At 40.9% G+C, this 71874-nt stretch overlaps 3 protein-coding genes and 1 pseudogene across 3 annotated transcripts in view; 2 read left to right on the top strand and 2 right to left on the bottom strand.

Annotated features, from left to right (window-relative positions):
• NAPB (NSF attachment protein beta) overlaps nt 1-12460 on the bottom strand; it is a 64816-nt gene extending 52356 nt beyond the window's left edge. The window contains exon 1 of the mRNA XM_090285962.1: nt 12297-12460. Coding sequence (XP_090142088.1) covers nt 12297-12394 — 98 coding nt within the window. The 5' untranslated portion in view covers nt 12395-12460. The remainder of the gene's footprint in view (nt 1-12296) is intronic.
• A 25267-nt stretch (nt 12461-37727) lies between these two features.
• On the top strand, nt 37728-39547 carry LOC150003067 (hyaluronidase-3 pseudogene; annotated as a pseudogene).
• Nucleotides 39548-40895: 1348 nt separating this feature from the next.
• Nucleotides 40896-53687, top strand: CSTL1 (cystatin like 1). Its single transcript, XM_090285178.1, has 3 exons — nt 40896-41114; nt 52786-52899; nt 53604-53687. Exons 1-3 carry the CDS (start codon nt 40896-40898, stop codon nt 53685-53687), a joined length of 417 nt encoding a protein of 138 aa, XP_090141304.1.
• Nucleotides 53688-55099: 1412 nt separating this feature from the next.
• Nucleotides 55100-57892, bottom strand: CST11 (cystatin 11). Its single transcript, XM_090285018.1, has 3 exons — nt 57668-57892; nt 56971-57075; nt 55100-55183 (listed from the first exon to the last, which is right to left on the bottom strand). Exons 1-3 carry the CDS (start codon nt 57890-57892, stop codon nt 55100-55102), a joined length of 414 nt encoding a protein of 137 aa, XP_090141144.1.
• Between the last annotated feature and the right edge of the window lie 13982 nt (nt 57893-71874).

Here is a 71874-nt window from a genome sequence, read left to right as displayed (position 1 = left end):
ATAGGTTAAAGTCCCAACTCACATCAGGTAGTCCCAGGGCTGGGGCTTGGCTGAGTTCTGCCCTGATTCGCTGGAAGGTGGCTTGTTGCAGTTCCACCCAGGTCGGTGGCTCTTTGTCAGGGCTTGTCAAAGCCTCATAGAAGGGCCTGGCTAGTGCCAAGTACTCCGGTATCCAGATGTGGCAGAATCCTGCTGCCTCCAGGAACTCTGTTTCTTTCTGTTGGTTGGTGGGGGTAGGCTGCATATCACTTTCTTTCTCTTCCGCCCTAACATGCAGTGTCCCTTGGTGACCATGAATCCCAGATATTTGACTTGCTGCTTGCAAATTTGAACCTTTTTCCAGGAGACTTTGTACCGACCATCAGTAAGTGGTGAAGCAAAGCTTGCATCCCCTCCGAACAGTCTTTCTCCATTTCCACTGACAAAAGGAGATCATTCACTTATTGGAGCAGCATATACTTGAGCGTCTCATAGGGAAACGTGGCCAGGTCAGTCCAGGATTTCTCCGAAGAGGGTGGGGGAGTTTTTGAATCCTTGTGGTAATGGAGTCCAAGTGAGTTGTGTCTACTGACCCATGTGTGGGTTTTCCCACTTGAAGGCAAACAAGGGCTAACTTTCGATGCCAACCTGAGGCAGAAGGAGGCATCCTTATAGTCGAGGCATGAGAACCACATTGCCTGCGGTGGTCCCTGCGCCAGAAGGGTGTATGGGTTTGGCATAATGGGGAACAAGCTGACTGCAGCCCCGTTTACTGCCCGTAAGTCCGGGACTGGCTGGTACACAGACCCAGTAGGCTTCTTGACTAGGAGCAGGGAAGTGTTCCAGGGTGACTGGCATTCTACCAGGATGCCCTCTTTCTGAAGCTGTTTGATGTGCTGGACTGCTGGACCGTGCCTAGCTGGGCCTCCTGTGGGATGGGATACTGTTGTTGCTGGACTGGGTTGGCTCCAGGGTTGAGCTCTATAACCAAGGGTGCATGGTTGACAGCCATCCCAGGTGGGTTGTCTTCAGCCCAGACTCCCGAGAATTCCTTTTTGCAGGGCCTCCAAACTCTGTCCTTCGACCCCTGGATCGTGGAGTCTCCACTCCTCTTCCTGGGGGACTGTGATGAGGAGTATAAGTCCTGTTCCCAGGCTCAGACTTGCCAGGGCCCCTGGTCTGAAAGTGATTTGGGCTCCCAGCTTGGTCAGGAGGTCTTGGCCCAAGAGAGGCACTCTGGCAAGCAGAGGCACTCAAGTGTGACCTGGTGGCTGCCGAACCAGCAGACTTGGGTTTGACAGAAGAGACATCCAGTGACCTGGTCTCCCGTGGCTCTGACAATAGTGGCCATCTTGTCTGTGAGGGGGGAGATTGGTGTAGTCACCACCAATAGTCAGCTCCAATGTCTGCCATAAACGGCATACTCCAGCCCCCAACTTGCATTCTAACCATTGGCTCAAGGGGGCACAGTTCGATTGAGCCAGATCTGTCCTAGTTCAAGTCTAACTCTGCTAGGCTCAGGATGGCAGTGGTAGGTTCTGGCTGGTATTTCTTAGGGCCATCCTCCTCTTTCCGTTTCTTGCTTGGACACTCATTTTTCTAGTGGCTGGTCTCTCAGCAATAAGCACACTAATCTGGGCTTAGTGCCACCTTGCGCCTCTTGGCAGGACCTTTTCGGGAAGGACCTTTACTCTAGTTGGGGTCTGGATTCCCCAAAGCTGCAGCGAGGAGGGAGGCCTTCTCCTTCATTTTCTTTCGTGCCTCCCTCTTGGCTGTTTCCTCCTGGTTGGTGTAGACCTTGTTGGCGATTTCAAAGAGTTGGGTGATGTTCATCCCAGCAAAGCCTTCTAACTTTGCTGCAGCTTCCCACGATGTCAGCGCAGCTTGTCCAACAAAAGCTGCGTTGACCATCCTTTGGTTTTCATGGGCCTCTGGATCAAATGGAGTGTAGACATGGAATGCCTTGCATAGCCTCTCATAGAAGTCTCCTGGGCATTCATCTGGCTTTTGAATTACTCCGGTAGTCTTGGACATGGTGGGTTTTCTTGCCCCTTCCTGGATTCCTCATAGCAGTGCCTCTCTATACCACTGGAGGGCAGCCTGGCTTGGTTCTATGTTAAATTCCCATTCTGGCTGCACACCTGGGGAAGCCTCTCTGGCCCATGCTTCAGGGTCCAAGACTCCTGGTGGGGCCTGGCCCTGTAGCCACTTTCAGGTCTGAGAATTCGCCGTCTTTCTTTAGTATTGAAGAGGGTGAGGAGTAGCTGACGGCAGTCATACCAGGTGGGACGGTGCATCTGGAATATGGATTCCATGAGGTCCACCAGACCGTGTGGTTTCTGAGTATGTGGGTGTATTGTGCTTCCAGGTCAAGAGATCCGTGGCGGTGAAGGGCAGATAGTATAGTATGGGCCTGCCTGGCTGAAATGTTCTGTCTGGGCTGACTTGGGTTGGCCCTTGGGTCTCCCAGAGAGGCATCTGGAAGGCCAGTCGAGCTGATCGGAGTCGACTGGCCACTAGGAGATCAGCCTCTGTTTCAGGGGAGCACTTGGCTCTGGGGAGGTGGAGGGCAGCGGGGTGTCAGGCAGGCCATCTGGTGGGTTGTTCTGGGGCAGTGGCACATAAAGTGGTGGTAGCAGTGGAACAGCCCAGTCTTCTGCAGCTTCCTGATGTATACAGGGACGCCATGACCCAACATGTTGTGCACTGAGGACTTTTCCCTTCTGCCCTCCTGGGTCTCTCCTTGTCGCCCAGGGTCTGCCAGTTGACTTAACTTTTCCCTTATTTTGAGCGCAGGCCCATAACCATGAGGGCATTTCCTGGGCTAGCTCCTGCCACTGATCTATGTAGGGGTATTGATTGGGGTGTCCGGGACTCCCAATAACTACTTGGTGGACGGCACTGACAATCCACAGGTCCAATGTCCCTTCTAAGGGCCACCCGACTATGAAGGTTGGCCTCTTGGCCTCACAGAGAAGTTTCCGGCCTCATGGGAACCCCATAATCTGCCTTAAACTTCCTGAAATTCTTGATCATACATCCTAACACTGTGGGTAGATTGTCTCCCTCCCATCTTGTGAACGGTGCCTCAAAAAGAACAAGGGAAGGATGCCTCCAGATAAGGAGATCTCTCAGACACCCGCCTGGCCTCTCCTCTCTGGAAGACTTAGGCTCGTCTTGACTCAGTCTGCCTATGTAGAATCCAGGTTGGCCGTTAGGTCGTATGATGTAGCTGAGGACTTGCAGGGTAGGGTCCACTCAAGACTCTGTAGTCGAAATTGTGGAGCCACAAATTAGACTGCTGGAGGCAAGCCTTCAGCATCCCACAATCACACACCCACACACTCAGAGGCTAAGCAGTCCAACCCCCTTTGGGGCGTAGCCCTAACTGGAGCTCAGCTGGGGCTTTGGAGGTGATCAGTCTCCCCTTCCATCTGGAGACGGACCTGTCTCGGGTGGGTCCCTGGGGACTTACCAGTTGGCGACTTCACTGGCAGGCAGTTCGGTCCACCTCTCCTCTGAGTTGGGCTCGGACTGCGGATACAGCCCCCGGGGAGGGCTCGTCTGAGAGAGGTCTTGTCAATCTGACGGGTGGTGCCACCTCGGTCAGTCGGAGGTCCCCATGGGTTGCAGCCACCACCCCAAACCAGTGGCGCAAGGGACCGGGGCAGTTGGGTTTCCTGGCCAACACACCAAATGTTGCGGGAAATTACTGGTTACGAGAAACTCAAGCAGCACTTACAGAGGCGGAGGAACAAACTTTTATTCATGCATGCGGGCCCAGAGGAGTAGTCCCCAAAGGTCTGAGCCCAGAGCGGCACATCTCATGGGCTTTTATGGCATTCCACCAGCACAAGCGGAAGTCAATGCTCATTGGCGGATCATTCACGGGCAAACTGTTCAAAAGTTTTCTGATGCAATATGCAAGCACAGTTACAGAAGCAGAACACGGCGGTTATTTTCCTATCACTACTGACATTGAGAAGAAAAACAAAAAGAACCAAGAGAATAAAAATGAAATAAAAAAGGATAAAAGATCAGGAAAAAAAGTGATATAACGGACAAGCAAAGCCATGTAACTGGAGTCCCAGAGGGCAGGGGAAAAGAATGAAACAATATTTAAAACTACAATCTCAGAAAAACTTCTGGATACAAATGAAGATCTGAATCTAAATACTGAAAGGGCCAACCATGTACTGGGAAAACTGATCGAGAATGGTCTAAAAGCCTAGTAAGACTATTCAGGTTTATATTAGGTTGGCCAAAAAGTTTGTTTAGTTTTTTTCATACAATGGCTCTAGTGGTGCTTAGTTATCACTACCTTCATTCGAAGCAATTTTATTAGATTGTATTGTTGACAGCTGTCATATCAGAGTGCATTAAAAAAAAAATCAAAACTGGTGAATTTTTGTGCAACCATTTTAATATTGAGGATGAAAGAAGCTACACAATATTTTTGGAGTACTATGCTTTATTATTTTTTAAAAAAGACAAAAATGCAACTGAAATGCAGAAAAAGATTTGTGCAGTGTATGGAGAAGATGCTGTGACTGATTGAACATGTCAAAAGTGATTTGCAAAGTTTCTTGGTACTATTGACATTTTGGCCAAATAATTATTTTCTGTGGGGCTGTCTTAGGCATTGGAAGATGTTAAGCAACACCTCAGCCTCTACACACTAGAAGCCAATAGTGGGAGATAGCCAACATACTCAAAATATGTAAATCAATAAAGTTATTGGTGAAAATAAAAAATGTCTTTTATATTACAGAAAAAACTAAATGGACTCTTTGGCCAACCCAATTAATAAAGGAAACCACTGGGTTTACAGGCAAAAAGGCAAAGTCACAAAAATAAAAACATCAGGTTAGTAGCAGACTACAACAGCATTATACAAAGCAAGATAACAGAGGAATATTTTTCAAGAAACTCAAGGGAAAAAAGTGTGAGGCAAGAATTATTGGACTAACTTCCAACTAAAACATGACTAGGAAATATCAGTAAAGTCTGGTACTGGTGGTGCTGAACATGTTTTATTAGCTGTAAGGCTAAAAATAGTAGGGATATGGGTAGAAAAATAACATGGAAACATCTGTTCTGATAAATTATAAAAAACTGTACTCCCCCTCATCCTACATACAACTCATGGAGAAAGTACGACCCTGGCTAGTGTGGCTCCATTGGTTGGAGCATCATCCCACAGACCAAAAGGTCACAGGTTTAATCCTGGTCAGGGCTAATGCCTGAGATGCAGCAATGAAAACCAAATGTACTTGGGTGAGGATAAAAAAAAAAGAGAAGAAAAGAAAGGGGGTAGAAAATGCTCACAGATGGGAACATAGGTAATGAGTGTTTTCCAGAGTAGACAAACAAAATATTAGATGCCTAAATAAGGAGAAGGTAAGTGTATTTAAAAATATTCATATTATAAAAGTAACCAGCCCTGACCAGTGTGGCTCGGTTGGGCATTATCTCGAAAAGCAAAAGGTTGCAGATTTGTTTCCCAGCCAGAGCACATGTCTAGATTGCAGGTTCAGTCCCCGTTGGGAGGCATACAAGAGGCAATTGATTGATGTTTCTCTCTCGCATTGGTGTTTCTCTCCCACTCCTTCTCTCTCCCTTCCCCTCTCTAAAAATTAATTAATTATAAATAAAATAAAAATAACCAATAGAACATAACTATAAAATTGTCTAAATAATAAGTGAAGAGATCACATGAAAAAAATTGTAAATACATAATACATAAGAAATAGAACAAAGTAGGAAGACATAATTTAAAACCAATCACATATCAGTCATATCAATAATGTAAACAGGCTGGATTTTTAGATTTGTTCACAAAATAAAAACCAACTCTGTGCTCAAACAGGAGAGCTACAACTAAAATAAAGCTATTCTGAAAGACCAAAGATAAAGAGATGGTCAAAAGTATATCAAATATATCAACCAGCTTTTGTTAGATTTGTTGCAACAATCCTGAAATCTCCCAAAGGGTTTCTTTCTTGCTCACTTATCTATTATTGCATGATGGTTATCACTCTGATAGTTCCTTTTTCATGGGTCATCTTTCTGTCCTGGAATGCAGCCCCTATCTGAAATGTACTCTTTTTATGACCCAGAGGGAGAAAACAAAAACAAAAAACATGGCAGAAGCATAGATGGCCCTTGCAGCTTCTGCTTAGATAGCGAATGCATAGGTTCCACTCTTACTCCCTCAGTCTTAGACAGTCACTGGTCAAGACATAATCAATGGGGAGAGGAAATACACTTCTCCCAGAGTCAGACAGCACATGAAGTACACTTCTCCCAGGGTCAGACAGGACATGTCAAATGCCAAAAGGTAGAATCTATAATCCTCTTACAAATTATAGTCCTAAAGCAGGCAAACACAAATAGGAAAGCAAGGACTACTACTCTGGTATCAGACAAGGTAGAATTTGGGCTCAGAAGTATCAAATGAGATAAAGAAATTCACTTCATAATGCTAAAGATACAATCAATAATGAAATTATATTAATTGTGACTATCTATATACCAAAACATAGTGGCCACCTTTATAAAGCAGGAACTATAAAAGATACAAGAAGACAGACTGAAATATACTTATAAAAGGAGACAGCAATATACCCTTTTAGTCCAAAGCAGGTCAAGTAAACAGAAAATAAACACAGACATGAAAGACCTAGACAACATAATCAATAACTAGATCTTAGGAATTTCTATTAAGTCATACATTCTGATAAGAGGAAACCACCTTCTTCTCAAGTGCACATGGACCATTAATGAACAAGTCTCACCTCTCCTAGGTCTCGTGAGAGCACATTTAAGTTGCTACCTGAATCTGTCTCCCAGGTTGCAGCTCCTTTAGCTCAATAAATGTATTTTATTCTTTATTAATGTCTAAAATTAATTTTGGTTTACATATTTAAACCTTCAAAGACAAGAGCATGGGAAAAAAAAGAAAAACTTTCAAATTCTTTTTATGAGGCGCTTGTAACATCAATAGTTCAATGTGATAAAGTCTATACACAAAAAATTGTAAATAAAAGAATTAGAAATAAAATATGTAAAAACAGAATCAAATAGCCCACTTAAAAATACATTATAATCCAGAGGGTTTATTCAAGGAACGCAGGGACAATTCAGTATGAGGAAATCTATGCATTAACATATTAATAACAGAGGAGAAAAAGTGTGTTTATCTTTACAGATATTGAAAGACCTTCAAAATATAGCTCTTAATTCAATCCCTAATAAAAACATCGATTAAAACAGGAATTGACAGATACTTCCTTACCATGACAAAATATATACTTGAATCCAATAAAGTGTTGACTATTAATTTGTTAGATTTTAATTAAATACCATTCTTAAAATAAGCTTCATTTAAATACAGGAATGGCTAACATATGAAATTCTCTTACAAAGTCTCCTTACTGTGAACTCTGTCAGTGAAAAAATTTTGAAGGTACAAAAGCTTTACTGATTTTATCATCTAATGAAATAAACACAAAGCAAAAGCATAAAAATACATTATAAAGTCTCCTATAACTAGGATGATCCTATATCTTGGTTGTATGAACACTCTTGGTTTATACCTATTTTCTCACTATCTCAAAAATATCCCAATTTGGACAATATATTCATGGCCATTCTATTGCCCACAGAAATAGGAAAATATTTAAAAAATTTTAAAGTATAGTTACAGGTTTAAATGTTACTTACACATGAAAGGTAGTATTTATAAATTGATAATGAACTAAGTAAAATGAGGAAGGAGAAAATGCAAGCCATGTAAGCTATGCTAAATCCATTATTTTTAGCAGAATCGATAAATATCAGCTAAAATTAATAAATCAGAATATATAAGTATTCTAAAATTAATTAGAATTATAATTCATTAGGAAGATTAAAAAGAAATTTAAAAACAGTGACTTCTAGGGAGTAAAATTTAGGAGAGAGAAGATTTGGGGAAAATTTTACTTTTCAATTGAAATCTTTCTGTATTCCTTTCATTTTTCTACCATATGTATCTACTACATTTATAATAAACATATTTATTTAAAACATAGAAGTGACATGAATTCCTTCATTTAGTTGCTTTTGCTTTTGAAAACTAGGCAAGAGTAAAAAAAAAAATCAGCATTTATAGTAGCATTCACACATTCATTCTCTCCACCAATATTCACTAAGTGCCTGCTGTATAACATGTGCTAGGTGAGCATATAGAGCAAAACCAGAGTGGACCTTTTGGACACCTCTGACAATTGCATATGGAGTCACTGTCAGCCATGACAGTTATGTCAAGTGCTATGTCAAGACTGAGGTAATGGTGTGTAACAGGAATTCCCTTAGGAGGGGCCAGGAATAACCAAAACCATAAGTCTGTACATTTGGATGACTCCATCTGGACACCGATATGCCTTGTGGGCTATAAGAACTCAGAGCTCCGACCACCCAACGTTAGAGCTTAACTATACTATGGATCATGCTCAGAGCCCTCCCAGACTTCACTCCACTGGACACATGCCACCACTGTAGCCACCTGGCTTGAGACTGACGTCCACTTCTCCTCTTTGTGTCAGACACTTGCTCTGCTTGCTTCTATCATGTAAGCTCCCACTCTGTGTATGACCTGCATGTGACTCTCTATTGGCTTACTGGGGATGCCACCTAATTATCCTGGCATTGTGGAAAGACACAAACATGTGTGAGTGATTCCTTTCCAGGATGCTCCCTTGCTCACCACAATGAGGTGTGCCACAGCAATAAAATAAGACAGACTTTCCAGGAGCTTACATTCTAGAGTCACACATCATCACTGAGTCATCCCTACCTTTTCTAAACAAGTCTGTACCTCACAGGGCTCACAAGAATGAGAAAAAAATGGTGAACACTGCAAAAATGCAAACAGAAAAAGGCCAATCTGGTAACAGTTTATTATTAAATATACAAACTGTAACTTGACACTGTAATTTGAAAACCAAATGATCATAATTAATAGTAATATAGCTCTGTGCAACTTAATAAGCATTCGATACCTCCTTCAATCTTCACAATTCTGAAAAGTACATTTTTACCTCTGTCAATTAGAAAGCTGAAAAAAACAAACAAACAAACAAAACACAGAAGTTCCAGGTATAAGTTACTTGGGTAAGGTCACCAAATTAGTAAATGAGAGAATCAGAGTTATATTTTTCATTAGAATTCATATAAAATATATATTAAATAATATGTAAAACAGCTATCAAATATATAGGTTCTCCTATTTCTTATAAGGAATAATATACTATCTATCTATAACTAAACCTGAGCTAAGGACTTTTTTAAAAATTCAATCTACATTTGAATATCTATTTAACTCAGGAAGACCGAAATACCTTACAAATGGTATCACAAATCCCCACCTTATTTTAGAAAAACTTAAAATATTTGCCAAAATAAAGCTGAGTAAAGAATACTGATAATTAATGGCTTACAATGGTTAAGAAATATTCTCTATTTTCACAAACAGATAAGTTATAGACATAATTATTTCAAGATAACAGGGTCATTTCATTAAATTTCCTTTGACTAAAATAAGCATGGGACTTGTGTCTTACTAAAGAATACATGACTTTTTCTTGGAAACATACGATGCATATTTTCATCTAATTTTACTGAAAGCCACAAAAAAAGAGCTATAGAACAGTTGTGAAGATACAGTATTGCCACAGAACCACTGTGGGTGGTAGATAAACACTGAATGAAGATGGACTCCTAATAGTTTTTAATCTGCAGTTAAGACTGAGTGCATGATGTAAAATATCTGCAAAATGCTGAGCACATTTTAATGGCTGCCACATCTGCAAAACATCATCACCTGTCCCCTTTAAAACACTAGCTGGTCAGCCCTTAAATACACGGAGTCAAATGATACTGACAATACTCATATCAGTTTGTGTGTTTTGTTAATTCAGGGGTCTGACATGGACAACTACATTATGATTTAAAGGACAAATACCTCAGATAATTCTATACCTAAGGGAAGAGAAGCAAGGTGGAGTAACATGTGTTCCAGGCCAGAAGGAGGATGAAGTGTGCAAGTGATGCCAAATATAATGTAAAATTCTAAATATTTAAAATTGATACAGAATCTATCTTCCCATTGCAACTGAGAAAGTAGGCCTGGTTTTTGGCTTCAAATAATTACACAACACTATTAAAACTCAGAACTCGGAGAACTCTTCTTCCCTAAGCTTTCCTGGAGCCGAGAATTACTGAAAAAAATACAGTCCTCCATAGCATAAATAACACTTACATGGTATAAAGCTCTTTCAAATATTTCATTTCATTAAAAGACCAATGATCCAGCTCAAAAGGTATTTGGCTCTAAAATATTGGTAGTCACTTAATTTGTCTGGCTCTCTGCTTCCTTGATAAATAACTAGGGCTGACAAGTTTCATGAACATACTAATTATTTCCAACTGGTCTAAATGTTTAACAAACATAAAGTCACTGAACTCTAACTACGAAAGGGAAGGTACTATTATTACCCACTTTTATAGTAAAAGAAACTGAGGCACAGAGAGGCTACGTCTCTGGTCAGGTCCCAAAGCTAGGATAATAAAGTGACTTGCTGTATCCAGGCAAACCTAGGATAAATGGTACAAGCTGAGTGTGAATGGTGAAAATTCAAGTCTTCTATATGGCCTATCAGTGAAATATGTGATCAACAGCCAAGGAAAAAAAAGACTTTTGTTTCTTTCAAAACAAAAAGGGTTTTCAAAATTCTTTTAGGATTAATGACAAGATTTGACCTAGTTTCATTAATAATAATAATAATAATGTAACACCTCTTCAAACAAAAGCAACGTGCTACCCTGAAACAAGTATCAAGTGCTGTAACGCTATTTTCTTCTGCCACTCACAAATTACCATCCAGGGAAGGGCATCCTGACTTGAAATATGCTATGACATTAAGTCATGTCCTGGTATTAGGTGCTATGACATTAAATTTTATCTAAATACATTTTAAACGTTTTCTTAATCAGTGAAAGGATCTACTGTTTGGTATTAACATCAAGTATCAGGCAGTGTTCCTTAAGTACTGTAGTAACTTTTAAAGGTGAACAAACTTAGAAATCCTTGTTGTATTTCAAAGTGCACATCACATGAGAAATTTAGAACCCAGCTGGGATAACGCCCTCTAAAAGGTTCTTGAGGACAGAAACCGTTACCTTTATGTATTTTTGTATTCCACATTGCTATGCATTGTGTGAAACCTGCATTTAAGCAAATCCTGGAGATATGTTAACAATGCTAAAGTATTACAACCAAAAGAATGAAGCTGGCAAAATAAGCAGATTACAAACTGATTTTGTACAGAAATAAAACTGCATCTAATAATGCAATGGTTAAGTATGGGCCACTTGTCCTTCTCAAGAATAAATATGCTCTTGGTGTCGGCAAAGGATATTTCATTTTCAAAAGGAAAAAACAACAACAACAAGGAAATTTCTGCCTCTCTAATCCTAAAGAGCTGAATCATTCACATATTCACCGCCCATAATTCTTCCAAGAACTGTCATTGCAGGCTTTGCTTTTTGTAAAGTCCGAGTTTAAGACCTTCACTGTAAGAGTATGGGAGAATTACAGGAAATTAAAATTATTTCCAAAAGACTGACTTAAACAGGAGTTGCGTTTTCCTTAATCAAACAGGAGGCCCTGGCTATTACATCAATCCCTGGTGAAGGAAATATACTATGCTGAGAAAACGTCTAACGAGTATTTATTAAATCTCTTACTTGGAGCAAAGCGAATGGACACACGAACGGTGGGATGCAGACGCTGCGAAACGTCCATTCGTCAGTGGGGCGCAATGTCCAGCCGGACACTCCCCAGACGCGCGAGTCAAGGGTCCCAGGACCCGCCCCTCCGGCGTCCCCCAGGCAGCCACAGCTCTCCCTAGCTTCGAGGTCCAGTCATGGTGAAATGAACAAATCGGTCTTGCCATTGTGGTTAGGGCCAACGCACACCCGGAGCTGCCGCGGGCCCGTGAGGACCCTCCCGCCAAGGCAGGGATAGCGCCATGCGGGAAGGGAGACAGAGACCGCAGGGGGCGCGGCAGGTGGGGGGACTCTAGGAGCCCTAAAGGGTCTCTGGAGGGTGCGTTAGGGCTGGGGGCCTCTGGGGCCTTCTAGGGGTTTTAGAGATCGTGTTGTGGGGAGCTCTGGCGGACCTCGCGGCTTTCTGCGGGGGCGCGTCGGGGACAGCTGGCCGGGGATGGGGCCCAGAATGGAAATTCCCCTCAGGAGATACGCCGTTTGACGCTCACCCGAACAGCCCTCGGAGGAAGGAGTGAGAGGTCTTAACTCGCTTCTCGGCCTCCGCCATCAGCTGCACTGCCTCACGCTCCTTCCCTGCGTTGTCCATGTTGCCTAACACCGCTACCACAGCCTCCTCAGCCAGCTGGGTCACGCCTTCTGCGCGCCTGCTCTCTCCTCCGACCGCTGGGGAGGGCAGGCGCGGTGCGCATGGCCTGTCGGGATTTGTAGTCCCGAACCGATTCCCGGAGCCGGGGAGCGCAGGCGCGGGGCGCATGTTCTGACGGGATGTGCACTCCCAGGCCCTGCCCGGGCGGAGGGAGAGGTAGGAAGACCAGCAGGGTGCAGAGCCTAGCGTGGGGTGGGGACCGGACCGCGCTGACTGCGCAGTTTGCGGCGGGGTCCTGGACCAAGATGGACTTTAATATGCGGGAAATGGGAAATGACTACTGGCGTTCAGTAAAGATGATCTGAAATACTCAGCCTTACTTTGGTTCAGGAATTCCTGCTCAGCAGTACTGACACTTGGCAATGACATGGATGAGGAAATGGGATCAATAAAAGGAATACTCAACCTACAGGAGAGTTCCGCAAAAGGAATCTAAAGCAGCCACAGAAAATAACTTCATTAGCTATGTGATGCCCCTTCAGCTACTCACGCACCCACCAGCAACAGCTAGTAGAGAGAGCCATTTTTACCTCCAGAGCAAGACATTTAAGAATGTATCATTTCCCCTAATATAAATTCAGAGTTATTTTTCAGTCTCCCCATATTGCAGCCTTCTGTTGGTCCTCTCTTGCTTGGCTGTAATTGAATTGCACATATGCAATATATGCATAATCCACTCTTTTTATTGACTGAATTTTTTTCAATGGATATGACCCACTGAGCTCTCTTACCCTTTACATAATCCTGTCCATAGGTGGGACACAGTTTCTGCCTACCAGGATAAGTATTCATAGCTATATACTATCGGCTGCCAAAGATTTCCAGGACTGTCCCAGAGGGGTTATTTTTTAACACAAAGTTTAGTCTAGACCATTTAAATTTGGCAATGCTAAAGCAGAGGTGGTGAAGCAAATTTAAAGATGACTGACAAATGAGAACTTGTGACTATTTCAAACCATTAAGTACATTGTGGGTACTTCCGTTCCGGCAGCCGTCCGTCTCAAGAGACGATGGTGTAGCTTCTCAAGAGTCTATCTGCACCGCCGAGAATGGCTGTGCAGTCCGACTCGGGAGTGACACGGCATCTGTCTCCTCCCGTGTTGAATCGACATCTTGCGATGACGCTGGAGTGTCCTCTCCAGTGAAGCTGAAGCTACAGAGCCTGGGCAGGGTGATATGGAGGGTCTGCTGTCGCCCATGCAGCAGATCCCCCCTCTCTTCGCAGCTGAAGGGTCCAAGGGAAAGACGGAGTCAATACAGCTTGGCTTCAGGTGCGCCGCAGGAGTTGCCGGTGTTGACTACAACATCAAACCGCCTTAGGGACTCCGGCTCCGGATTTTCTGTCGGGGTTTACTCCCTTAGCCTTTCCCCTGAAGAGGTATGCCGCAAGGCAGCGGAGGTTTTTTGGAGTCAGAGTTTTCCTTCTCTGATGTGCCCTGACTGGAAGATCGAACCAGCGACACTTAGCTCGCAGGCCGACGCTCAATCCACTGAGCCAAACCAGCCAGGGAGATTGTGGGTACTGCCACACAAATATATATATATATGAAAATGTAATATGTTTAGAAAGTAAGGCAAGAAGGCCCAAACTCCTAGAAAGATAGATAACTAAAGTAAATGTCACAGAGATTATGCATTGCAGGACTCTAGAGACAGAAGGAAATCTCAGATCTTCAGGCAGAGTTTATTTACTATTATTATATGTGTTACCAGAGATTGTTAATTATTGAACCTGTTTGCTTCAGCAAGAAGCTACACCTTCACACCCCAGGGAATCACAGCATTACCCCTCCAAGAATTAACACTCCTTCCTTCCCCCTCCAGTACAATTATTGAGGGGAGCAGGTAGAAGTAACACAAGGGCAACAGTAGTCAAAAGGGTTTAGGGGGAGGTGCTCGACCACAGAGGCCTATCAGTCTAACCTGGGAAAGCAATCGTTGGCTAGTGGGTAGACCCATCAGAAGCCCGCGAAAGCTTGGGAAATTGATTAGTTATTTTGAAAAAGACTCCTGGTCTTCTGCAAGCCAAGAGGATATAACTCTTGTTAGGTTTGTGCCTGGAAGGAGGGTGGAGTTGGGTGGACCAGTTCAAAGCCTTTATAGAGGGCTGTTCTAGCGGGCGGCTGAGTCCAAGTGGACTACAGAACCAAGGGAAGGGAGAAAGGGATTTTTAAGGGCTTGGAGCAAACCCTCAGGGAGATGGTTCACCCTCCTGGTCAGCTCCAGAGTCCAGGGTATAGGTGTTTGCAAAATAACAATGTCCCCTGATTAGGGATTGCTGTCAGAAGACTTATGGTCTTTGTTTCTGGAAAATGATTAAGAGAGAGAGGAAGGGGCAATGGGGTTTGTAATTAGTTCTCAGCAGGATGCTGACAGCTATACATTAGTCACCTCTGTTAATGGGGAATCTTGTAGTTGGGGCATGGCCAGTGTTGCAGACCCTCTTTGTTTTCTAAACAGGCGTTGGCTCAGGTCTTGTGTGACTGCAGGCCATAGTTTCCAAGGACATAGTGACCACTGGCCACAGGTGGCAGGTTACGGAACAGGCAACATGGGGTCTCTGGCCCTAACAAACTTCAGGGGAACAAAGAAAAGCATTCTCTTGTTCAGTGACCCAGTCTTGCCCCATTCATTTGTGGGCTCTCTCTCTCACTCAGGAACATATGCAACTGTGTGGATTTAGCAGCTGTGTGGCCTGCAGCAGACTGTGTGGGCTCCAAAGAACTAAGCTTAATATGAAACAAACTCTGAACACTGGCCTTTGTTTTGGCCTTGCTGAAGACACAGTTGGACTTTTTCCATGGTGGGATGTAAAGAGATGGGAAATTAGAAACCCTGCGGCAGCCTTTCCAAATACACCTTGCCACACCACAATCTCCTATGCATGGATCCTTGGAATGCTTTCCTCATGATCCCACGGAAGAACCTGACTTCCACTAGTAACACACGCACTATTATAACTTGCATGCTTTGGGGGCAGGAAATTGGAAGTGGCAGTAAATGCACCAGTAAAGAGGAAAACTGAAAAAAAAAAAAAGAACGTAAACATTTGAAAAGCAGAACAGTCTATGGGGATTTAATGGAGCAGGACCAACTCAAAACCTCTGAAGTGCAGCATCAAAGTGTCAATTAAAGTAGTGAGTTTGGGAGTTTTCCCTCTTCTTGTATCTTTAGGAATAATCTGAGGAGGATAGGAGTTAGTTCTTTCCTAAATGTTTTGTAGAATTCACATTTGAAGCCATCCGGTCCAGGGCTTTTGGGTGCTGGGAGTTTTTTGATTACTGCTTCAATTTCAGTAGCTGTTATTGGTCTATTCCAACTTTCTGCTTCTTCTTGATTCAGTTTGGGAAGACTATAGGTTTCCAGGAATTTGTCCATTTCCTCTAGGTTGTCAAATTTCTTGCCATACAGTTGTTCGTAATAATTTCTTACAATCCTTTGTATTTTTGTGATATCAGTTGTAATTTCTCCTCTTTCATTTCTGATTATATTTATTTGGGTCCTCTCTCTTTTTTTCTTGATGAGCCTGGTTAAAGGCTTGTCAATTTTGTTTATCTTTTCAAAGAATCAGATCCTACTTTTGTTGATCTTTTGAATTGTTACTTTAGACTCTATGTTATTTAATTCTGCTCCGTGGGTTTGGCAGCTTAATTCCTGTAGGCAGGGCTCTTGCTTCCCCTCAGGCTGACGCCACTTGGAGGGGGGGGGGGTCTGCCTGCAGCACTGGGGATGAGTCAGCACTGGGACCCCGTTGGCTGCTTCCCCAGCTCTCCCCTCAAAGCCACCACACCAAACTCTCCCCAAGTGTCTCCAGTCCTCTCTGCCTTCCCTCTCCTTGAGCCCAAGGTAAGTGGGTACCAAAATATTTTTGTTTGGGATCCGCTTAAGAGCTATTTTTCTCCAGCTATTTCTCTCCGGCTAGCAAGAAACCCTGTGGCTTTTCACTTTTCAAAGCTGGCTACTTTCCATAATTTACTTTCTACTCTGTAGCTGCATGCTGGGAAGTTCAGCTGGGGGTTTAGACCCTGTCCTTCTTAGGGGGAACCCCAGCTGCTGAACTGTTTCTCAGTCCCTTCAGCTGCCACCCGTGTGAGCCCAGCCAGCCATTCCAGGTCTCCACACTCCCTACCAGTCACATTGTGATGTGGTGGCCTTTTCTGTCTCTGTGGTTATAAGACTTCTCTCCAGCTACTGTTCAGTTGGTTATTCCAGATGATTTCTCCAAAATTAAGTTGTAAATCCAGACTAGTTCTGGGAGGAGGAAGTGTAGCTTCCACTTACTCTTCTGCCATCTTGTTTCTCCTTGTCTTTTTTTTTGTTGATGGTTTCCTTTGCTGTTCAAACATTTTTAAATTGGTAAAATTCCATTTGTTTATTTTTTTCTTTTGTTTCTCTTGCCTGAGTATATATGTCAGATAAAATATTGCTATGAGCAATGTCTGAGATTTTACTGTCTATTTTTTCTTCTAAGATTTTTATGGTTTCAGGTATAACATTTAAATCTGTAAAGCACTTTGAATTTATTTTCGTGTGTGGCATAAGATGGGGGTCTAGTGCCATTTCTCTGCTTGTATGTGTCCAATTTTCCCAACACCGTTTATTGAATAAATTACCTTTAGCCCATTATATATACTTGCTTCCTTTGTCAAATATTAATTAACTATAAAGGTGTGGGTTAGGAGCACAGGAAAAAAGGGAAATGAATAAATACCTGTCAATAATAACCTTAAATTTGAACGGATTAAATGCTCCAATCAAAGGACATAGGATGGTGAAATGGATATGAAAACATTACCCACATATATGCTATCTACAAGAGACACACCACAAAACAAAGTGAAAGTGAAGGGATGGAAAAAAGTATTCCAAGCAAATGGACATGAAAAAAAAGCTGGGGTAGCAGTACTCGTATCAGACAAAACAGATTTCACAGCAAAGGCCATAAAAAGAGACAAAGAAGGACATTTCATAATACTTAAGGGAACAATCCATCAAGAAGATATAACCCTGGTAAACAGATATGTACCCAACATAGGTGCACTGAAATATATAAAGAAAATATTGGAAGACTACAAAAAATATATCAACAGCAACACACTCATAGTAGGGGACTTTAATACCCCATTGTCACAATCTACAGATCTTTGAAGCAAAGAAACACCAAGGATCTTGAGGCATTGAACAACACTCTAGACAAAATGGACTTAATTGACATGTATAGAATTTTCACCCCAAAGAAGCATAATATACATTCTTTTTGAATGCACATGGGACATTTTCAAAGATAGACTACATGGTAGGACACAAACACAAGTCTCAACAAAGTCAAGAAAATTGAAATTATATCAAGCATCTCTTCTCAGATCACAATGCCTTGAAACTAGAAATAACCTCAAGGAAAAAACTCAAAAACATTCAAAGTCATGGAGAATAAATAACATTCTATTAAATAATGAATGTGTTGACAATGACATCAAGTAAGAAATCAAGAAGTTTCTGGAAACAAATGATAATGAGCACACAACATCCCAAAACCTATGGGACACAGCAAAAGCAGTCCTGAGAGGAAAGTTCATAGAAATACAGGCCTACCTAAAAAGGATAGAAGAATCTCTAGTAAAAAATCTAACCCTACAGCTATAAGAACTAGAACAACAACAACAAACAAAGCCCAGAGCAAGTAGAAGCAAGAAAATTACCAAGATCAGAGCACAATTAAATGACATAGAGACTAAACAAACAATTCAAATGATCAACAAAAGTAGCTGTTTTTTTGAAAAGATAAACAAAATCGACAAGCCATTAGCTAAGCCCATCAAGAAAAAAAAAGAGAGAGGACACAAATAAACAAAATCAAAAACGAAAGAGGAGAACTCATGACTGGTATCACAGAAATACAAAGGATTCTAAGGAACTACTACAAACAAATATATGGCAATAAACTTCACAACCTAGATGAAAAGGACAAATTTCTAGAAATACATAATCTTCCAAAACTGAATCAAGAAGAAGCAGAAAGCCCAAACAGACCAATTAAAAAGAGTGAAATTGAAACAGTAATCAAAACACTCCTGGCACACAAAGCCCTGGACTGGATGGCTTCACAGGTGAATTTTATAAAACATTTAGGAAAGAACTAACACCTACCCTTCTCAGACTATTCCGAAGAGGGATGATTCCCAAAGTCTTTCTATGAAGCCAGTATTACCCTAATTCCAAAACCAAGTCAAGACACAACAAAGAAAGAAAACTACAGGCTAATATCGTTGATGAACATAGATGCTAAAATCCTCAACAAAATATTGGCAACAAGATTCAGCAACACATTAAAAAGATAATACATTATGATCAACTGGGCTTCATCCCAGGGATGCAAAGATGGTTAATATTCACAAATCAATAAATGTAATACACCACATAAACAAAATGAAAGACAAAAACCACATGATTATATCAATAGATGCTGAAAAGGCATTTGATAAAGTTCAGCACCCATTTATGATAAAAACACTCAGCAAAATGGGAATAGAGGGAGCATACCTCAACATATAAAGGACATATATGAGAAACCTGAAGCCAATATCATAATCAATGTACAAAAACTGAAAGCATTCCCCTTGAGATCAGAAATAAGACAAGGCTGTCCACTCTCTCCACTCCTATTCAACATAGTCTTGGAAGCTCTAGCCACAGCAATCAGACAAGAGAGAGAAATAACAGGCATCCAAATTTGAAAAGAGGAAGTAAAACTGTCACTATTTACAGATGACATAATAGTATACATAAAAAACCCTATAGATTCCATGAAAAAAATACTCAACCAAATAAGTGAATTTGACAAAATAGCAGGGTACACAGTTAATATTCAGAAATCAAAGGCATTTCTGTACACCAGATTTTTTTTTCTGTGCAGAAAAATATCCCACTTACTATAGCAACAAGAAAAATAAAGTACCTAGGAATAAATTTAACCAAAGAGGTAAAAGACCTGTACTCAGAAAACTACATAACCCTGAAGAAAGAAATAAAGGATGATACAAATAAATGGAAGCATATACCATGTCCATGGATGGAAAGAATCAACATCATTAAAATGTCCATACTATCCCAAGCAATTTATAGATTCAACGCAATCCCTATTAAAATACCAGCGAGGTATTTCACAGACATAAAACAAATACTTCAAAAATTAATATGGAACCAAAAAAGACCCCAAATATCCACAGCAATTTTGAGACAGAAGAATGCAATAGGAGGAATCGCAATACCTGACATCAAAATATACTACAAGGCCACTGTAATAAAAACAGCCTGGTACTGCCATAAGAACAGAGTTATAGATCAATGGAACAGAATTGAGAGCCCAGAAATAAACCCAGGCCTCTATAGTCAACTAATATTTGACAAAGGGGGAAGGAACATAAAATGGAATGAGAAGAGCCTTTTCAACAAATGGTGCTGGGAGAATTGGACAGGGATGTGCAAAAAAATTAAACTATACCACCAATTTACACCACACACGAGAATAAACTCAAGATGGATCAAAGACTTAAATGTAATCCATGGCACCATAAAAGTCCAAGAGGAAAACATAGGCAGGAAAATTTCAGATATCCCACATAACAATGTTTTCACTAATACATCTCCGAAGTCAAGAGGAATGAAGAAAAAAATAAACAAATGCGACTACATCAAACTAAAGATCTTCTGCTCAGCAAAGGAAAACATCAGCAAGATGAAACAGAAACTAACATATGGGAAAGCATATTTGCCAATGATATGTCAGATAAGAGATTGATCTCCAAAATATATAAAGAACTTACATATCTCAGCCCCAAGAAGAGATACAGCCCAATTAAAAAAAGGGCAAAGGATCTGAACAAACACTTCTCCAAGAAGGATATACAGAGAGTCCATAGGCATATGAAAGAATTCTCAACATCACTAGCCATCAGAGAGATGCAAATAAAAACCACAAAGAGATACCACCTCACACCAGTCAGAATGACCATCATCAACAAATCAACCAACAGCAAGTGCTGGCGAGGATGTGGAGAAATGGGAACCCTACTGCACTGTTGGTGGGAATGCAGACTGGTGCAGCCATCACGGAAAACAGTACGGAATTTCCTCATTAAACTAAAAATTGAACTGCTGTTTGAACCAGCAATTCCACTGCTAAGATTATACCTAAAGAATCCTGAAAGACCAATTCAAAAGAGCCTATGCACCCCTATGTTCATAGCAGTGCTGTTTACAATAGCCAAGTGCTGGAAACAACCTAAGTGCCCATCTGTAAACAAGTGAATTAAAAAACTGCAGCACATTTATACAATGGAATACTATGCAGCAGAAAGAAAGAAGGAACTCCTGCCATTTACAACATGGATGGAACTAGAGAGAATTATGCTTAGTGAAATAAGCCAGGCAATGAAAGAAACAAACCATATGATATCACCTAATATGGGAGACTTATGAACAACATAAACAAATGAACAAAATTGAACAAGAAACAGAATAACAGTTATCAGGGGGAAGGGGGTATGTAGGATAAGGGTTTAGGAAAGGAACTAGTATAAATAACCCATGAATATGGACAACGGGTTATGGATTGACTGTGGGAGAAAGGTTGAGCTGGGTGGGGGGTAGCAATGAGGGGAAAAGTGGGACAATTCTTATAGAAAAACAGTTGTTTTTTTTAAAGGTGTGGGTTTATTTCCAGACTCCTTATTCTTTTACATTGATCTATATGTCTCTTTTTATGCCAGTACCATACTGTTTTGATTACTATGGCCTTATAGTATAGTTTGATATTAGGTAAGGTGAGTCCTCCATCTTTTTCTTGTTTCTCAGGATCACTATTGCTATGTAGGGCCTTTTGTGGTTCCATATAAATTTTTGAAATATTTGTTCTAGGTCTGTGAACTATGTAATTGGTATCTTGATAAGAATTGCAGTGAGTCTGTAGATATCTTTGGGTAGCATGGACATTTTAATGGTGTTAATTCTTTCTATTCATGAACATGGTGTATGTCTCACTTTTATATCTTCTTCAATTTTTTTCTTCAGTGTCTTATAATTTTCTGAGTACAAGTCTTTTATATCCTTGGTTAGATTTATTCCTAGGCATTTTATTTTGAAGCAATAGTGAATGTGATTGTTTTCTTAATTTCTCTTTCTGATAGCTCATTATTGTCATATAAAAATGCGACTAATTTATGGATATTAATTTTGTATCCTGCCACTTTACTGAAGTTCATTTATCTGTTCTAGTAGTTTCTTGGTGGAATCTTTAGGTTTCTCTATGTACAGTATCATGTCATCTGCAAATAAAGACAGCCCTACTTCTTCCTTTTCAATTTGGATGCCTTTTTTTTTTTCTTTCTTGTTTTATTGCTGTGGCTAGAACTTCAGTACTATATTGAATAAGAGAGGTGAAAGTGGACATGCCTGTCTTGTTCTTAAAGGGACCACTTATACATTTTTCCCATTGAGTATAATGTTGGTAGTGGGTTTGTCATATATGGCCTTTACTGTGTTCCCTTACTTATTCCCACTTTGCTGAGAATTTTTATCATAAATCAGCGCTGGATTTTATCAAATACTTTTTCTGCATCTATTGATATGATTTTCATTTTGTTTATGTGGTGTACACATTTATTGATTTCCAAGTGTTGTACCAACCTTTCATTCCTGAAATAAATCCCACTTGATCATGGTGTGTGATCTGTTTGATGTATTGCTGTATTTGGTTTGTTAATGATTTTAGCATATATGTTTATCAAGGATATTGGCCTAATCTTTTTCAGCGTCTTTATCTGGTTTTAGAATTAGGATACTGCTGGCCTTGTAAAATGAGCTTGGGTGCCCTCCTTGCTCTTGAATTTTTTTGAAATAGTTTGAGAAGGAGAGGTGTTAGCTCTTCTCAGAATGTTTGGTAAAATTCACCCGTGAAGCCATCTGGTCCAGGGCTTTTGTTTGTTTGGAAGTTTTTTATTACTGCTTCACTTTCACTAGGTGTAATGTATCTACTCAGATTGTGACCTTCCTGGTTTAGCTTTGGAAGATTGTGTGTTTCTAGAAATTTATGCATTTCATCCATGTTGTCCAATTTGTTGGCATATAGACATTCATAATATTTTCTTACAAGCTTTTGTATTTCTTTGGGATCAATTGCTATTTATCCTCTTTCATTTCTGAATTTATTTATTTTGGTCCTCTCTCTTTTTTTCTTGATGAGTCCGGTTAAAGGCTTATCTTTTCAAAGAACCAGCTCTTGAATTTATTGATCTTTTGTGTAAGTTTTAGACTCTATGTCATTTATTTTTGCTCTGATTTTTATTACTTCCTTCATTTTACTCACTTTGGGCTCTGTTTGTTGTTTGTTTTCAAGTTTCTTTAAGTGTAAAGTTAAATTGTTTATTTGAGTTTTTTCTTGTTTTTTGAACTAAGCCTATAATTCTGAATTTCTCTCTTAGGACTAATTTCCCTGTATCCCACAGATTTGGGGTAATTATGTTCTTATTTTCATTTGTTTCAAGGCACCTTTTGATTTCTTCATTGTTTAACCCTGTGGAGGTCACAGATGATCTGAGAGATAAAAACAAACTCTTTTTATATTGTTACATATATTGGGTGCATAGTTTCAGGTAATTACTATCTGCACATTTGTTAATTTTAAGCCATAACATTAAGCTGTCAGTTTGGTTATAACACATTTTTTGTAAGGATATGTGATATTTGATTGTAAAGTATATCTGAGAGATATCACTTATCAAAATGCTTAAGCAAATGTTATGAAAAGTATTAATGTCTTGAGCATAGCAATATTGTTTGCAATGACTGTTACAAATGTTTTGCAAAGACAGCTACTGAAGATTCTGAATAGTTAATGTTAAAGATATTTTTTGCTTGTATTTTTTAGCAGTATCTATTTCCCTGTTATTTGAAAAAAATGTTTTACTATTTATGTTTCTATATTCTTTGTTTAATAATTTCTAGATAGTAACAAAAGAAATAAAAATCATGTATTTTATTATGTAAATATAATAAATATAAATTTTTAGTGTTTTCAATTTATTTTTCACATTTCAGCACATTTTAGTAATGACTATATCTCAGATGCACACTATCTATACTGTAATGTTTTTTACTTTGACCCCTGTAAGGTTAGTAACGTATTATTTAGTTTTCATGTGTTTGTATATTTTTAAATTTTCTTCTTGTGACTGATTTCAAGTTTCATAGCATTGTGGTCAGAGAAGATGCTTGATATAATCCCAATTTTCTTAAATTTATTAAAATTGATTTTGTGTTTTTATTTAAAAAATTTATTTGATTTAGTTTTTCTATGACAGTTGTCCCACTTTTCCCCCCATTGATCCCCACCTCAACCCACGCCTTCTCCCACAGTAAATACCCACCCTGTTGTACATGTCGATGGGTTATTTTTACTAGTTCCTTTACTAAAACCTTCCCCTACTTACCCCCTTCTCTCCTTTCCCCCCGCCCCAAGTGGTAACTGTTAGTCTGTTTCTTGTTTATATGCCTCTGGTTCAATTTTGCTCATTTGTTTGTGTTGTTCATTAGTTTTCTGTATTAGGTGATATCATATAGTATTTTTCTTTTGTTGCCTGGCTTATTTTGCTAAGCATAATTCTCTCTAGTCCTATCTATGGTATCGCAAAAGGTAGGAGTTCCTTTTTTTCTTTCTGCTGCATGGTATTCCATTATGTAAATATACCACAGTTTTTTGATTCACTCATCTACAGATAAGCACTTAGGCTGTTTCCAGCACTTGGCTATTGTAAATAGCACGCTATGAACATAGGGGTGCATAAGTTATTTTGAATTGGGGTTTCAGGATTCTTTGGGTATAATCCTAGCAATGGAGTTGCTGGGTCAAAAGGAAGTTCCATTTTTAGTTTTTTGAGAAAATTCCATATTGTTTTCCATAGTGGCCGCACCAGACTGCATTCCCACCACCCATACATGAGTGTTCCATTTTCTCCACATCCTCACCAGCACTTGTTAGTTGATTTGTTGATGATGGCCTTTCTGACTGGTGTGAGGTGGTTTATCATTGTGGTTTTTATTTGCATCTCTCCGATGGCTAGTGATGTTGAGCATTATTTCATATGGCTACGGACCCTCTGTATGTCCTTCTTGGAGAAGTGTTTGTTCAGGTCCTTGGTCCATTTTTTAATTGGGTTGTCTGTCCTCTTGGTGTTGAAATGTGTAAGTTCCTTATATATTTTGGAGATAAATGCTTTGTCTGAGATATCATTGGCAAATATGTTTTCCCATATGGTTGGTTCTCTTTTGATCTTGCTGATGTTTTCTTTGGCTGAGCAGAAACTATTTAGCTTGATATAGTCCCATTTGTTTATTCTTTCCATTATTTCCCTTGCCTTAGGAGATGTATCAGTGAAAATATTGTTATGTGGAATATCTGAAATTTTCTTGCCTATGTTTTCCTCTTGGACTTTTATGGTGCCATGGATTACATTTAATTCTTTGATCCATCTTGTGTTTATTCTGGTGTGTGGTGTAAGTTGGTGATCTAGTTTTATTTTTTTGCATGTCCTTGTCCAGTTCTCCCAGCACCATTTGTTGAAGAGTCTCTTCTCACTCCATTTAATGTTCTGTCCCCCTTTGTTGAATATTAATTGACCATATAAACCTAGGCTTATTTACAGGCTCTCTATTCTGTTCCATTGATCTATATGTTTGCGCTTATGCCAATAACAGGCTGTTTTGATTACAATGGCCTTGTAGTATAGTTTGATGTCAGGTATTGTGATGCCTTCTGTGTTCTTCTGTCTCAAGATTGCTGTGGCTATTCAAGGTCTTTTTTGGTTCAATATAAATTTTTGAAATATTTGTGCTGGGTCTGTGAAATATGTCAGTGGTATTTTAATAGGGATTGTGTTGAATCTATAGATTGCTTTGAATAGTATAGGTATTTTAATGATATTGATTCTTTCCATCCATGGACATGGTATATGCTTCCATTTATTTGTATTTTCCTTAATTTCTTTCTTCAATGTTATGTAGTTTTTAAAATACAGTTCTTTTATCTCTTTGGTTAAATTTATTCCTAGGTACTTTTCCTTGTTAGGCCCTGGCTGGTTTGGCTCAGTGGATTGAGCGTCGGCCTGCGAGCTAAGTGTCGCTGGTTCGATCTTCCAGTCAGGGCACATCAGAGAAGGAAAACTCTGACTCCAAAAAACCTCCGCTGCCTTGCGGCATACCTCTTCAGGGGAAAGGCTAAGGGAGTAAACCCTGACAGAAAATCCGGAGCCGGAGTCCCTAAGGCAGTTTGACGTTGTAGTCAACACCGGCAACTCCTGCGGCGCACCTGAAGCCAAGCTGTATTGACTCCGTCATTCCCTTGGATCCTTCAGCTGCGAAGAGAGGGGGGGTCTGCTGCATGGGCAACAGCAGACCCTCCATATCACCCTGCCCAGGCTCTGTAGCTTCATCGCAAGATGTCGATTCAACACGGGAGGAGACAGATACCGTGTCACTCCCGAGTCGGACTGCACAGCCATTCTCGGCGGTGCAGATAGACTCTTAAGAAGCTACACCATCGTCTCTCGAGATGGACGGCTGCCGACGACGACTTTTCCTTGTTGCTATAGTAAATGGGATTTTTTTTCAGATTCTCTCTCTGATATTTTATTGTTGGTGTACAAAAATGCCTTTGATTTCTTTCTTTTTTTTTTTAATTTTATTTTTTGGTTTTTCAATTACAGTTGTCCCATTTTTTCCCCAATGCTCCCCCCCACCTAGCCAACCCCTTCTCCCATAATCATATCTCTCCCCATTGTTCATGTCTATGAGTCATTTATACATGTTCCTTGACTAAAACGTTCCCTTACTTATCCCCCTTCTCTCCCTCTCCCTCCCGCCTATTGACTGCTATTCTGCTCCTTGTCCTATTTAGTTCATTTGTTTAAGTTGTTCTTTAGTTTCCTGTATTAGGTGATATCATATGGCATTTTTCTTTCTGTGCCTGGTTTATTTCACTAAGCATAATTCTCTCTAGTTCCATCCATGTTGTGACAAAGGGCAGGAGTTCCTTTTTTCTCTCTGCTGCATAGTATTCCATTGTGTAAATGTACCACAGTTTTTTGATCTACTCATCTACAGATGGGAACTTAGGCTGTTTCTGGCACTTAGCTATTGTAAACAGTGCTGCTATGAACATAGGGGTGCATAAGTTCTTTTGAATTAGAGTTTTAGAATTTTTCAAGTATAATCCTAGCAGTGGAATCACTGGTTCAAAAGGCAGTTCCATTTTTGGTTTTCTGAGGTAATTCCATATGGTTTTCCATAGTGGTTGCACCAGTCTGTATTCCCACCAACAGTGCAGTAGGGTTCTCGTTTCTCCATATCCTTGACAGCACTTGTTGTTTGTTCATTTGTTGATAATGGCCATTCTGACTGGTGTAAAGTGGTATCTCATTGTGGTTTTTATTTGCATCTCTGATGGCTAGTGATGTTGAGTATGTTTTCATGTGTCTATGGACCTTCTGTATGTCCTCTTCAGAGAAGTATTTGTTCAGGTCCTTTGCCCATTTTTTAATTGGGTTGTCTGTTTTCTTGATGTTGAGTCATATAAGCTCTTTATATATTTTGTCTGAGATATCACTGGCAAACATGATTTCCCATATGGTTTGTTTCCTTTTCTTCTTGCTAATGTTTTCTTTTACTGAGCAGAAACTCTTTAGTTTGATATAGTTCCATTTGTTTATTTTTTCCTTTATTTCCCTTGCCTTAGGAGATGTATCTGTGAAAATACTGTTACATGGGATATCTGAAATTTTCCTGCCTGTGCTTTCCTCTAGGACTTTTATGGTGTCACAGCTTACATTTAAGTCTTTGACTTATCTTGAGTTTATTCTCGTGTGTGGTGTAAGTTGGTGGTCTAGTTTCACTTTTATGCACGTCCCTGTCCAGTTCTCCCAGCACCATTTGTTGAAGAAACTCTTCTCACTCCATTTTATGTTCCTTCCTCCTTTATCAAACATTAGTTGACCATAGAGGCCTGGGTTTATTTCTGGGCTCTCTATTCTGTTCCACTGATCTATATGTCTGTTCTTATGCCAGTACCAGACTGTTTTGATCACAGTGGCTTTGTAGTATTGTTTGATGTCTGATATTGTGATTCCTCCTGCTGTGTTTTTCTGTCTCAAGATTTCTTTTGCTATTCGAGGTCTTTTGTGGTTTTATATAAATTTTTAGAGTATTTGTTCTAGGTCTGTGAAATATGTCATTGGTATTTTAATAGGGATTGCATTGAATCTGTAAACTGCTTTGGGTAGTATGGCCATTTTGATGATGTTGATTCTTTCCATCCAAGAACATGGTATTTGCTTCCATTTATTTGTATCTTCCTTAATTTCTTTTTTCAATGTTATATAATTTTCAGTGTACAGGTCTTTTATCTCTTTGGTTAAGTTTACTCCTAGGTACTTTATTTTTCTTGTTGCTATAGTAAATGGTATTTTCTTTTTTGTTTCTGTCTCTGAAATTTTATTGTTGGTGTACAGAAATGCCTTAGTTTTCTGTATATTTATTTTGTACCCTGTTTTTTTGACAAATTCACTTATTATATCGAGTACTTTTTAGTGGAGTTTATAGGGTTATCTCTGTGTACTATCATGTCATCTGCATATAATGATAGTTTGACTTCTTCTTTCCCAATTTCAATGCCTTTTATTTCTTTTTCTTGTCTGATTGCTGTGGCTAGGACTTCGAACACTATGTTAAATAGGAGTGGAGAGAGTGGACAGCCTTGTCTTGTTCCTGATTTCAGAAGGTATGCTTTCAGTTTTTGTCCATTGAGTATTATGTTGGCTTCAGGTTTCTCATATATAGCCTTAATTATGTTAAGGTATGCTTTCTCTATTGTCATTTTGCTGAGTGTTTTCATCATAAATGGGCATTGTACTTTATGAAATGCTTTTCCCGCATCTATTGATATGATCATGTGATTTCTGTCTTTCATTTTGTTTAGGTGATGTATTATATTTATTGATTTGCGATTATTAAACGATTTTTGCATTCTTGGAATGAATTCCACTTGATCATAATGTATGACCTTTTTGATGTGTTGCTGGATGTTGTTGCCAATATTTTATGGAGGATTTTAGCATCTATGTTCATCAGTGATATTGGCCTGTAGTTTTCTATTTTTGTTGTGTCTTGACCTGGTTTTGGGATTAGGGTAATACTGACTTCATAGAAAGAGTTTGGAATTTTCCCCTCTTCTTGGATTTTTTGGAATAATTTGAGGAGGGTAGGAGTTAGTTCTTCCCTAAATGTTCTGTAAAATTCGACTGTGACTTCATCTCGTCCTGGGCTTTTGTGTGCTGGGAGATTTTTGATTACTATTTCATTTTCCTTCTTTGTTATTGGTCTGTTGAGACTTTCTACTTCCTCTTGATTCAGTTTTGGAAGGTTATATGTTTCTATAAAGATTTCCATTTCTCCTAGGTCGTCAAAATTATTGCCATACTGTTGTTTGTAGTAATTTATTACAATCCTTTTTATTTCTGTGGTGTCAGTCGGTGATTTCTCCTTTTTCATTTCTGATTTTGTTTATTTGGGTCTGCTCTCTCTTTTTCTTGATGAGCCTGGCTAAAGGCTTGTCGATTTTGTTTAATTTTTCAAAGAACCAGCTCCTAGTTTCATTGATCTTTTGAATTGTTTGTTTGGTCTCTATGTCATTTAATTCTTCTCTGATCTTGATGATTTCCTTCCTACTTCCTGCCCTAGGCTTTGTTTGTTGTTGTTGTTCTTCTAGTTCTTGTAGCTTTAGGGTTAGATTTTTTATTTGAGATATTTCTATCCTTTTCAGATATGCCTGTATTGCTATGAACTTCCCTCTTAGGACTACTTTTGCTGTGTCCCATACGTTTTGGGCTGTTGTGTGTTCATTTTCATTAGTTTCCAGAAATTTCTTGATTTTTTCTTTGATGTAATTGTTAACCCATTCATTATTTAATAGCATGTTATTCATTCTCCATGAGTTTGGGTGTCTGATTTTTTTCTCTGAGGTTGGTTTTTAGTTTCAAGGCATTGTGGTCTGAAAAGATGCTTCTTATGATTTTTATTTTCTTGAATTTGTTGAGGCTTGTTTTGTGTCCTATCATGTGGTCTATCTTTGAAAATATCCCATGTTCATTTGAAAAGAATGTATATTTTGCTTCTTTGGGGTGAAAAGTTCTATATATATCAGTTAACTCCAAGTGGTTTAATGTGTTGTTCAACGCCGGTATATCCTTGGTGTTTCTTTACTTCTAATATCTGTTTATTTTTGATAATAGAGTGTTAAAGTCCCCTACTATGGGTGTGTTGCTGTTAATATTTTTCTTGTGGTCTTATAGTGTTTTCTTTATGTATTTGGGTGCTCCTATGTTGGGTGCACATATGTTTATCAGTGTTATATCTTCTTGATGGATTGTTCCCTTAAGTATTATGAAATGTCATTTTTATCTCTTTTTATTGCCCTTGCTTTGAAATCCATTTTGTCTGATATGAGTACTGCTACCCCAGCTTTTTTTTCATCTTTGTTTGCTTCTAATACTTTTTTGTATCCCTTTATTTTCAGTCTGTTTAAATCTTTTGTTTTGAGGTATGTTTCTTGTAAACAGCAAATATGTGGGTCTTGTTTTCCTATCCATTCCATTACCCTATGTCTTTTAATTGAAGCATTTAATCCATTTACATTTAAGGTTGTTATTGACATGTACTTGTTTATTTCCCTTTGTATCTGTGTTTCTCTCCTCTTTTTTTCTTCTTTTTCTTAGAACATTCTCTTTAGCATCTCTTGCAATGCTGGTTTGTTGGAGATGTATTCTTTTAGTCTTCCTTTGTCTGAGAAACTCCTTATTTCACCTTCCATTTTGAATGAGAGCCTTGCTGGGTAGAGTATTCTTGGTTGTAGGCCTTTGTTTTTCATTGCTTGAAATATTGTTGACCACTTCCTTCTGTCTTGAACTGTTTCTGTTGAGGAATCGGTCGATAGCCTTATCTGAGCTCCCTTGCAGTTTTTCTCTTGCTGCTTTCAGGATTCTCTCTTTGTCTTTGAATGTTTCTATTTTAATTATGATGTGCCTTGGAGTGGGTTTTTTTGGGTTCCTCTTCATTGGGACTCTGTGCTTCTTGAACTTGCATAACTTTTTCTCTCATCAGGTTGGGAAAATTTTCTGTCATTGCTTCTCCTATCAGCTTTTCTATTCCTCATTCTTCTCTTTTATTCCGATGATTCGGATATTATTTTTCCTCATGCTATCCTGTAATTCCCTTACTTCTTCTTTGTACTTTTTCAGTCTTTTTTCATTTTGTTGTATTGTCTGAGAATTTTTCTCTTCATTGTCCTCTAACTCACTGATCTGATCCTCTGCTTTGTTTAGCCTGCTTTTCATTGATTCTACTTTGTTTTTCAGTTCAGAGATTGCATTCTTCATTTCTTCCTGGTTCTTGTTAATAGTTTTTTTTTTTTTTTTAATGCTGGTGTACTTCTCCATAAGTTCCCTGTAATTTACTCGGAGCTGTTGGTAACTTCCTTGGAAGTTGTTGTAGTTGTTTTTGAGGTTGTCGAGTATATTGAGCTTCTTCACCACCATTGTTTTGAATTCCATGTCTGACATTTGGTCTATGTCTATTCCATCTACCTCTCTTTCTGGGGATTCCTCTTTTCTTTTCATTGAGAGGTTGTTTCTGCGTCTTACCATGTTGGATTCTTCTTGTTTGTTTTTGTTTTTTGGATTTGTCTGCTTTGACTTCCCTCCTTTGTGGTATGAGATTCTTTATAGGAGATTGGGGTTTTCAGTGGTGCAGTCTCTTTGATCTCCTGAGCCTGATGTTCTTGGGTTACCTTTTATGTCATTTGTTTATGCTGTCTGGTTATATTTCAGATGTTCTTTGGTGGGACCTTCCCTCTGGCTAGTTGATTGAGAGTCACTCTGTCCACTTTGTCTTGAGTTCTTTTGTGGAGATGCTGTTAAAAACATAAACACACAGCCCATGTAGGAAACCCACACCCTCAAAAACATCCCCTACTCTCTATCCCGCTATCATCAGTAAATGAAACAGTATTAATATAAATGTAGAGAGGTTAGGGCTTTATACTATAGGAAGAAGAGGTAAGAGTTGTTTTTAAAGAGGAAAAATATAATTTTTGAGAAAGGGGATGATAGATTAATAATAGTAACAAGTAGTGTGAAGACTATGCAAGACAGTAGGTAATATTGACAGTGTATGTTAATAATAATAAAAGAAAAAGAGGGAAGAATGCAGAATATAGTAAGAAAGTGGAATTGAATAGTATTAGATTTATATAGTAGTTATATTCTATTTATTTGGTGTGAAAGGGAGGCTAAGCAAACAGAGAAACAGATAAACAAAAATTAAAGAGGAAGGATGAGAAGGAGAGATGGTATGAAACAAATTAAAGAGATAGGTTTTTTAAAAATAAATGTAAAAATTAAAATTAAAAATAAGAAATTAATAAATTAAAATTAAATAAAATACAAATAAAAAACTAAAATAGAAATAAAAATTTAAAAAAATACAAAAGGAATGTTTTTATTCAGTTCAACCTTTGTGTGTCGTCTTCTTTTTCTGGATTCACAGCTGGTCAAATGAAGTGGGTCAGAGGTTCCTGATCCTTGCAGCAGCAGTGTGCGTCTGCGTGCAGTCTTGGTTGCTCTCCTGGGTTACTCCTGCATGCCTGCGGTGGCCGGTGAGTTAGTTTGGTGTCTGTTTGTAGCTGGCCAGGGTGCTTGTGTGTGCACTCATGTGCATGCAAGGTGGCCTGCATGTGAGCCTCAGGCCTGCCAAGCCGCTGCCCGGGCAGCCTGGGAGTCGGTCTCTCCACCCTTGGGGTGGGGCCCCGGACACTTGCGCACAGTGGAAGTGAGCATCTGTGAGTCGCCTCCGCCTGCTATTCCTGCGCCGCAGCTGCCCGCCATTCCCACATCAGTCTGGGTGGGCAAGAGCAGAGCTAGCGCAAGTGGGCTGTGCTCCGGCCTGGTGCCCACTGGGGCTGACCAGGGGTTTCTGTGCACAGTCTTTTGTGTGCCCAGTGGGCCCTCCCTGTGCCCATTGGAGCACTGATCTTATGTCTGTTGGGGTGTGTTTGAGGGGCACCTGGACGTGTGGCCAGCGACCTGACTGTGCACCTGGGCCAGTGTATAAGGGTACTTCCCTGTGCACGCCCATGCTGCCCAAGGGGAGGGTTGGTGTGTGGGCAAGCGCACTTCTGCGCCTGCGCTTCTCAAAAATGTCCTATTACCCTCAACCTTTCCTCCCCTTTCTGCAGAACACAAGAGAAAAATATAGAGGAAAATCACATTCTCACATGTACAGCAGTATGCTCTTTCTTGCCTTTCAGCACCAGATGCCACCTGGCCCAGTCCTGGCTCTGCCAGTGGACAGAGATCCACTCTACTCTCGATTCCTTTCTGGGGAAGCCTGTGGTTGCTAAAAAGTCTTTGTTTACTTCCAGCTGCAGCTCAGGGAGCCACCCCAGTCAGAAATCCCGTCTCCTCCCTTTTTCCTCTACTATCCTCACCAAACAGGTCGCTCCCAGATGGTTTTCTCTAATCCAGCATTGCCAAGGCTTGACTCCTGCCAGTGTCCAGCTGCTCACCGAGATGTTCTGTCTGCAATTAGTCCAAACTATAGATGGGTCTCCAGAGCCAGAAAGCACAGCATTCCCTCACTCCCCCGCCATCTTCCTAATCTCAAAATGCCCTTGATTTCTGAATGTTGACTTTTTACCCTGCTATTTTGCCAAATTCACTTATTATGTCAAATATTTTTTTAATGAAATCTATAGGATTTTCTATGTACACTATCATGTTCTCTGCAAATAATGACTGTTTTACTTGTTCTTTTCCAATATGGCTGACTTTTATTTCTCTTTCTTGTCTGATTGCTGTGGCTAGAACTTCCAATACTATGTTGAATAGGAGTGGAGATAGCGATCATCCTTGTCTTGTTCCTGATCTCAGGGGGAATGCTTTCAGTTTTTGTCCACTGAGTATGATATTGGCTTCAGGTTTTTCATATATGGCCTTTATATGTTGAAGTATGCTCCTTCTATTCCCATTTTGCTGAGTGTTTTCATCATAAATGGGTGTTGTACTTTATCAAATGCTTTTTCGACATCTATTGATATGATCATGTGGTTTTTGTCTTTCATTTTGTTTATGTGGTGTATTACATTTATTGACAGAGAAGGAAAACTCTGACTCCAAAAAACCTCCGCTGCCTTGCGGCATACCTCTTCAGGGGAAAGGCTAAGGGAGTAAACCCCGACAGAAAATCCGGAGCCGGAGTCCCTAAGGCGGTTTGACGTTGTAGTCAACACCGGCAACTCCTGCGGCGCACCTGAAGCCAAGCTGTATTGACTCCGTCTTTCCCTTGGACCCTTCAGCTGCGAAGAGAGGGGGGGTCTGTTGCATGGGCAACAGCAGACCCTCCATATCACCCTGCCCAGGCTCTGTAGCTTCAGCTTCACTGGAGAGGACACTCCAGCGTCATCGCAAGATGTCGATTTAACACGGGAGGAGACAGATACCGTGTCACTCCCGTGTCGGACTGCACAGCCATTCTCGGCGGTGCAGATAGACTCTTAAGAAGCTACACCATCGTCTCTCGAGACGGACGGCTGCCGCCGCCGACGACATTTATTGATTTGCAAATATTAAACCATACTTGCATCCCTGGGATGAATCCCACTTGATCGTGGTGTATGATCTTTTTGATGTATTGCTGGATCCTGTTTGCCAATATTTTATTGAGGATTTTAGCATCTATGTTCATCAGTGATATTGGCCTGTAGTTTTTTTTCTTTGTTGTGTATTGACTTGGTTTTGGAATTAGGGTAATGTTGGCTTCATAGAAAGTGTTTGGAAGTCTTCCCTATTCTTTGATTTTTTGGAATAGTTTGAGAATGGTAGGCATTAGTTCTTCAGGGGTATATGTTCTTGATGGATTGTTCCCTTAAGTATTATGAAATGTCCTTCTTTGTCTTTTTTTATGGTCTTTGCTCTGAAATCTCTTTTGTCTTATATAGGTATTGCTACCCGAGCTTTTTTTTCATGTCCATTTGCTTGGAATAATTTTTTTCCAATACCTTCACCTTCAGTCCATGTAGATCTGTTATTCTGAGGTGTGTCTCTTGAGACAATATATATGTAGGTCATGTTTTGTATCCATTCTATCCTATGTCTTTTTACAGGAGCATTTAATACATTTCCATTTAAGGTTATTGTTGACAGGTATTTATTCATTTCTCTGTACCTGTGTTCCTCTCACTCTCTCTTTTTCTTCCTTTTATTAAAGCATTTTCTTTAGCATCTCTTACAATGCTGGTTTGGTGGAGATGTATTCTTTTAGCCTTCATTTGTTTGGGAAACTCGTTATTTTACCTTCCATTTTGAAAGAGATCCTTGCTTAGTAGAGCAGTCTTGGTTGTATGCCTTTGTTTCTCATTGCTTGGAATATCTTTTGCCATTCCCTCCTGGCTTGTAGTGTTTCAGCTGAGAAATTGTGATAGCGTTATTGGAACTCCCTTGTATGTTATTTGCTGTTTTTCTCTTGCTGCCTTTAGGATTCTCTCTTTGTCTTTGAATGTTATCATTTTAAATATGATGTGCCTTGGAGTGGGCCTTCTTGGGTTATTTTCATTGGGACTCTCTATGCTTCCTGTATCTGTGAGATGTTTTCTATCCTCATGTTTGGGACGATTTATGTCATACTTTTTCAATCAAGTTTTCTATCCCTTGCTCCTCTTCTTCTCCTCTGGTATCCTTATGATATGGATATTGTTTCATTTCATGTTGTCCAGCAGTTCTCTTAAATCCTCTTCATTCTTTTTCAGTATTTTTTCATTTTGTTGCATTGTCTGGGAATTTTTTTCAACGTTGTCCACTCACTCACTGATCCGATCCTCTGCTTCATTTAGCTTATTTTTTATTGCTTCTACTATGTTCTTCAGTTCAGAAATTGTATTCTTTTCTTCCTGGCTCTTATTGATAGTTTCTATGTCCTTTTTCATGCTGGTGTAGTTCTCAGTAAGTTTCTTGTAGCTTCCCTGGTATGTTTTATAGTTTCCCTGTAATTCTTTGTAGTTCCCCTAGAGTTTGTTACAGTTTTCTTTGAGTTTGTTGATTTCATTCAGCTTCCCCATTACCATTGTTTTGAATTCAATGTCAGATAGTTTGCTTGCCTCTCTTTCTTCCATCCCTCCTCTAAGAATTTTTTTTTTCATTTTGGTGGGGTGCTGTTCCTGTTTTGTGGGGTGTTGTTTTGTCTCCCCAATTTGGGTGGATGTTCTTGTTTGTTTCTGCTTCTTAGATTGATCTGTTTTTATTTTCTGCCTTTGTGGTGTGACCTTCTGTGGTGGTAATCTGTGTGATTCAGTGGTGCAGACTTTGTCCTCCTTAATTTGATGCTCTTGGGATGCCCTTTATGCCTTTTATTTGGACTCTCTAGTAGTATTTTGGTTTTGGTTGTTGTTGTGTTGCTCTTTTGTGGTTACTGTCCTTAAAAAGCCTACTGAGAGTCACTCTGCCCACATCTGATAGTTGTTGAGCTGCCTCTGACTGATGCCTCTTGGAAGGGAGTAGTCTGCTTATGCGATTTTCCCCATAGCACTGAGGTTGAGTCTTCCCTGGGATCTGGTCTGCTGCTCCCCTAGCTCTTTCTCCAGAATCAGGGTCCAAAGTTTTCCAAAGCTCCTCTAGTTCATTTAACCCTCTTTCATCTGCATCCCAGGTCAAGCGTGGCAAGTGCATTTTTTCCCAACAGCTGGCAGGCAGACTGGTTGACAGGAGGGCATGAGGACCAGGAGTCCTTCCCTTGTTCTGACAGGTGGGCAGGCTGGGGGCATTCCTCTACACTAGTGGGTAGGCTGGCTGGGAGCATTCCCCTTTGCTGGTTGGTGGTCAGGCACTTGGCCTGGGGCAGTGGGCATGGGGGCCAAGCACTCCCCTGCGAATGAGCTCCTGCTCGTGCACTCTTCAAGGATCCCGCTCCACCCCTATCCTTTCCTCCCCAATCCACAAAAAAAAAAAAAGAAAGAAAATCAATAAATTTTAAAACAAAAACAAAAACCACAAAAAATAGAACACCTGTCCCAGCCTCCCAGAGCCAGACGCCACCTGACAAACTCCTGGTTCTGCTAGTGGGTGCAGCCTGGATCTCTACCTCTGACTGCTCTCAGGGGAGACCCAGGGGCATTGAAAAAAACTCTGTGCTCTGCCAGCTGCTGCCTGGGGAGCCAAGCCAGCCTGAACTCATGCCTCTCCCATGTCTCCTCCACAAACCTCACCAGACAGGTTGCCCAGAGGCAGCCTTTTCTGCCTCCAGCAGCACCGAGGTTCAACTCCTGCCAGTATCCAGATGTTAACTTAGATACTATGTCCACATTTAGCTGAAACAACAGACCAGTCTTGGGAGCAAGCAAGGGCAGCCTCTCCTCACTCATCCGCCATCTTACTCTGTTTTGTGTTTTAACAGTGGTCTAGTCTAGAGAACATTCCATGTGCACTTGAAAAGTTTGTATATTTGGCTGCTTTGGGCTGAATTGCTCTGTAGATATTAATTAAATCCATTTGATATAGTGTGTCATTTAAGGCTGTAGTCTCCTTGCTGATTCTCTGTCTGGAAGATCTATTCATTGATGTTAATGGAGTATTAAAATCTCCTGCTATGATTGTATTTTTGTCAGTCTCTCCCTTTATGTCCATCAAAATTTGCTTTACATACTTAAATTTTTTTTTAAATTTTATTTTCATGGAGTCATGATGCCAAGCATTCTGGAACACTGTTGGCCAAGCACAGTGTGCCCATCCTCATTGTTTCCCATGCTTCTGTATGGTCCATGCATAATCAAGTGGCTCTGCCACCGTTGTATGCTCTCTCTATGTCTGTTGTTCCCTTCCAGAGCATGCTGAGCCACACATACCCAGAGTAGAGTTCCTGAAGCCTCTTACACCACAAAGTGCACAGTTTATGGCCTACTAGGAGGGATAGGGAAACTGAGGCACAGGAAGGAGTGTGCTGCCTGTTTCAGAGAACTCAGAAATCCTGTCTACAGTGGGTTGGGTCAATACTGAAGGGGTTAAACTCACAGGGAAGCCTAGGATTCCTGGCCTAGAGCCAGAATCTGGGATTTCCTCCCTCCTGATTGAGTTGTGCAGCTCCTATTGCTGCAGAGGCAGTTGATTGCAGGTTTCCATTCCTCAGCATGACCATGCAGCTAGGTGCAGCTCTGCTGCTTGGGGTGGCCCTGTGCCTGGGGTTTGTCCTCTCCTATTGCAGGCCCCTGAAGTCCACTTCTCCATGCTGTGGAACAGTTCATCAGTACACTGTAGAGCCCACTTTGGTGTGCACTAGCCACTAGGGGACCTGGATATCACAGTCAACTGTATCCAGTGTTTCCATGACCAAAACATTACCACTTCCATAAAAACCAGCTTGGCCTCTATCCCTACTTTGGGCCCAGGGGAACAGCTCACAATGGGGGCATCCCTCAGGCTATGCTCCTTGACCAACATCTGGCATGAGCTGCTTACCAGATTTACTGCTTACCAGATTTACTGGGACCTGGCTTTGCTGCCCTTGAAATGCTGGACTGGGAAGAATGGTGTCCTGTGGGAGACAGGCAGGCATAGTTCAAAATACTTTGACAACCACTGTGTGGAGCCTGGCCTGAAAAACGGGAAACCTGGGTCTTAACTGGCTGTTTTTTGTCTTTCATGCTTGCCATGAATCCCACCCTCCAGGGGGATTTAAAGGTAGAATAGAAATGCAAAGTGGCTTTTAAGGAAAAGGGAACCTGCTGTTTTTCTCTGAATAGCCCCAAATTCTTGTCAGTGGAATGTGCAAAACAGAACGATTAACTAAGAGGAAATGTTTTTGAACTTGTGTAAAATACCTGTGCCTTTCCATCCTGTATTGATCTTCATTTCCCTTTGTTATTACCCCCAACCATTTGGTGAAGAGCTGCATGTTTTTCTTATGCATTTCCACATGTAGAAAGTAGATAAGAATCCTGGCTAATAAAGAGACAGGGATAATTTTCCTCAGAAAAAAGTCCTTCCCTTCCTTCTTCAGATGATGAGTGTCTGAGTAGTTTCTTCATCCATTTTGAGGGACCCAGAGTCTCTCTCAGTGTCCACTTTGAGCTGAGAACTGGGGCCACTGCTGAACCTTTCAGGAAGCCTCATATGCTTGGACACAACAGGAATTTCCTGACCTGGGCCCCCAGAAGCAGCTCCACAAGGCCCATACTGGTTTTGAACAAGCAGCCTGTGTACTATGGAAGGTACACAATGGTTGGGCCAGGCACTGCAGGCCCATGGACTCTGGGGCTTCTATTGTTTCATGACCTGTGGCAATTACATGGGCCACTGCCAGAAGCAACCTGTCCCCACGACACCCAACTGCATTGGCTCTGGGCTGCCTCCAGCACCCTCTTCTCTAGCATTTACCTCCTACCCAGGCTGCCATCTGCTCACTAATAGGCACTTGTTTGATAGTACCTGTAGGAGGCCTTCTGAGTGGCCCATGCTGGGCATCCACATCTCCTGCCTGTCCTGGCCTATGCCTGCCTCACACATCAGAGGTCTAGGAAGTTCCTGTCCCAGGATGACCTTGTACAGACTATTGATGTGAGCACATCACTGGAGGAAGCTGGTGTGGTGCTCTGGGGAGAAGTGCTGGCATCTTCATGACTACCTGATGAATAAACTGGTCCCCTATGTGATTAATGACACCAGAAAATCCACAACCTACAGTCACAAGTGGTGCCATGGCCATGGGCACTGTGCCCGGTGAGACCCAGGACAGCTGGAAGACTTTCTATACCTGCAGCCATATGGCAGCCCTGGAACTTGGGAATCCTTCTGCTGCCACTGTTACTGGGGCTGGGCAGGCCTTACTTGTAAGGAGCCTTGCCTGAAGAAACAGCATGGAACCAGGAGTCATCTGCCGCAACCCTCTTGTTCCTGCTGCCGCTTCCCAGTCCTTGAGGATTCTGTCCCAAAATTGCTCTATTTAGCTTAGCCAGCCCTCCAATACACACACCCTATTTCCCATGGGATCCCTGGGGAGTGAAAGGGGTCAGAAGAAAACATTTACACTTTTAAAACCAGAGGATCTCTGAGATCACCCAATCCCTCCTAAAAAGGAAGCAGTCCCAGGGAGAGAGGAAGGGTTTTAGATGGTTAGAGTTGCCAATGCAGGACTCCGTTATGCACATCACTTTGTCCATGGAGAGGTACAAGGTGACCTGTCCAAGGACAGGTGGGCCTTAAGATCTTGGCTAAGGTTTGTATGTGTTAAACTGTTGTCTGTACTTTGCTTTCATCATAAAGTCAGTTTTCCTTTAAACTTTTTAAATTTACAGTTGACATACAATATTATATTTGATTTAGGTGTACAATATAGCTATTTGATATTCATATAACTTATGAAGTGATCACCCCAGTATGTCTAGTACTCATCTGATACCATATGTGTTTATTCCAATATTATTAACTATATTCCCCATGCTGTACTTGCATCCTTGTGACTGTTTTTTATAACTGGCAATTTATACAATTTTATCCTTCCCTCTTTTTCACCCATCTCCTCAATCCCCTTCCTATCTGACAACCATATAAATTGCATGATTAACTTCTGAATAAGTAAGGCTCACAGTGTATTCCTCCCTCACAGAGAGGTTAGGTTTACCTCACAAAGCTCTGCTGGGGTCATACCAAGATAGCTAGAGCCAGTGCCAGGGCCTGCAGCACAGTGAGATCCAGTAGGCAGAAATCTGTGGTGAGTACATGGCAGGTGAATAAAGAGAATTTCTAGAGAAACATAGGAAATATTTAATGGCTGTGCAAGATAGTTGGAACCCAATGTAAGCAAGTAGAATGTACCTGATCCTGTTCCACATCCCTGATTTTTATATCCCAATTCAATTATCATGTTCTCAATCAGCCTTTCCCTATTCCCACAAAAGGTACTCCTTTGTTCAATATACCAGGTCTTACTGCATAGCAATGTAAAAGTCTGTTCTAGGGGCATTTTTCCTTTTTAGGTGTAAGACAGGGAGAGCTCTTGCCCATCTTGGCAGGTGTTTAGAAATTATGCCTGTCCCATCACCAGATACTTGAATGGGCATGGAAAATGACCTGACCTTCAGAGTTTGATTGGGAGATCTCCCTGGCTGGTCTTTTGGTTAAGTTGTAGGCAGGGCCTTGGAACGGAGAGGTTCAGGTCTCAGTCTCTGTTTAAATGCAGGCAACTGTCTTCAGGGAAGTCTGCATTGGTGAGGGCTGTCAAGGAACAGTGAGTGAGCCTGAGCCTGGCACCTCTCTACCCTGGAAGGTGCTGTGGATAGGACATTTTCGAGGCTGCAGAGATGAGAGTTGAATGCTGGAGAAACCCTCTGCTGCTGCTGGCTACTCTGGTCCTGGCAGCTAAATTGGGTCACTTTCAAAGGTGGGGAGGCTTCCAAGAGAAGTCCATGAGCAAGAAAAACATGAATTCAACGCTCAAATTCTTCATTGAGAACTACAACAATGTGAGCAATGACATCTACTTATTTCAAGTAGACAAGCTACTTCAAAGTCATATGCAGGTTTGTGCCTTAATTTCTGTGGATATGGGCAGTGCCCTTAATTCTTGCCCATTTGGATGTACATGCATGTGTTGTGGCTTTCAGAGAAAGCCAAATGACAGTTTCATCATTTGGGGAGTGTCTTCACTTGGAATGGAAGAGCTTTAGCGTGGTTCAGACCCCTACATTGCTTTATCCATGCTTCCAAAATGCTAGTCTCAGGACTGGAGTGAACCCCTAAGTCTGTTACTCTTAGTCTGAAGCAAAAATGTTCCTGGAGGTTCTCAACTGTTCTCCCTTGGGAAGAGTTGCTTTCATTCTGAAATGAGGTCCTACCAGAGTGAAATAAAACAGGAATGATTCTGTTTCCTTTTTTAAAAAAGTTACAGTTGATGTACAATATTATTTTAGCTTCAGGTGTACAATCCTGTGATTAGACATTTATATAAATTATGAAGTGATCAACTGATAAATATAGAACTTATCTGACACCATGCATAGTTATTACAATATTATTGACTATATTCCCTATGCTGTACTAAACTTACATCCCCATGACTATTCTGTAACTAACAATTTCTTTACCCCCTTCACCCATCTCCCTAATCCCTCTCCAACTGGCCTTTGTCAAAATGTTCTCTATCTATGAGAGTCTGTTTCTCTTTTGCTTGTTTATTTATTTTATTTTATTTTTAGATTCCACAAATAAGTGAAATCATATGGCATTTGTCTTTCTCTGTATGACCTATTTAATTTAGCATAATACCTTCTAGGTCCATCCATGTTGTTTCAAATTGCAAGATTTAATTCTTTTTTATGACTGAATCATATTTCATCATATATATACATCACTTCTTTACACATTCACCTATTGATAGATATGTAGGCTGTTTCCATATCTTGACTATTGTAAATAATGCTGCAATAAACATATGGATATACATGTCTTTTCAATTTAGTGTTTTGGGTTTGTTCTGATAAATACCCAGAAGTGGAGTTTCTCGGTTCTTATTTTCTCTTGCCATACCCATTGTTTTAAAGTGCATTTTGTTTGGTATAGGTATTACTAACCTGCCTTCTTTGTTCTGTTCTGTTTCCATTTTCATGAAATACCTTTTTCCATCTTTTTACTTTCAACCTGTGTGTGTCTTTTGATTTGAAGTGAGTTCCTGACATACAGATAGCATATGTAAGGGTCTTGTTTTGTTACCCATTCAGTCACCATGTCTCTTGATCAGAGCATTTAATCCCTTTGCACTTAAAGAATTTGTTGATAGATATGTGTTTAATGCCATTTTATTATTCATATTTTTACTTTTTTTCCTTTTTCTTCATAAAGAAGATCCTAAAACATATCTTGTAATACTGGTTTGGTGGTGGTGAACTTATTTACCTTTTTCTTCTTTGGCAATCTTTTTATCTGTCCTTCAATTTCAAGTGATAGCTTTTCTAGGTAGAATAATCTTGGTTGTAGGTCCTTCCTTTTCCTTTGAATATTTTGTGCCAGTCCCTTCTGGCCTGCAAAGTTTCTGTTGATAAGTCAGCTGACAGTCTTATGGGAGCTCTCCTGTAGGGAACTGACTGCTTTTCTTTTACTGCTTCCAAGATTCCCTGAGTCTTTAACCTTTGGTATTTTAATTATGATGTGTCTTGGTGTGGGCCTCTTTGGAGCATCTTATATGGAACTTTCTCTTTTTCCTGGACTTATATGCTGATTTCCTTAAGGAACTTTTCCATCATTATTTTTTCAAATAGGTTTTTGATTTCTTGCTCTTTCTCTTCTCCTTCTGGCGCCCCTATTATGCAAATGTTGGTATGCTTGAAGTTGTCCCAAGGACTCCTTACACTATCCTCATTTTCTTTTCTTTTTGCTGTTCTGATTGGGTGTCTTCTGCTTCCTTGTATTCCATATTTCTGATTTAATACTCTGCTTCATCTACTCTACTGTTGAATTCCTCTAATTTATTCATTTCATATAATGTATTCTTCCTTTCTAGTTGGTACTTTTTAATGGTTTCCCTGTCCCTTTTTTATGCTGTTTAAGTTCTCACTAAGTTTCTTGAGCATTCTTATAACCATTGTTTTGAACTCTGTATCTGGTACCTTGATTGCCCTCATTGCATTTCTTTCTTTCTTTCTTTTTTTTTGGAGATTTCTCCTGTTCTTTGTTTCCTCATTTTGCCTTTTCCCCTGTGTTTGTTTCTATTAGGTAGAGCTGCTATGTCTCCTGGATTTGGTAGAGTGGCCTAATGTAGTAGGTGTCCTGAAGGGTCTGGTAGCACTGCTTCCCCAGTCACCTGAGCTGGACACTCTGTGTGCTCCCTGTGTGGGTTGTGTGCACTGTCAAATTATAGTTGAGCCTTGATTGCTGTTGGCATGTCACTGGGAGGGACCGACCCCTAGGTCAATCAACTGCAAGTACTGATTGTGATTACAGTGGAGGAGCTGCTGTGTAAGGGCCAACCCCAAAGAGCAGGACTTTCTTCAGTGGGGCATTGGTGCATGCAAAGTCTTCCCCTTGAGTGTGTCATTTGTGAAGGTGGTTGGGTTGTAATCTGGCATGGTCTAAATCTGTCCACCCAGTGAATGAGCTCTGGGATCTCCCAGGATGTGCAAGATTAACCTGTGCTCTGCCCAGGACCATCCAGCATAACTACAGAGTGATCTGCAGATAGCTGCTACTTGTGATGAGCTTGGAGCCACTCAGCAAGATGTATAGGGTATGCAGAGGCCAGATACTGCTTGTTTGAGAGATTTTAGAGAAGTCTGAAGCATGAGCCAAGAGAAGCCATTTGTATGGAAAATCCACTGGAAACAGCTTTGGTGGGTCCCAAAGCTGGGTGGGGTGAGGTCTCGGGGAATCACCAGTGTTAGCCATATTGATGGAGGCTCAGATATGGTACCCACCTTCAGGCTCTGTGTGTGTGTGGGGACATCTATCAAAGAAACAATGGACTCTGCTAGTACTTTTGTCTAGTGGAAAACTTCCCCTCTATCTTCATCCTGAAACCGAACAGTTCAGTTCCTCCCTGTTTGTCACTCATGCCTTTCAAGCTGCTACTCCAATTCTGAATCTTAGAACAAGTGAGTCTCTGTAAGTATATACATGGACCCTTTAAGAAGAATGTATGGAACTCCAGAATCCTTCCATCTCCCTCACCCAAAATCACTGCTAGTTTTCACAGCCAGAAGTTATAGGGACTTCTCTTTCTGGAACTGAAACCCTAGGCTGAGGAGCCTGGTGTAGGACTGGGACCCCTGGTTCCTCAGGGGGATCTCTGCAGTCAAGATATCCCTCCCAATTTTTAACTGCCATACATGGGTGTGGCATCAGTCTGTTTTGCACCTCCACCCCTCTTACCAGTCTTGATGTGGCTTCTTCTTTATATTCTTAATTATAGGACTTCTGTTAAGCTAGATTTCAGGCATTCTATTCTTAGTTATAGGACTTCTGTTAAGCTAGATTTCAGGCATTCTATTCTTAGTTATAGGACTTCTGTTAAGCTAGATTTCAGGCATTCTGAATAATGGTTGTTCTGTAATTTAGTAGTAATCTTGATGTGGTTATGGAACCTCTCAAGTACCATTTACCTGTGCCACCATCTTGACCAGAACACTTTTGTTTTATTTAACAGTCTCATTTGGCAAAATATAAATGTTCTCTGTAGGTTCCCCTCAACAATAATACTTCAATGTCCAGGGTTGCAAAATCTAAGTCTGGACTTTCTAGCTGTGTTCTACAGAAACCTGGGATTATACTGGGGCTTTTTGGCAGGATGAGACCAAGGGATAAGGAATAGGCTTCAATCAGATCATCTAATTTGTTTTGTTTATAAAATTTTCTGATATCAATTGGAGGATGATAGAGGAAAGTAATGTTGTTTGAAAACCACTTTTGTTTGTCCAACTTCCCCTAAAAGTCATGTTAAAAACAAAAATAACTTCCATGTCTGAGGGTCAAAAAATGCTAGTCAGAAGGAATACTGCTCTTGGGGTATGAAGTCCAATTCACCATCAGATGGCTTGGTGGAAAAGACATATATGTTGTTTTGGAGTTTGCAAGCATTTTTACATATCAAGTGAAGGAAAGGGAAAGAAAGATGTAAGCCTTCTGAACAAATTTACATTAGCTGTAGGGAAGATGGTGTGAGAAAGTGAAGCCAGCCAGCTTTGGACTGGGTTCAGAGTTCCCCCAAAGACATGTACATTCCTGTGGATTGGCTGTGTGCAGCAGTCTGGAAAGCCCACATGTAAACAAGAAGTGGAGCCTTCTGGAGTTTGATAGTACTGGTTAAAATATGCTGCAGAAATAGCCACCTGGAAGTTAATCCAAAATTCCAACAGATATAGAAGGAATATGAGCTGTCTTTTGTTAGCTGACCTTTAGCTATTACTCTGACTTCTGTAATTTAATATAAAACATCTCAGAATTTTCTCCTTGTCAGTAAACTATGTAAATTAGGGCAGAGACAATATTACATCTTAGCTCAATTAACTAGATTAAGAAAAATAATTGACTAGAACAGCAATTTTCAAATGTTTTCATTTAATTGCACATATAAACTAATTAGTGAAATTCTGTGGCACGCCATAAAAATATTTTTTTGTCAATTTGAGAAACAGTAGGTATAATTTTGATTCATTCTCATTGGATGGCTATAACTGTGTTGGCTTTGTCATTTTTAAATTTGACAATCTAACAGAAAAAGAGGTCAGTGCCCCTGACTAAATAGTTAGGTACAGCATGTTTTAAAAATTCTTGTCGTACACCAGGGTGCCTCTTGTTTCACATTGGTTGAAAATTGCTGGACTAGAGATAGACAGTGGGAACAGAAAAAAACAGCCAGGGCAGGGAACAGAGAAGGGCAGGCAGTGTTAGTGACACATAAATAGGCCTTATGTCACAAAGTGTGTTCTTTATCAGTAATTTACACTTGCCACAAAATGACAGCTTGTCAAGGCCAAGAACATTGGGGTGAATTGGCCACAAGGTGGCAGCCCTTGACCAAAGTTCTTGTGGAAGCTGGCTTGTTCTCTTGTCTTCCCAAGGATAAATCTAGCAATCCAAAGAGGCTTGTCTTGTGGACTCAATCCATTGTCATTAACAGTTACCTCTGGAAGAGCTGTTTGCAGGTAAACTTTTTATGTCATACAAAGGGTTGAAGTGACAGAGTGAATATACCCTTTGGTAGCTGGGTGATCTGGGGCAAGGATTTCTGGGTATCCCCACACCTGTTACTGCATGACTCTGTTTGTCCTAATACCCTACAAAGGGATACAGGAGATGGGCACCTTCTGGGTTTGACATCCAGATCCTCCTAATTCTGGGATTTTGGTCAAATGCCACCCATATTTTGCAGGCCTCAGTTTCCTCACCTATAAAGTGGGCAGGATAAGAGTGAAGTACCGTATCGTATCGGCAGCCGTCCGTCTCGAGAGACGATGGTGTAGCTTCTTAAGAGTCTATCTGCACCGCCGAGAATGGCTGTGCAGTCCGACTCGGGAGTGACACGGTATCTGTCTCCTCCCGTGTTGAATCAACATCTTGCGATGACACTGGAGTGTCCTCTCCAGTGAAGCTGAAGCTACAGAGCCTGGGCAGGGTGATATGGAGGGTCTGCTGTCGCCCATGCAGCAGACCCCCCCCTCTCTTCGCAGCTGAAGGGTCCAAGGGAAAGACGGAGTCAATACAGCTTGGCTTCAGGTGCGCCGCAGGAGTTGCCGGTGTTGACTACAACGTCAAACCGCCTTAGGGACTCCGGCTCCGGATTTTCTGTCGGGGTTTACTCCCTTAGCCTTTCCCCTGAAGAGGTATGCTGCAAGGCAGCGGAGGTTTTTTGGAGTCAGAGTTTTCCTTCTCTGATGTGCCCTGACTGGAAGATCGAACCAGCGACACTTAGCTTGCAGGCCGACGCTCAATCCACTGAGCCAAACCAGCCAGGGTAAAGTGAAGTACCACTTATAAAAATATTTGAATTATTATGATTATTTCTATTCTTTTTTAACAGTCAAGTCTACTAATGAATAATTAAACACTACATTCACTAGAATGTTAGTTAAATTTATGGCCAGTGTTTTAGTTTCTTTATACATACAGAATGTGCTGAAGGTCCATGTGACAGTGCTTGGCTTAAGTCCTGCAAGATGCTAAAGCCTGGATAGAATTGTTCCTTGATAAAGAACACAGAAACCCTGCATCCTGCAGTTCTTTCATTGGATGCAGGGACCAAGATGGTGGTACTGCATTCAGGCCTCCTCTCCCAGCCACGCTGCACACCTTGAGGTTTTCTAGGGGCACTGTCCTCCCAGAGGCAATGTGAGCAGTCTTTCCCTTTATCATTGCTTCAGAGAGTACAAGCCTTTGTATGTCAGCTGGCCACTGCATTTGGACAGGAAGCAAGAACTTCTAGGAGCATCTTCTGTCACCAGGCAGAGCTCTCTAGGCCACACAGTTATTGAGAAGTCCTGTCCAGCTTCCAATACAAACCATTTGCTAGTTTTACTTCTGGGTGTGGGCCTTACCTGCCAGCAAGGACTTTCCGAGTCTTTTGCCCTCATATCTTTGGATCTTGTACTTGAACACGAGTACAAGAAAACAAATCACAACAATAAGAAATAGCTCCGGTGTTCATTCTCCATGGTTTACATATTCACTATTTGCATATATCACAGGAGGAAATTGCCACTATTCTCCCCATTTCCTAGATGAAAAAATTAAGACTCAGGTAGGTGGAAATATTTGACAAGGTGATACAGTTGGCAGGGGATAAAGTCAAAACTTGAACACAATACTTTTTTTTAATGTGTATTTATTTATTTATTTATATTTTAAATTCTTGTTAATTTTTTAAAAATTTATTTATTTATTTATTTTGGGGGGCGTTGGCTCTGTAACAGTTTCCCCCTCTCAGACTTAAGACCCTTTAAAATCTTATAAAGGACAATGGGCGAAGGTCTCGTGCTCCTCTAGCTGCTTCAAGCTGGACGTGGTCGTCATCCTACCTACCCTTGGGTCCAGAAATCCCTAATAAGTGTTGGGGTGTGTAGGGGAGGATGGCCTTCTCACATGGGGAAGGATCTTTCAGACTCCAGGTCAGTTGGCTGTCCCTAGACCACAGCATGCTTGGTTTAACAAGCTGGCATCCTTGTATTCTGGGGGTAACAGATTTGGCAAGAGGGTTAAAAGGCACCATTAAAATTTAACAACTAGATGAGAAAAAGCAGGGATTAATTTTTCAATGTCCCACATTAGGAAAAAAAAGGCTACTTTGGAGAAAGGTGTGCAAGGCACGTCACACCTGTCCCAAACGCTTTCCCCACTATATTTAGTTTGGGCTGAGGGGAATATCTTAAGTTCTCCCCCTTAGACCTCTGACCCCATTAGGATAAAAAAGAGAAGTCAGTTTTAAAGTGAAGCCCACAGACCACCCCTTACTTCACCAACCCAACCACTCAGTTCAGCCAAACCATTGAGTCTCAGGAGGCAGCAATGCAGACAGGATTAAGTGAGGACTATAGGTACAGACAATCACTCAGGTAATGAGATCATAGGCTTATGCCCTATGAAAAAAGAACACACATGTTAACTTATGCAACATAACGAACAAGTCTTGAGATCTGTGAGACTGTCTTATTGGGAGGACATCCAGTTGCAAGGCATTTGACATCCTTCTTGCCTGTAAATTAAGCATCTTAGTTTAACTTTCAAATGAAAAGAAACTTTAAATGAAAATAAACTTTAAAAACAGTTAGCTGCACTAGTTTATAGTCCACTGCTAGGCATTGTGATTTTCCTTGAATCGTGATTTTTCTCCTTAAGATTACCCTGCTTGTCATTAAAGGGACTGCATTAAGTCCATCTGTAACTTATCCTGTTTGTTTGCATAAACACTACAACAGCAGCAATTGATCACATATGATCTTTAAGTCTGCTCTGTTGGAACTTAGACAAGGAACCTTTAGGGTGACCTTCAGTTTGCACTTCAGGGCACAGAAGCTGAGCCATATACCTGCCATTCAGCCTTGCATGTGAAAAAGCTCTCTTTTCCAAGTCCTTCAGGTTTTCCATTGTGCCTTAAGGTTCCTTCTAGCCATCTTTCAGGAAAACAACCTTTGTTCCTTCCCTGGAAAGATTGCCATGAACTGCACAACCAAGATACCAGGCCCTTTTTCTTGTGAACTTTCATTACCTTTGTAAGTCAATTCCAGTTCCTCAGGGCTTTTGATAACAACCAGAGCTGAGGCATACCTCCTTTAGGCATGACATTCCAGTCAAAGTCTTGATTAACAAAACCTCTATTAACAACTGGTCTTATTAGTTTTATGCAAAGAACCTTATGCCATTACTTCTTCAGAATGCCAAATTCTGGAGGGATCAGGTAGGGAGAAAAAGATACAATGTGAAGAAAGATTCTTGTCCTTCTAAATTCCATTAAAATTGCATTTCCATACTTTACATTTTCTTTGGTTTACTTTCCTGCATGAGAAGGTTTTGGGGGGGGGGCAGGGAGAGTTTCTGGCTCATTTATTTATTTATTTTGCTTTCTTTTTTTTTCCACTAAAAATTTTTGTTTCTTTGATTTTTCTATTAGTTGTCCCACTTTTTTCCCCATTGCTGCCCCCAACCCTGCCCACCCCTTCTCCCACAGTCAATCCCCACTCCATTGTCCATGTCCATGGCTCATTTATACATGTTCTTTGATTAGACCCTTCCCCTCTTTACCTCCCTTTTCTCCTGACCTCCTTTCCCTTTTTTACTGTTAGTCTGATCCTTGTTTACATACCTCTGGTTAAGTTTTGCTCATTTGTTCGTGTTGTTCATTAGTCTCCTGTATTAGGTGATATCATATGGTATTTTATTTTGCTAAGTATAATTCTCTCTAGTTCTATCCATGTCATCACAAATGGTGAGAGTTTCTTCTTTCTTTCTGCTATATAGTACTCCATTATGTAAATATATCACAGTGTTTTTCTTCACCCATCTACAGATGGGCATTTAGGTTGTTTCCAGCACTTGGCTATTGTAAGTAGGGCTGCTATAAACATAGGGGTGCATAAGTTCTTTTGTTATTATTGATAGGTACTCATTCATTGTCATTTTTCCCCTTTGTACTTGTGTCCCTCTCTGTCTCTCTCTGTTTCCTCATCTTCTTAAAGCAGATTCTTTAGCATCTCTTGTAATGCTGGTTTGGTGGAGATGTATTCTTTTAGTTTTCTTTTGTCTGGGAAACTCCTTATTTCACCTTTCATTTTGAAAGAGAGCCTTCCTAGGTACAGTAGTCTTGGTTGTAGGCCTTTGTTTTTCATTGCTTGGAATATTTTTTGCCATTCCCTTCTGGCAAATTTCTCTATTGAGAAATTTGATGATAGCCTTATCGGAGCTCGCTTGTATGCTATTAGCTGTCTCTCTCTTGCTGCTTTTAGGATTCTCTCTTTGTCTTTCAATGTTGCCATTTTAATTGTGATGTTCTTGGAGTGGGCCTATTTGGGTTAATCTTCATTGGGACCCTCTATGCTTTCTAGACTTGAGTGATTTTTTTTCTCTCATTGTGTTAGAGAAGTTTTCTGTCATTAGTTTTTCAAACAGGCTTTCTATCCCTTGCTCCTCTTCTCCTGCTGATATTCCTATGATACAGATATTATTACATTTTATGTTGTCCTGCAGCTTGCTTAAAAACTCTTCATTCTTTTTCAGTCTTCTTTCATTTTGTTGCACTATCTGGGAATTTTTTTTCTACGTTGTACTCCAGCTCGCTGATCCCATTTTCTGCCTCCTCTATCCTGCTTTTAATTTCTTTTACTGTGTTCTTCAATTCAGAAATTGTATTCTTCATTTCCTCCTGGCTCTTATTGATAGCTTCTATGTCCTTTTTCATGCTGGTTTAATTTTCAGTAAGTTCCTTGTAGTTCCTCTGGAGTTCTTTGTAGTTTTCTTTGAGCTTGCTGAGAGCTTTCCTATAATCCATGTTTTGAATACCATGTCTGATAGTTTGGTTTCCTCTATTTCATTTAGCACTCTTTCTGGGGATTTCTCCTTTCCTTTCAATGGGGTGTTGTTTCTCTGTCTCCCCATTTTTGTGACTCTTATTGTTTGTTGCTGCTTCTCAGATTGATCTCAACTTCCTGGATCTGCCCCTGGTGGTGTCAGATTGTGTCCCAATCTGAGCCTAGGCAGCCTGTTGGAGACTACCAGAGATATACTGCCTTTGTCTGTCTCCTTTAGTTGTTAATCTATTCAATCTGTGATCAGCCATCAGGGTTAAGCACAAAGGGTGGGACAGGTTAATTCCTAAGGGCGGGGCTTTTGCTTCCCCTCAGGCTGATGCCACTTGGAGGAGAATGGTCTTCCTGAAGTATAGGGAATGAGTCAGCACTGGGACCTGGTCATCTGCTCCCTCAGTTCTCTCCTCAAAGCCATTGCTCCAAATTCTCCCCAAGCATCTCTAGTCCTCTCTGCCCTCCCTTTGCTTGATCCCAGGGTAAGTGGGTGCCAAAATATTTTTGTACATGATCTGTTTAAGAGCTCTTTGTCTCCAGCTGTTTCTTTCAGGCCAGCAAAATACCCTGTGGCTTTTCGCTTTTCACAGATGGATGCTATTTTACTTTCCTCTCTGTTGCTGTAGGCTGGGAAGCCCAGCTGGGGGTTTAGACACTGCCTTTCTCAGGTGGAACCTCCAGATGTTGAGCTGTTTCTCAGTCCCTTCAGTTGACACCTGTGGGAGCCCAGCCAGCCCTTTCAAATCTTCACACTTCCTACTGGTCACGTGATGAAGTGGCCTTCTCTGTCTCTCCAAGGTTATAAGACTTATCTCCAGCTAGTGTTCAGTTGGTTATTCCAGATGATTTTTCCACAATTAAATTATAATTTCAGATTGGTGCTGGGAGGAGGTTAAGTGTTGCTTCCACTTACTCCTCCGCCATCTTGGATCTCCCTTGAACACAATACTTTTGTTTTCTGCTCTGACACTCCCAGTTTCCTTGCTGCTTCAGAACATGTTTCTGACACTTGCTAAAATACTTAATAATTCATGATTATTTTGTTACTTTGACATGTACTTTGTGCAGTCAGTGAAATGCATGCTTCTTTTAACCCATGTAAAAACTTGAACAGGCATAATTATTATCTATACTCTGTAAGTGAGGAAACCAAGGCTCTAGGCACATGCTCAAGGTCACAGCATTAGTGTATGGGAAACACACGCTTCAAATCAGTTCCATATCTGAGCTTATATTTTGAGCTGTGTTGCTGACAACCTCCCATAGCATTGGTTGAGAAGGAGAGTAGGAAGGGAGGATGTGGTTGAAGGGACTGGAAGAGCAGAGGGATAAGGCATTGTTGGCTCTGTGCATTGTGAGTACCATGTGTGCAGATCTGGGGGTGCTCTGACATTGCCAGGCAGCCAAGCTTTATATGTTGCCTGAGAATGCATGAGGGACCCATAAGACCCATCTGTGGCTGCATCAGTGAAGAGCAAGGGAGTGGGCTGTACATATGCTGTGGGCACTCACAGGGGCCTTGGTGCCACTGTGCATACTCCAGCAAGAGGGAGAGAAAAGAGCCATGCTTTGGTGGATGAGCTAGACATAGGGACTGTGGTTCCTGGGACTTCACTCTCCATCCTAACCTTTCCCGGAGAGAGCCAGCAGATGGACACTTTGAGTCAAAACTGACAGTACTATTGATTTTTGATAGCTGACAACAGGAGTGGAGTATCTGGTCACCGTGAAGATTAGCCGGACCAAGTGCAAGAAGAACAGCACAAAAAGTTGTTCATGCCGTATTCAAAGCAGAAAGAATTTGAAAAAGGTGTGTGGTGGCAGTCATCTGAGAAGGGACTCCTAATCAAAGGGAGAAAACTAAAAAAATTAAAAGTTAACACGGATTGGACATTGACAGCTTTTCCAGCTGTATAAATTGGAGAAGAGCAAGGGCACAGCCCTAGGGCTACTGATACATCTGAAGGGCTGAGGTAGGAGAACGGCTCTCTAATTGGGCTGGCACAGGCTGGTCCCAGGCCTCTAGGTCTCCTTGCCCACTCCTGGCCTTCAGTGGAAGCAGCATTTCTTTTCCTTGGGGACTTTGTTCTGATCTTGGCTTGCACTCTCCATGTCCCTGAGGATTATCCTATTGCTTCCTTGTCTTCCAGAATGTGACTTCTCTTTTCCTGATTTATCTTGGTGGTACCACCTGATGGCAAATATGAGGGTCTCCCTGTGCCTGGGTGCAATTGCAGGGGGAATGGGGCTTGGGGGAGGGCTCTCAAGATATGCCTGCTCCAGGTCCCAAGTAGCTGTGCAGGGGGAGCCCAGGGTGACATTCCTTTTCTGGGTCTGGCACCCCCTCTCCTCCCAGCAGATGACTGGGAGAAGATCCTCCCCACCCACATCATCAGTGTGTAGCCTCAGTGATGGTTCTAAACTCTCCAGGGAGGGCCTCAGGGGGAAGGAGCTTTTGGTTTGCCTTCAACAAATATTTTTCTGAAAGCTGATTGTGACTTTCTCCTTTCACAGAGTTTCATTTGCAATTTTTTGATGTACACTGTGCCCTGGATGAACTATTACCAGCTTTGGAACAACTCCTGTCTGGAGGCCTAAATAGATTTGTGCAAAGATCCTCAATGAAACCTTAGATGACTATATGGTGCACTTTCTGTTATAGACTTCTGGAAGACCTTGTTACCCTCAGCCAGGTCTCCCTACACACAAACACACACTCTCACACACAAACATACATAAACACACATATTCACACTCAAACCCACTCACACATGCATTAACTCACACACTCACACAGCACACACATAAACCCAAACATGTGTTTACATACTCACACACACTCATACTCATGTACATGTTCAGTGGTCTTTAGGGGGCTGGCTCAATTTGAGTAAGAAAAGTCTTTGGGGGAATCTTGTAATTTTTTCTACTTCAGCTCAAATATCTGAGGCTTTTCATTTTTCAGGCACTCGTGGCCTCTGGCCTGAGCTTGGGGGAGCTCTGTTTCTTCCCCAAACACATGTAACTCTGTGACTGACACATGTCTTTTGAGTGTGTCCAAGATCTCCAATACCAAACCCCAAGGATCAGTGATTCACTATAAGGACCCCCAGGATTCAGCATAGAGTCCTACTCATGGACACAGTAAATTTTGCAAAAGGAGGAACTAAAGTGGAGAGATGAGTTTGGTAACTTTGTTTAAAATCCTGAATCATGCTGTTGGGCAGGTGGTGCTTATTTTCTCCATTGCTAATGTGCCATCCATGGAAGAGGAGCCCCTTAACATAGCATTCTTGATTTCCCTGTTCTCAATAATTTCTTTCCTGGGGGAATTAATCTCTTGGTCTATTTTGAAAGAAAATCTGGGCATTGTAGCCCAGGTCCTACTCCTGCCCACTGGGAACACATATTATCCTTGGCAACTTTGGGAGAGGAATCTCTTTGTGAAGTAAACTGCTCTGGTCCAATGTTGCTGATCCCAAGAGTATAAGTCTAATTCTAGAGTCTAGTATTAGAAAGCACACTTACCTATAAAAATAAGGCACATCTCCCAACCTAGTCCTTATTAGCAAACAAAGGCCCCTTATCTTTTTTAATTGCTTGTATTATTTCTCTGTGTTTTGCCAATATCTATTGGCTGTTCAGTTAAGTAACTTAGAGCATCTTTTCTCCTTCCTCTGCTTCTTCCCCTTCTCTCTGTTTTGTTTTAAAATCTAAAGAATCCTACCTGATGTGAGCATGGGATTAAAGTTTTGCTATCATGCATGTTAAATAGGCTATAAGGCCAGAAATTATTCATGTTACCTCATTTTGACCCCAAAGCTGCTCTGACCCAGAGGATCTTCAGATTATATTATTATGAACTGAGGAGTTTTGAGGAAAAGGTGAAATTATACACATTAAGAACATTAAGAGAATAGGTGAACAAACATTTATTTTCCATACTGAGAATCACTGCTATTGCAGGATATTTTCACATGTGGTGACTGCAGATGTGTGCTCCAGGACACCTAGCCATTGGTGCAATTTTTGTTCAGAATTTTGTACTTTTCAAACCAGGGAACAACAAACACTGAGTAAAAGCACTCAATTTGCTAAAAAACAAAAATAAAAACAAAAACAATAGTTTAAAAAGATAACATGTGAGGTGAAAATTTTAAAGGGGAAAGAAGATATAATACTTGTGAATGGCGGAAATGATGCCACCTCAATTCCTGTTCAGATATGGTTTTATCTTTATTTTGATTTTAATCACTTGATAATATTATGGCTGAGATCATCTCAGAAAATGTACTTCTATTTGTATTTAAAATTGGAAACTAGAAATATTCACTAAGGCTTCATTCATTTATTCATCCATCCTCTCATCCATCTCCATCCTTCTTTCCATCTTTCTAGCCTCCCTTTCTTTTACCTTCTTTTCACCTAATCCATCTTCCTCCCACTCTCATTTGTCCATCCATATACTCATTCATCACATCCTCTCTCTCATTCCCTTGTTCCTATCCTGTCTCAAGATTTTATTTTTCTTTTTTACTTCCCTCTTTCCCCATAATGAAAAATCAGTAAATAAATTGTGCATATTATCATTTTTTAGTGTCATTTTGTTTTCCTGTTCTTTATTGAAAAGTTGACAGTGAGGAATGGTGGTGGTGGTGGTGGTGGGAGACTTAACTACAGGAATGGGAAAAAGTTTACCATTGTAATACAAATAAATAATACAACAATTAATGAATACAAGAATAAATTGTATTTCACATACTCACAACTGTAAACCTACTTTTGCCCACCCCTGTATTTACTTTTCTCCTAAAAAGAAGTCAGAATACTATTTCCATCCATTAAATATGTCATATCAATAAGATCCTCTAATGTTACTTCACTATTATCTTTAATTACTCTTCTCGTGGATTTCATGATCTTCTCCAGAGAAGAATTATTTGTGAAGAAAATGTGGATGGAGTTCATGAGAAAATGTTTCTACGTTGAGAATATGTAGGCCATTATAACTAGGCTTATCATATAAATTATGAACCAGGACTTGTTGTAAACAAACAGGGTTGCAATTAATGATGACACCAAGAAGCTATGTGTAAATCAGGAGTATTCCTGGCAGTGTGGGGCGTGTAATCATCCTTATTTTAACTTATTTGGGTAAAATGAAGTGATGTTCAGGGCCTGTAGGCTTTGAGACTTTCAAGGTCCCTATGCATGTGGGCCTGTCCTGACTGTGCACACTGCAGGCCTCTATGCAATCTGGTCCATCCAGCCTCCCTCAGACATGACAACACTGGATGGGAATGAAGGTGTAGGGAACTAAGTCATGGCTGAGGGAGGTGGCTTCTCAGAAGATCACACACATACAGGTTTGACCTTCCCTAACCAGACCCATTCCTACCACCGGTTAAACTATCTCTGAACTCATTTTCTTATCTCCTCTCCCTTTTTCCTCCAACACTCCTGGATGAAAGGAACAGAATCCAGGAGTCCAGTGACTGTGTGTTAACATCAGGCTGATATTCAGATATTCATCTGAGCACACCAGCGAGGTCCCACTAGCTGCTAAATTATTATTAATAATATACTACTTCCCTCAACCCCAGAGTGTTCCCCTGTAGCTCAGCCACATTGTTCCCCCCTCTAAACCATTTCAACCTCCCCATTATTTTTCCAGAAACACAGGATAGTGCCTGCCAGACAGGGTCTAGGTTACTCTCACCTTCACTGTTCTGTCTTGAGAAAGCAGGTGTTTGTTATCCTGAATTCTTTTTAAGCAAGCTTAAATATATCTTCAATAATTCTACTCCACATAATTCTAAAACCACAGAAAAATCCCATTATAAACAAGTTCTTTCTGAGTTAATGTGCTTTCACCCAGTACCTTGTAAAGCTCCCCTTCCTGAAAGGTGCAGTTATTGATTTCCATCCTTTGACAGGTTGTCCGCCGCATCTCTAAGTTCACGTGAAACTCCATGTGGTCAGTAATCTGTGGGAAGCAAGTGGCAAGGAAATAAAAGGATTTCTTCTTCTTCTCCATAATGTATGGGGGTGCAAACCTTTTCCTGTGGTGCCAAAGCTCAAGGACCCCATCCTGGACTGCTCCTTTAATCAGTGATTCTCATGCCTTCTTTTGTCCTTACAAGAGAGATCACTAGAAACCACTTTGTGGGCAAAGCCATTCATTGGAGAATCCAAACGATGGCAATTATTCTGGTACAGGGTCTGTAAACTTTGTCTGTAAAGGGCCATGGACTCAGTTGCAAGTACCCAACTCTGCAATTGTAGTGTGAAAGCAGCCCCACATGAGATGACATACACGGTGTGGCTGAGAGCCTATGAAATGACTTACAGAAGCAGCAGAGGGCAGATTTGGCCCTTGTGCCACAATATACTGACCCCTGGTATTGGGCACTATTTAGGTGACTTAACTTTAGCTCCTCCAGTGAATTTATGTTTCTTTTCAAATGCCCACTTCATACCAAGTGAGGCTGAATTTCACATAAGTGGATTTGCCCCAGAGTGCCAGCAGTCCCGTGCCATAGGGACATGATGAAGAGAGGGGAGAGGAGCCTATTTACCAGCTTCTTGACCTTCAGGACTCGCACGATCCGGAAGCTGTACTTGTCATCGCTTTCCCTATTGAACTCATTGGTCACAAACTGCATGGTGGCTATCACACAGGTTTCTGATGCAGGCACTTCTTGGACACTCATAAAGGTTTTCCTCCTTACTTGGTAGCTGAGGGCCAACAGGGCCACCAGAATGGCTAGTAGAAGTTGCGGGGCCTGCCAGGGTCTGGCCATTGCCCCTCAGCTGGGGAGAAATAGGAAGAGCCCTCTCCACGTCCTGCCAAGGGTCCGCTGGTTCCCACTGACCTTGATCATTCTGGCCAGATTTAAGCCAGCCTGTATTGGATACCCACAGCTCTCCTCCTCCTCCTTCTTCATCTGCAGCTGAACCTGATGAAGGGAAGATTTTGCAGTGGTTGGGAAGCTTACTCCCACTCTCATCCTTTTGCATCTATTTATGTCTCACAGACATGCGCTCATGCAAACACCCATCTCTTCCCTTTTGGGGGTTGCTCTCTCAGCAACACCCCCTGCTTCTTATGCTGCCCCAGCATTATCTGGATGGAAGCCAGGCTATGGGCCTCTGTTCACTGAACTCACCTTAACTAATGTAGGAAGTCTGAAGCAACAGGAAGTGGTAGAGACACAGGGGACACTGGATCCCAGGCCAGTGGGGCATGAACAGGTGAACTGGGTGAACACCACCACATCCTCCCTGTCCTTTTGACCTTCCCTACTTCTCTGGCTAACCAGGATACAAACCTTCCCTCAGGCACAAAACTTCTCCTCTTTCATTGTGTTAATAAATTTTTTGGAGGTGCATGAGCCTCCTTGGAGAAGCTGATGTCCCTAGATAACAGAGGGTGTGTCCTGTACAGGGAGCAGGCTCCATTTACAAATGTACTCATGTTGTGGCTTTATTGTTACTTTCTACTGTCTCTTTGGAAGGACCCAGCCATGCTGTTTGTCCCCTGAAACTTTTTATGGTACTCTCAGGCAATACAGACAGCCTCAGCCCAGTAATTAAGATATTCCATGTGATCAGCAACCTCTCCATATTGCCAGAGCTTTGAACCTCCTAGAGGCCTGCAGGTAGGAAGGAGTGCTGCTTTTTTTTCCTTCCCCATCTATTCCAGCTACTCTACCTCCCCTATTTCACAATCATGGATTTAAGGACCTTTCTAGGCTGGTACTAGAGGAAATTGAAGGGGCAGAGGGACTGGAAAGTTCCAGATTCAGTGCTTCACAAACTTGGAGGAATTTAAAGCTGGCTTTTCTGCGGTCCCTTCAGCCTCCTGTTCTCAATAGGTCATTCTGGCACTCCCATAGCCTCCACTGCTAGTTAGCCATCCTCTCAGTTCTCTTGGTAGCTTTGTTAGTTTCTTGTGACTGCTGTAACTAGTTACCACCAACAAGGATTAAAACAGCACAAATTTATTCTACAGTGTTCTTTAGGACTTTGATTTGGCTGGGTTTTCTTCTGTGGATCTGAGGCAAAACTGGAATACCTGGGCCACAGAGGAAAGGCTGAGCTTTTGGTCAGGGGTTCTGTCACCTTCTTTAGAATATGTGGCCTCCTGCCCAGGTCTCCTACATCCCTGCCTTAGCTCAGTTTTGAGGCCTCCCTTCTGGTGAATATGCTCCCCCTTTCTTAACTTTGTTAACATCTACTCATCTTCCTGGACTCTTCTCCAGGGTCATATCCTCCAAAAAGTTTCTTCTGATCAATTGGTTCTCCCCTCTGCCCACATTGTTAAGGATGCCACTCCATTAGGCATATTTCCATAAGAGCATGCAGGGGTGTTCTCCTTTTCTGGCTTTTTCTATTTGCCTCTGGCACCTGATTTTAAGCCCATCAGGACAGTGAAACCAGACTGTGTGGGCTTATGTCTAGCTTCATTATTTTAGGTGACTGTGGGCAAATTACTTATACTTACCTTGAAAATGGGTATAAAATAGTGTCTATCTATGCAGCCATTCCAATAATTAATGAAATAATTCAGGCAAAGAGCTTAGAATGATGTCCAAGACATGTCAGCTATTATTCTTATTGTTGTTACTGTTATTGCTTTTATTATTATCATTATCATCATCCCTGACATCTATTACAGTTTCTGATGTTTAATGGATGACTGGCAGTTTTCACACACACATATACAGAAGGATTAAGCCTTGGCTCTCTCATCTTGCTTATCCTTTGTGCCCAGTCAGTCTCCAGTTCTCATTAGGTCATTCTCCAGAATACCTCTCAAAGATCGCTAGCATGGAAGTTCCACATAACAGGACTTTGTTTTATTTATGGCTGCATCCCTGGGGCTTTGCATAGTAATTACTCAAAAATAGATTGAATGAAAGAGTGTATAAACACGTGAATAAATGAATGAATGAAGTCCTTTTTCTCCAAACTGCACACCCAGGGCTACCTCCTAGCCTGCTCTTCATTGCTTCTCTGTAGACTTATGTAATAATCTAGCTCCTCATGCTCATGAGGTCTTCACTCTGGTCTCTCCTGAATACAATAGCCAGCTTTACCATGACTGTAGCTTGCTCCCAAGTCTTCAATGCACCCCACTGCCTAGGAAAAAAGACAGGCTGTGTTTATAGTATCACTTATATTACTTCTTTGATTTATGCTCTACCACCAGTTATATGAGAATGCCTCTTCCTCAAACTCCGCTCATCCTCCCAAATCCATTGTAAGCAACTTAAATGCATTTATACTATTCTTGGAGTGATTATGACAAAGTCTTGCTTCACAACTTGGAAGACAGGTAGAGGTTCTCTATTGGAACAGTTGAGCTCCCAAATGCCCACACCAACAGAAGTCAAGATTCCTCTCCCAGTCTAACAGTAAGAAATTGTAACAGTGGGGAATTGTAACCCATTCTGCCATTCTTTTGACATTGGTTCTATAATACTGACTCTAAGTAATATGTTGCTTGTAGATAAATAGCATGTATATATAAGAATCTAGGAACTAACTTCAAAAAAATACAGATTCTGACCTTGAGGCATCCCAGCTCTGGGAGATTTGCTGACCTTTAACCATGAAGCCAGGATGACTAAATCAGGATAGTGCACACAGGATCATCATTTGCCTTATCAGAGTGGACTGTGCTATACGTAGAGAACTTTTTGAGCCCTTCTCTTGATCTCTTTGTTTCACGTCCCTCTCCCTCATTATAAAAACCTCTGCCTCCACTGAGACGTGAAGATGGACTTTGAGGCATGAATCCCTCATCTTCCCAGAAGATGGACTTTGAGACATGACTCCCCTATCTTCCAAGTGGCAGTCACCTGAAAATAAACCACTTTCTTTTTACCAGCACCTGTCTCCTGAGTATTGGCTTTCAAAGTGATAAGCAGCTGAACCTGTGTTTGGTTACACCAACAGAGCCAAGCTTCTTCCAGTGCCCATTAGAGATGCTCTACCCTCTTGTGTAGGGTGGGCTATCAGGGTGTCTTTGGGTTTATCAGAGTCTAGAGTTACCTCTGGTGATTGATAAATTTCTGTTCTTCCTGACAGAGAGGGGAGGGGGGACTCCTTGAAAAACTTATGCTCTGATTTTAGGCAAATAAAAGGAAGGTAGAGAACTTTTCTTGTACTTGCTTCTTTTCAATTTTATTTAGTTCAAAATATATCTTACACAAAAGTGGCACATTTTGGGGCGGCATAATCTTCTACCCTTTAGTATATTCCTTCAGAGATTACTGTTCTCTGTTAAAAAGAGATGCTTTTTTACCTGTGACATCTGACTCCTTATGCTCCAGGTGGGATGGCTCTGGATATACAGCATTGCTCATTAGAATCAGTCCCAGAGTTAATAAGATTCCTTAATGCAGGAGCCCCAGGCTCCATGTGATCTGAACCCAGTTGAATCTGAGGGAGGAAGTAAACCCAGCAGACAGCAGAATTGGGGTCAGCTCCCAGGGCAGGGGTATACCCTTCTCAGCACCACTCTGAGGGCAATAGCTGCATGGGTGAGTGCTGGGTACCTATCACCTTATATGAGGTGGGTGAGACACATTAAAAAGATCATACACCATGATCAAGTAGGATTCATCGCAGGGATGCAAGGATGGTATAATATTCACAAATCAATAAACAATATACACCTAATGAACAAAATGAAAGACAAAAATCACATGATTATATCGATAGATGCTGAAAAAGCTTCTGATAAAATACAACACCCATATAAGATGAAAACACTCAGAAAAATGGGAATAGAGGGAGCGTACCTCAACATAATAAAGGCCATATACGAGAAACCTGAAGCCAGCATCATACTCAATGTACAAAAACTGAAAGCCTTCCCCCTGAGATCGGGACAAGACAAGGATGTCCACTCTCTCCACTCCTATTCAACATAGTGTTGGAAGTTCTAGCCACAGCAATAAGACAATAAAAGTAATAAAAGACACCCAAATTGGAAAAGAGGAAGTAAAACTGTCATTATTTGCAGATGACATGATAGTGTATGTAGGAAACCCTATAGACTCCACAAAAAAAAATACCTGACCTAATAAGTGAAGCTGGCAAAAGAGCAGGGTACAAAGTCAATATTCAGAAACCGAAGGCATTTCTGTACACCAACAATAAAATGTCAGCGATAGCAACTAGAATAAAAATCCCATTTACTATAGCAACAAGATAAATACAGTACCTAGGAATAAACTTAACCAAAGAGATAAAAGACCTGTACTCAGAAAACTACATAAACCTGAAGAAAGAAATTAAGGAAGATAGAAATAAATGGAAGCATATACCATGCTCATGGATGGGAAGAATCAACATCATTAAAATGGCCATACTACCCAAAGCAATGTACTGATTCAATGCAATCCCTATTAAAATACCAGTGACATCTCACAGACCTAGAACAGATTCTTCAAAAATTTATATGGAACCAAAAAAGACCCCAAATAGCCACAGCTATCTTGAGACAGAAGAACACAGTTGGAGGAATCACCACACCTGACATCAAACTATACTACAAAGCCACTGTAATCAAAACAGCCTGGTATTGGCATAAGAACAGACATATAGATCAATGGAACAGAATAGAGAGCCCAGAAATAAGCCCCGGGCTATATGCCAACTAATCTTTGACAAAGGGTGAAGGAACATAAAATGGAGTGAGAAGAGCCTCTTCAACAAATGGTGCTGGGAGAACTGGACAGGGACATGCAAAAAAATGAAACTAGACCACCAACTTACACCACACACCAGAATAAACTCAAGATGGATTAAAGACTTAAATGTAAGCCATGACACCATAAAAGTCCTAGAGGAAAACATAGGCAGAAAAATTTCAGATATCCCCCATAGCAATATTTTCACCAATACATCTCCTAAGGCAAGGGAAATAAAGGAAAGAATAAACAAATGATATTACATCAAACTAAAGAATTTCTGCTCACCAAAAGAAAATATCAGCAAGGTGAAAAGGGAACCAACCATATGGGAAAACATATTTGCCAATGATACCTCAGACAAGGGATTGATCCCTAAAATATATAAAGAACTCAATCCATCTCAATGCCAAGACAGATAGCCTAATTAAAAAATGGGCAAAGGACATGAACAAACACTTTTCCAAGGAGGATATACAGAGGGTCCATAGGCATCTGAAGGAATGCTCAACATCACTAGCCATCAGAGAGATGCAAATAAAAACCACAATGAGATACCACCTCACACCAGTCAGAATGGTCATCATCAATAAATCAACAAACCACAAGTGCTGGCAAGGATGTGGAGAAATGGGAACCCTACTGCACTGTTGGTGGGAATGCAGACTGGTGCAGCCACTATGGAAAACAGTATGGAATTACCTCAAAAATCTAAAAATGGAACTGCCTTTTGAACCAGCGAATCCACTGCTAGGATTATACCCGAAAAATCCTGAAACACCAATTCAAAAGAACTTGTACACCCCTATGTTCATAGCAGCCCTGTTTACAATGGCCAAGTGCTGGAAACAGCCGAAGTGCCCATCTGTAGATGAGTGGATAAAAAAACTGTGGTACATTTACACAATGGAATACTATGCAGCAGAGAGAAAGAAGGAACTCCTGCCATTTGAGACACCATGGACGGAACTAGAGAGAATTATGCTTAGCGAAATAAGCCAGGCAATGAAAGAAAAACACCATATGATATTACTTGACACAAGAGACTAATGAACAACACAAACGTACAAAATTGAACAAGGAACAGAATAACTGTTATCAGGGGGAGGTGGGGCAGGTGAGAAGGGGGTAAGTAGGAAAAGGGTTTATAAAGGACTAGTATAAATAACCCATGGACATGGACAACGGGGTGGGGAATGACTGTGGGAGAAGGGCTGGGCTGGGGGGCGGGGGGGAGGAATGGGGGAAAATGGCATAACTGTAATAGAAAAACAATAAAATTTAATTTAAAATAAAAATTAAAAGTATGCACGTTAATTGGTGTTAGTATCTAAATTGCATAGAAAAGATAAAGAGAATAAGCAATCATCGTACCAAAGTTTAGGACAGTTTACAAAGAACGTGCATACACATTATCGCATGCGGGGAAACTTCCTCAACAGATCCAGTTTGTTGCTCGTAGATTCATCAATTCAAACAGCATATCAGTTGGATGGAAATGTGTGTCACCGGTTCAAACACAGATAATCAAATCACCAGCTTGCAAATGCTGGACAGACCTTCCCATTTTGCACATTTTATGTGTTTTCTCTTCTCTGGCAACTTGATTATCCTCAGCATCTATGGACCAAGTTGGGTTCACACACAGAGAATCAAAGAATCATAGAAGTTTTAAAAAGCTTTTGACAGCATTGGCTCCTTATTTCATCTTTGAGTTTTCTTGTCTCTTCTCCCCATGCTTTTTTTTGTTTTGCTGCCTTGGTAGTGAGATAAGATTCATATAAATGTGAATAGTTCCTCATTACACCCTGAGCACATACAGCCCTTCCATGTTACCAGCCAGGCAACCTTCTGTTGATGATCTGAGGGAGGCAAGTTCACAAGCTTGGCCGTGACCACCAGGCTATCACAGCTTCAGCGGCCGGGTGGAGGTGTGTTCTCTCCGTATTTGTTCTGGAAAACAGAGTGTATTTAAAGTGTGAAATCTTTCATCTCTGTTTCTCTGCCACAGGAAGTATTAAGCTGCTCAGCTGCTTGCTGGCTAATGCATCTGAGTTCCAGGATAAGTACATGGGACCAGCACTGGTCAGATGGCCACCCAGCTTAAGCTCGTCCATGGGTGTGTCTCTTTTCCCTCTCCGGGAACATCAGGAAATCTGTCCCTCCCCACCTTTGTGATGTCAGGATGTCACTTGGCCTCGCTACACCTCAGTTTCTCCATTATTTAACTGGTAAAGTATTTCAATCTTATGACTTCTTTAAGAATTATGTGGAGTAACACTGGGCTTTCAAGTCACATACCCGGTGCCTGGCATGTTGAGAGAAGTCTTCACTGTCACTGTGCCCTTTGCTCTCCACGCCGCATTTTCAAATGTCCTTAGTTTATGAATCGTGGTGTAATTCCAGAAAATGAAACACACAGGTATTCAGACTGCTGAGGTTTGACAATTGTATATAAGTTTATAACCACTGTGTAGAAAGGTAACTTTTCCATCACCCCCAGAAGCTTCCTTGTGCCCTTGCTGGTAAGTGTCCCCACTGTCAGTGGCCACCGCTTCTGACTCTATTGGTGTCAATTACTTTTGCCTGCCTCAGATGCTACATCAATAAGATTATACGACATCTCTCTACACCTTTGCATCTGCCTCCTTTCACCCAATATAATGGTTTAGAGATTCGCCATCCATATTGTTGCATATAGTAGTAGATTAGTAGATTTTTGACTGCTGAGTGTGAATATCCTACAATATGTCTAGCTATTTTCCTCTTGAGAGACACTTGGGTTATTCCCAGTTTGAGGCTATTACGAATAAAATTACTAAGATTCTTGTACAAGCTGTTTTGTAGATTTGTGTTTTCACTTATTTGGGGTACATAACTAAGCATGGATTTTGGGGTCATAGGGTGGATGTGTGTTTAACTTGATATATGCTAACCAGTTTTCTGAGGTGGTTGCACTTATTTACATCCACAAGAACAATAGGAGAATCCACTTTATTCACACCTTGCCAACATTTGGAATTACCAGTCTTTTGTCATTTTAGCCCTTTAGCAAATGAAAAGTAAGAAGAGTTTGTTACAATTTACCTAGAATTTCCTGACGACTAATGGTTTTGAGCACCTCTTCTTGGGATTATTGGCCATGGATATAGCTTTTTTGTTTAGGGTCCTTTTGAGACTTAGTTAATTTTTTTGAATGGGGCTCTTGGTTCTTTTACTTTTTTATTTGGAGGAAATTAAATATTTATGTTGAATAAAAGTGCTTAGTTAACTATATATATTACGAATAATTCTGTAGTTTGTCATTTGCCTTTTTATGATTTCGATGTGTTCTTAAGATTTAAAAAATTGATACAATTCAATTTACATAGTTTTACTTTTATGATTAGGGCTTCTTATTTTATATGAAACCTTTGCCTACACCAAGTGTGGAAACACATCCCTCTATACTTCCTTACAAAGGTTTTATTATTTAAGCCTTTATGGCTATGATCCACCTTGAATTAACTTTTTTGTATGGAGGACTATCTGGCACAAGGTTCAATTTTTTTCCATCTGGACATTCAGTTATTCCAGCACCATTTGTTTAAGACTCCTTTTTCTTTGAATTAACTTGGCAACTTAGGCATAAGGCAACATCAGTACCATGGTCAGTCTATTTCCTCTTATGGGTCATGTTTTTGGTATCTATTCCTAGAACTCTTTGCCTGCCCAAGATCTTGAAGGTGTGCTCCTTTTGTACCCTAAAAGTCTTATCGTTTTGCATTTTATATTTAAGTAGTAATTCATTTTGAGTTAGTTTTTGTAAACAATCTCAGATTTATGTCAAAGTTTTGGTTTGTTTGCCTGTTTACCTATAGACATCCAGTTACTCCACCATCATTCCCCCATTGTGTTGCTTTTGAGCTGAGTCCACCCACTGAGTTTGTATTTCAGATATTGCATTTTTCAGTTCTCAAATTTCCATTTGGTTCTTCACACCCTCTGTTTCTTTGCTCCAACTTTCAGTTTTTCATCTGTTTTTCATCATATTTTTAATTTCTTATTGAAGTATTTTTATGATGGATGCTTTAAATCTCTCAGGAAGGTATTACAATGCTGTCATCTGAGAATTGGTAACTATTGTCTTTTTCATTCAGTTATAATCTTTCTGGTTCTTGGCATGACAAATGATTTTCAGTTGGAAGTTGGAAGTTTTGGGGATTATAAGACTCTGCATCTTATTAATACCTTCTGTTTTAGGGGAGGTGGTGATGTGCAGCCTCATCACTTTGAGATTGGAGTAGAAATCCAGATTTCCTTTCCTTTGTTCATTAATACTTGGGGCAGTGGTGGGGACAGGGAAGCTCCTTGTTACTGTTGGATGAAGGTAAAAACCCATGTTCCTCATGAGGCTGACATTAGTCTAGTGGGAGCTTGCAGTGACTTATCACATCCTTGGGATGGTGAAAGTCTCAGCTTTACTGGCATGTGTGAGCTGGGGCCACTGGTGTGTGTGTGTGTGTGTGTGTGTGTGTGTGTGTGTGTTGTGGGAGGCACGTGTTGCAATAGAGAGGTTATATGAAAAAGTTTTCTCTCTTTCCCTACAGGCACCAGATATTTTGGAGATCTTTTTATTTTCTTTTTAAAAAATCTGTACCTATTGATATTTCTGTAAGTTGGCTTTTTGTCACCCAAACTGAGATATTTGAGGCCAGATGAAAACCCAGGGAACCCATCACTGTGTTGTTCTTCATGCCTCAATCTGCTTTCTTCTCCCCTCCTTTCAAAGTCTATTTATGCTTGTCTATATATAATATCCAAGGTTTTTGTTGTGATTATTGAAAGGACTATGGAAAATATGTCTATTCCACTTTATTGGAATCAGAGTTTCATTTTTCTTTAACTATCTTTCTTTTTTTACTATATGACCACAATGGTGCCCCATTAAAATTTATTGATTAATGGCATGCTGACGTGCTCAATCCACCCAAGAGGTTTTAACATAACTTGAGCCTATCTTTACCCTTAGTGGTGGGAGCAGAGTGGGACTGGGTGGTCATAAAATCGCACTGGGGTCTTTAGAGCTGTTAAACTCAAGTTGGGGTGGGAGAGAGGAGAAAGGAAAAGGAAATACGTCACTTCCCATCCCTGATAGGTTCATGCCCACATCTCCTGCGGTATTGCAATACTCCTAGCAACCCTGAGTGGGGCTGGGAGAGGCGGTCTCCACCAGCCAGCCATCAAACAAAGCCAGGGGAGTTCCTCCACTTTCTTTCCTGTCTCAGGTGTGTTACTTACTGGCACATTATACATACATAGACATCATTGTTTTTTCTCCTGCTCTTAAGCATGTCACTTGGGGGACCTGGGGATCTGTAGTTGGAGCCAGCCTTCCACGCTCCTCTCCGATAACTATCCTGAAAGGTCCAGTTCCTCCCCAGCCCTCAATGTCTCCTCAAGGACTGGTTTTCTTAAAAAACTTTTTATGACTTTCTCTGGGGAAAAAAAATCTGAATTCTTCTCTAATTTATTTTGCATGTCTTGTCCATCCTACATAGCTAATGTGTTATTATATCCCTCCTTTTCATTCTCACTGCGAGGCATAGACCTGAGTTCCAGACAACGAAGATTGAAATTCCAGTGGTGCCATTATCTAGCTGTGTCACTTGGCCAGTTTTCTCAGCTTCTCTGTCCCTCTATTTCATCACCTGTGAGATGAGGCTGATTATAATACCCCCCTCCAGGGGTCATTGTGAGGATTAAACATATTCATACATTATTGAGGACCACCAACTGAAGACCACAGGAACACACCTCAAGTCAGATTGGGTGTATTACTTGCCTCAGCATTAATAAGAGAGACAATAAATAAATAATCATAAATACTAAATAAAGGGAGATGGACACCATGGGGAACTCTCGGGCACCATGTGGCACCTCGGGAAAGGGGTATCGTGAGGGTCTTTTTAGAGGTTCAGTGCCTGGGTTGAGTGATTCTGGAGGAGGAGCAAGAAAATGGACAACTGCTCTGGATGGAAGGTGGAGGAGCAAGGGGAGGTGCAACTGATAAAGAAGCAGGAGTCACTCCTATTGGCTGGGAGAAAGGTAGGTTTGGTCATTTTTGTGGTTTGCATTGTGTTCTTGTTTCTGCTTTCCTGGGGCATGATCATGAAGGCATCTTGTCTGTCCCACTGTGTCATCTGACATTAATGGTCTGTGCCATTGTAAACAATTAGCATGAAAATATCTTGCTCCAGCTCCGGGTACCAGGCCAGCTACCAGCTACCAGGGCTGCTTTTTGTTTTTCTTCCTTAAAACGTAAGTTTTTAGTACAGACCGTGGCTCAGTGGGGCTAATGCTCTGCTCCTCTGGACAGCTGTGGATGTATATGCTCCGGCTCCCAGACACACTGTAAGAGCCTGGTCGACGGCCACCGCTGCACTGGGGCCTGGGGAAAATGCTTTGCAGAAGCTGCCGTCCCTCCTGTAAAACAGAGCATGATTTTTCCCCACTGTGGTCAAGCCACCACTTTGTTATTATTATTTCTATGAAAAACACTTTATTAAGTATCAAATCACACAGTGTATTAAGGTAGGCTTTGTCTGAATATCACTAGGCTCCTTACCTTTGCTCTCCTACAGTGGAGATTCCCTGATGCCCAGCGCCCTCAAATCCAGCTCCCTGTGTTCCCACAACCCTTTCCGCACACTCTGGTGAGCACACTAGACATCTTGTATCATGATGTCTTCCAGGCTGACCTGTGAACTTCTTGAGGGCAGGCTCCATCTCTTGTTGACACTAGGTCTGCAGGGCACCCCCAAGGAGCACAGTAAGTGCTTAAGAGCATTTGTTGGTGAAGGTTTAACTCATTACTCACCTCGCCCCTCCCGGAGGCCTTAGCCTTAAATTTCAGGAGCTTCTTTTCAGAGTTCATAACTTGTGAGAGACACTTGAAAGCTTAGTTATACAACACCAGCTTTGTGATGACAGGTCTGAGAGGGAAAACGTGTTCTTATACACAATCTTAAGCATTTTTGCCCGCATACCTCCTAAAGGGATTGTGAAAAGCAATGTGTTTTTAAGTTGACATCAAGAAACTTTCATTTTAAATTTAAGTAGTTGCAATGTATGTTACTTTAGAGTTTTAAAAAAATATTTTTTAATGTCTTACATAAGTAATACATTTATTGTTGGATGCCAGGTGGTCATGTAAGTAGTTGGTCTGGACATGTGAACACTCTAGTCTTAATCCTTCAGGTGGTAATCAGAGGGCTGTCTGAAGTTTGCTGTATATCCAGGAATTGATGCAGGATTGGAAAGTTCAGAAGTTTAAGTTCTTGGGCTGTTTAAAAGAAGAATCAAATCATCTCTTCATGCCTTGACTTACTTGGCTTTAATAATTTAGCAGCTGACTACAGTGACCCCATTTTATTTCTTTACTCTATTCCTCTCTGATATTATGTCTGAACCTCCGATGCTTTTTTTAGGTAGGTCACTTTTAGCACAGGCTTATATAAACAGAAGTTGAAAAGCTGGAAAATGATGTCCAAGACTTCCTTGGAAAGTCTTCACATGTCCCTACAGTCACACCTACCCATGGTTGAAAGCTTTTGACACTCTCCATATCCACTCTACTTTTCACTGTTACTAACAGAATCCCAATTTTATTTGGGTTAATTGTGCACAGCTAAAACATTCACCTGGCAAGACTGCCTTGCATTACAACCCAGTTCTTGCCAATGAAATCTGATCTCAGTTTCTGGAGCATGGGGGCTGCCTTTGGATCCCTTGTTTTTCCGATAAAATAGGACCAACTCAGCTGGGACACCCCCTAGGTCTTTTAATTTTCCTCCTTTATCTTCACCACCTCAGGAGGTGTGGCAATTATTTTATAGATGGCAGAACAAAAGTCACATATTCATAATGCAGGAACATATTCATCGAAAGAGGCTGGATCTTTCTGGACCAACTTGGGAAGCTGTGCCATTCCCTGCTGCCCACATCAGTATTTTCATTGCATGGGAAAAGTAAGTCCCACTTGTTTAAGCCCTGGTTCTCAAATCCAGCATTCTATTTCTTGGCTCTGAATCCTAACTGAAACAAAGGATTCTTCTCTTTTCCATGCTCTGGGAATACGTGACTTACATTTCTGTCATCCAAGATTTTGCTAAATGTTGTAGGGAATGGTAATGAACTGCTATACGATCGTACTTACACATTGTTATAGGCATTTGTTTTTTTAGTCTAAACAGAATAAATTTATAATATAAATATTTTGAATACCCACCAAAATATTACAAGGTTTTCATAGGCATCACATCTTTGTAATTTTTGTTCCTGGAAATAATAGGCAGCTAGTCAATATTTCTCTAAAACATGACTGTAAAGAATAAAGAGGCCAACCCTAATATTATTGTTAACTCAATGATAGAACTGTAATAAATGTTTGAGAATGACTTGTGAGAAACTATAAATTCAATTTTAGCTGTTCATGAAGTAGTTATAAATCTCAGTGTCTGGGACATTTGAAACAAGATACAAGTGTAACGTAATATTTGAGTAACTAGGGAAACATCACCTGAAATGAGAATGTGATTTGTGACTTGGGACTCACTACATTATGAAAATTTATCAGTGAATTTTATCTAGTGCTAACTCACACAATAAATTGCCTGAAAATTTCAAATGAGTCACAATAATTATTCATTGAGGAAATGGCAAAATGCATTGGTAGAAATCTCAAAATGGCACAAAAAAAACAAGACTTTTATATATGCAACAACAATACTAATATTCCTAAGAATTTTAGCTGTTTTATATCATATAATCCTCTCAACCACTCTACACAAGAACATAGGTAATATTATTTTTCCTATTTTAAATCCGAGGAAACTAAGACACACAGAAACTTAGTGACTTGCCTATAGTTGTACTGAGAGGAATTGTTATGAGCATTGGCTCTGTCTGCGCGTGTTGCGGGCTCTGGGTGCAGCCCGCACAGCGGCGGAAGCCATTGCTGTGTGACGAGCGATGCGCAAGCAAGTCAGGGAGAGTCCTGGCTCCCACACGCTGGGGCTCAGGTGGGCAGCGGCCTTTCT

Source organism: Furipterus horrens, unplaced genomic scaffold, assembly GCF_987537825.1.
Source record: "Furipterus horrens unplaced genomic scaffold, mFurHor1.1.pri manual_scaffold_8, whole genome shotgun sequence".
Taxonomy (NCBI): domain Eukaryota; kingdom Metazoa; phylum Chordata; class Mammalia; order Chiroptera; family Furipteridae; genus Furipterus; species Furipterus horrens.
The sequence above is the reverse complement of the archived record's forward strand: the minus strand, read 5'-3'. Positions and strand labels throughout refer to the sequence as shown.

Excerpts from the sequence above, each read along its gene's own strand:
- CSTL1 (XM_090285178.1), top strand. The coding sequence starts at position 40,896 with ATGAGAGTTGAATGCTGGAGAAACCCTCTGCTGCTGCTGGCTACTCTG. Across the intron at positions 41,115-52,785 it reads TACTTCAAAGTCATATGCAG|CTGACAACAGGAGTGGAGTA; the intron begins GTTTGTGCCTTA and ends GATTTTTGATAG. Across the intron at positions 52,900-53,603 it reads GCAGAAAGAATTTGAAAAAG|AGTTTCATTTGCAATTTTTT; the intron begins GTGTGTGGTGGC and ends CTCCTTTCACAG.
- CST11 (XM_090285018.1), bottom strand. The coding sequence starts at position 57,892 with ATGGCCAGACCCTGGCAGGCCCCGCAACTTCTACTAGCCATTCTGGTG. Across the intron at positions 57,076-57,667 it reads TCCTGAAGGTCAAGAAGCTG|ATTACTGACCACATGGAGTT; the intron begins GTAAATAGGCTC and ends TGCTTCCCACAG. Across the intron at positions 55,184-56,970 it reads AGGAAGGGGAGCTTTACAAG|CAAATTGAGTGCTTTTACTC; the intron begins GTACTGGGTGAA and ends TTTGTTTTTTAG.